A 60,948-nucleotide genomic window follows, 5' to 3' on the forward strand; every position below is an offset into this window, starting at 1 on the left:
TCTAACTTCCGCTAGGCCCCACCTCCCCCTCGTACCCCATCTGTTACTCATTTTTATGCACACATTCTTTCTCTCACTCTCCTTTTTCTCCCTCTGTCCCTCTGAATATACCTCTTGCCCATCCTCTGGGTCACCCCCCCCTGTCTTTCTTCCCGGACCTCCTGTCCCATGATCCTCTCGTATCCCCTTTTGCCTATCACCTGTTCAGCTCTCGGCTCTATCCCTCCCCCTCCTGTCTTCTCCTATCATTTTGCATCTCCCCCTCCCCCTCCAGCTTTCAAATCCCTTACTCACTCTTCCTTCAGTTAGTCCTGACGAAGGGTCTCGGCCTGAAACGTCGACTGCACCTCTTCCTATAGATGCTGCCTGGCCTGCTGCGTTCACCAGCAACTTTGATGTGTGTTGCTTGAATTTCCAGCATCTGCAGAATTCCTGTTGTAGGCAGATGGGATTAGTTTAGTTGGCCATTTGACTACTAAGTTAATTTGCTCAGCACAGCATTGTGGGCTGAATGCCCTAACCATAATGCATTTTCTAAATTAAAAAAATTCGCCTTATTTGTGACATGCACATCAAACTTTGAAACAGACAGTAAAATGAGTTGTTTGCGTGAATGACCAACAAGTCCAAGGGCTAGCCCGCAAATGAGTCACGGACGGGACAGCTGATGCTTTCCAAATGAAGGTGAGAAAGGTTAAGCTCAAAGGAGGTGTACAGGGTAGGTGTTTATAACAGAGTCGTGGCTGCCTGGAACGTGCTTCCAGGGATGGTGGGGGCAGATATGTCAGCGGTATTTGAGAGGCACATTAATATGTAGAGAATGGAGGGATATGGACATTGAGTGGGCAGGGATTAGTTAAATCAGGCATTTAATTACCAGTTTAATTAGTTTGGCACAACATTGTTAGCTGAAGGGCCTGTTTCTGTGCTGTAATGTTCTTTGTCTACATTTTATATTGCAACAGAAATAGCCTAATGAAGACTGAATACTGCGGCTCTCTGTAACAGGATGTTTGCCTCAGTTGTTGCCCATTAATCCAACTGGTCACGCACTCCTCTTGTCCCCTGAGATTACTTTGTCTCTCAGATGAATATTGATCTCCTGTGACAGTGCCCATATTCAGGTTGCAACAAAAGACATATCAAAACCAAGATTTACGTGAATGGTTTTAGATTTAAGCTACATTTCTTTCCAATTTAACTCTCCATATTTTTACTTTGCAAAGCAGTTCACATAATTGAATGTTCTGCAGATCTGCACGCAACAGATTTTGAACTGATCTCCAATGAAATGACTTGATTATAAAATGTTTTAGAATAAATATGCAAGAAATTCCAAAGTTGCAAGATGCTAAGTGGTGTAGATCACGTGGATAGTTTGATTTATTTTCCCAGGATGGAAATACCTGGGGGGGGGGCATAACTTCACAGTGATTGGAGGGGATGTCAGAGATATGTTTTCACTCAGAGAGTAGTGGATGCACGGAAGGAATGGTGGTCAAGAAAGATACATTAGAGACTTTTAAGAAACTTTAGATAGGCACATGAATGAAAGAAAACTAGAGGGCTACATAGGAGAGAAGGGTTGGATTGATTTTTGAGTAAGTTATAAAAGGCCCTAAACCAACACGCAGAAAATGCTGGAGGAACTCAGCAAGTCGGGCAGTATTTATGGAGAGCAATAAGCAACAAACATAAATACTGCTTTGGGCCAAGACCTTTCATCAGCACTGGAAAGGAAGGGGACAGATAACAGAATAAGGAGGTAGAGGGAGGGGCAGGTGATCGGTGAAATCAGGTGAGAGGGAAGGTGGCTGGGTGGGGGAGGGGAGGTGAAGTCAGAAGCTGGGAGGTAATAGGTGGAAGAGGTAAAGAGCTGAAGAAGAAGGAACCTGATAGGAGAGTGGACCATGGGTGAAAGGGAAGAAGGAGGAGAACCATAATTAGGTGATGGGCAGGTGAGAAGAAAAGAGGTGAGTGAGGAATCAGAATGGGGAATGGAGGGGAGAAGGGGGTAATTACAGGAAGTTGGAAAAATTGATGGGCCTTCCTTGCTGTTTAGTCAGCCCCCACTCTAACTGTGTGCTAAGAGCAGCGACTGTAGTATGTGCTGTGTGAGGCCCAGTCATGCAGGTACAGTACGTACTTTCAGGATAATTTGAATTTTCAAAATGCGCAACGAAAATTTTTTGCAGCTGCTGCCAGGTCAGTGATCATCTCTGTGCAATTAAATCTCACTTACAATTGGTTGCTGAATTGGTGAATTGTTCCTATCTTTGCTGATTAATACTTGCAAGAAATGACCAGGAGATCTGCCAACAGAACAGTACAGTCCAGGAACAGGCCCTTCGGCCTGCAGTGTCTGTAGTGGCCATGATGCCAAATTAAATTAAGACATCTGCCTACACATACCTAACTACCTGCACAGTGGTTAATGCAACATTTCTACAGCACCAGTTTTATTCAATAAAAAAATTATTTACAAGAATAAACCATACAATGCTGTTTGCTCAAATGCCATCTAAAAACTTGCTGATGATACAACTATTGTTGGCAGAATTTCAGATGGTGCCGAGAGGATGTCCAGGAGCAAGATATATCAGCTACTTGCTGTCACCGCAACAACCTTGTACTCAACATCAGTAAGAACAAAGAACTGATTGTGGAATTCAGACAGGGTAAGACATGGGAACATGCACCAGTCCTCACAGAGCGATCAGAAGTGGAGAGAGAGAGCAGTCTCAAGTTTCTGGGTGTCAATATCTCTGAGGATCTGTCCTGGACCCAACATCTCGATGCAGCTACAAAGAAGGCATGACAGCAGCTGTATTTCATTAGGAATTTGAGGAGATCTGGTATGTCACCAAAAACACTTGCAAATTTCTACAGAGGTACCGTGGAGAGCATTCTGACTGGCTGTATCATCATCAGGTATGGGTCCGGGGAGCACTTGTTCTCATTGCTACCATCAGGAAGGAGGTACAGGAGCCTGAAGCCACACACTCAACAATTCAGGAACAGCTTCTTCCCCTCTGCCATCCGATTTCTGAACGGGCATTGATCCATGAACACCAGCTCACTACTTCTTTTATTTCTATTTTTGCCTTACTTACCTAACGTAGCTATTTAATATATATACTTACTCTAATTCATGGCAACACACACAAAATGCTGGAGGAATTCAGCCGGCCAGGCAGCAACTAAGGAAAAGAGTAACCAGTCAACATTCCAGGCCAAGACCCTTCATCAGGACTACTATTAGTGTACTTCATGTTTTTCTTCTATTATTATGTATTGCATTGTACTGAAACAGAGACAACAAAATTCACAACATATACCGGTGATATTAAACCTGATTCTGACTCATTGATAATGCATCAAGTAGTATTCCAATACATTCATTAAAACCAACAGCACTGTTATCATCATGCAGCTCCCTGGGCCGGTACACTACTACAATAGTTCCTCACCCGTTCACTCTCTAGTAGAAGAAACCTACACCATGGTCCTCCCCCATCGAGCCGATGTAACGTCTGCACTAAACTTCTCAGTATGTCCCTCAGCATGTACTCTTGAAGCCTGGAATGTGTCAGTCAGCAGCATTCCTCTGTGGACATCTCAATGTGCTGGCAGAGCGACAAGCTTCTGCTAGACCAAAGGGCATCTTTCATCATGTGGGTAACTGCACTCACCTCAACACTGAACTGACTCCACAACTTATGAACTCACTTCCAGGGACTCTACAATTCTTGTTCTTAGTTTTTTTTTAATTTCTTCTTTATTTATTATTAATATTACACAGTTTGTCTTTTTTGCACATTGGTTGTTTGTCAGTCTTTATGTATTGTATTTCTTTGTTCTACTCTGAAAGCCTGCAAGAAAATGAATCTCAGGGTAACATATGGTGACAGACACATTCCTTCATAAGGAATTTACTTTGAACTTCACCAAGTTGATCATCTTCTAGCAGCACTTGAAAACTGTGTGTGTGTGTGTGTGTGTGTGTGTGTGTGTGTGTGCGTGTGCGTGTCCCTGGGAACAGCCAGTAGAGCAGAGAGTCCTCTGTCACACAGCTGCTCTGGATGAACTGGGACACAGGCCCAATAAAGGAGGTTACAGGGACATTTCATAGTCTGCTTAAAATTATGAAAGAGTCATGACAGAGTATTTAGGAAAAACTGATTCCCCATGTCATGATGTTAGTTACTGCAGATCCATTAGAGGAGAGATGTGGAGGAAGGGTGATGAGTCTGAAACTCATTGACCGGGAGAGTGGAGGGGGCAGAAATCCTTACCACATTTTTAATACATACATCTAAATACATTTACATGAGCATTTAATGTTATGCAAATGACAAGTTTAGGCCAGGCAGCTGGGAAGTGCCTCATTAATGAGTGTTCAATATGTTAGGCCACACATAAGTTAGACAGTACCTAGAGTGAGGGCTATCATGATGCTATCATGAATTTCCCTGACGATCCTTACCTTGTCATGGTGCAGAGACTTGGAAGTTCCTGAGATCCTAAGAGCTAGATGGAGTTTGCCATCTAGCTATTAACTCCTGGTGGGGTCACCCATGGCAGTAAGGTCAAAAGGAGGTTCCAGACACAGAGCGATCCAGGCGAGACTTCAACAGAGGGGCTGGCAGAAGCTGATGACACATCACAATGGCAGAGAAGGCGGAAGCAGTCTTTTTGCATTCCAGGCCACTGGACCCTGACCTCTGACCCCGATCCATAAAGAACAGAGTGGTGACTACTTATGCATCGGCCTCCCCACATTAAACAAAGTCATGTACAGGCATTCTCCATTTATATGGATCCTAGATTGGCCTCTACAGCCACCTGAAGACCCACCAGTAGACAACCCCTTAGGAGAACATCATACTCGATTCAAGGGATCACACTACTACTGCTACCATGACGGAGGCACCAGCAACCTGTTTCATTAAGTGTTTGAGGAGATTCGATCCGTCACCAAAGACCCTAACTAATTTCTACGGATGAAAGGTACAGAGGCTCCAATGCACAGGAGGCAAAAGGCTGTGGAGGGTTGTAGACTCAACCAGCTCCATCATGGGGGCAACCCTCCCCACCGTTGAGGACATCTTCAAGAGGTGATACCTCAAGAAGGCAGCATCCATCACCAAGGACCCTCACTATCAAGGGCATGCCCTCTTCTCGTCACTGCCATCGGAGGGAGATACAGGTGCCTATCCAGATGCATCACAGACTGTTATGGCAATTGCTCTGCCCAAGACTGCAAGAAACTGTAGACAGAGCTCAGCACATCATAAAAATCAGCATTCCCTCCATGGGCTCTGTCTAGACTTCTCCTTTCCTCATGAAATTTCTCCAGCAAATTTCTACAGATGTACAATGGAGAGCATTCTGACTGGTTGTATCACAGACTGAGATGGAGGCTTCAGTGCACAGGATCAAAAAAAAAGCTGCAAAGTGTTGTAAACAGCCATCTCCGTTAGGAGTACAACCCTCCCCACCATCATGGACTCTGTCAAAATATGATGCTTCAAGAAGGAGACATCCATCACTAACAATCCTTCATTATCAGGCACATATCCTCTTCTCGTTACTACCATCAGGGAGGAGGCAGGGGAGCCTGAAGGCCCACACTCAGTGAGTCAGGAACAGCTTCTTCCCCTCTGCTGTGAGATTTCATCTATCATGCTGTATTGAAGTACTGTGAGCAGTTTTGGGGAGGACATTTACAAGAATGATCCTGGGATGAAGGGGTTAACATATGAGAACACTTGATGTCTCTGGGCCAATTCTCGCTGGAGTTTAGTAGGATGAGAGGGGATCTCATTGAAACCTATTGGATATTGAAAGGATTAGATAGAGTGGATATGCAGAGAATGTTTCCATTAGCACAGCCTCAGAATAAAGGGAGATGAGGAGGAATTTCTTCAGCCACAGGATGGGGAATCTGTGGAATATATTACCAGAGACACTGTGAAGGTATTTAAGACAGAGATTGATAGATTCTTGATTGGTAAGGGAGTTAAGGGTTACAGGGCGAAGGAGGAGAAGTGGATTAAAAAAGTAATAGCAGGGTTTTGTCATCACATGAAGAGTTATTTGTGGGATCATGCTGTGTACAAACTTACAAACTAGATGCTCATTTTCTTCAGGACAATTATTATCCTTGATTGGCACTGTTAAAGTGGTGGGAAGCTAAATATATATACATAAATGTGTTTTCTAATTGATGCCTCATTGGCTTAATGGGACCAGATTGCCCAATGGTAGCACTGCTGTGGCCAATCATTCCAAGGTTCTGTGATTAATGGTCCACAACAGAAACATGAGTTCAAATCCCACTTAGGCTGTCATTTGAAGAAATTAGGGAAAATTAATACTGGTGGTCAACATTATGGGATGCCTGCGTGTTGATAATGTGACTAGTTGCTTCCTGTGGTGTGTGATTGAGAACGGAGTCCATAGCCACAGGAAAGTTTTGGAAAATCTATTAAGGAAGTTAGTGACTATAGAATATTGCAACACAGTACAGGCCCTTTGGCCCACTATGTTGTGCTGACCTTTTAACATACTCCAATAACAATCTAACCCTTCCCTCCATTTTTCTATCATCCATGTGGCCATCTAAGTTTTTAAATGTCCCTGATATATCTCTCTGTACCACCACTTCTGGCAAGGCGCACCAAACCCCCTGCACTCTTTGTGTAAAAAAAACTTACCTCTGACATCCCCCTTATACTTTTCTTCAATCACCTTAAGGTTATGGCCCTTACTAACCATTTCCACCCTGTGACAAAGTCTCTGGCTGTCCACTTTATCATCTGCACACCTCTATCAAGTCACCTCTCACCCTCTTTCTCAAAGAGAAAAGCACTAACTTGTTCAATCTATCCTCATTAGACAGGCCCTCTAGTCCAGGCAGCACCCTGGCAAATCTCCTCTGTATCCTCTCTAAAGCTACGTATTCCTATGATGAGACAACCAGAACTGCACACATTACTCCATGTAGTCTACCTGGTGTTTTATAGAGCTGCAACATTACCTCATGGCTCTTGAACTCAATCCCCTGACTAATGATGGCCAACACACCATGTGCCTTCTTAATCACCCTATGCTCCAGCATTTTGTATGTGCTGATTTCCAGCATTGACAAAATCTCTTGTGTTTAGAAAATGCACGACAACCCTCAGTCCAGGCTACTCCCTCATCTCCCAACGCTGCCAATGAGAAGGCCAACAGCAGCAGATGTCAGGGGATGTCACCAGTCACACATCAGCCTTGTGTTATTGATTCCAGTCACCTAACAAAGCGTTATCTTAAGAAAGTATTTGATAAATCTTATGAAATATTCCTTAACTTACGAACTTAAGCCCATCACCCCTAATAGGTCATGGCCTGCCAACAGCAGCTCACCAGTCCTCTGTCCTGGTCCAGTCTTTCAAGTTGTCCTTAGGTGTAACCCATCTTATATCTTCCAGGTGGAGATCCTTTCTCTCCAGGGATGAGGTCTTTGGGTTTTTCCGGGATAGGGTTGCTAGTCAAATAGGTTCAAATCAAAAAGATGATCCTGTTTCTCTTTCCACGGAGCCTCTGTGATCCACTGTGTGTTCCCAGCATCTTCAGTTTTAATTTGGCAAACCCTTCTTAGTTGTACTGATCGGGATTTCAATGTGTCTGACCTTGTGTGTAAAGATAAGTAAGCAAAGTGGTTAGTGTAATGCTTTACAGTGCTGGCAATCAGAAAATCAATTCTTACTGCAGTCTGTAAGGAGTTTGTCCATTCTCACTGTGACCGTGTGGGTTTTGTCTGGGTGATTCGATTTCCTCCCACATTCCAAAGACATACGGGTTAGGGTTAGTAAGTTGTGGGCCTGCTACATTGGTGCTGGAAGCAAGGCAACACTTGCAGGCTACCCCCAGCACATCCTTGGACTGTGTTGGTTGTTGATGCAAATGATACATTTCTCTGTATGTTTTGATATACATGTGACAAGTAAAAGATAAAACTTAGGTGATCATTCCAGTGCGGGGAATATCCCTTTAAATGTTAAGGAGCTCCAGGTCCCAACCTTCCATTCATCCCTCCCTTATTGGCGATTTACAGGTGATGGATCTCTGCTGGACTGGTTGGGTCGTTCTTTTTTGATGGGGGGATGGTTAAGGACAGGAACGAGAAGCAGAGGACTCCCGCCTTCATCCGATTCAACAGCACAATGCCTAGACGAGCTGGGAACCTGTTGTGGCTCGCCACCTCAGTCCTGTTACTGAGATCTTCAGAAGGTAATGGGACGGGAGTTTCTGGTCGTCATTCGGCTACTGATGTCTTCAGAGTCGCTTAACTTCCGTTCAAGTGGCCGGGAAAAGCTTCGACCTTCACCTCTCAGTCACTACGGCCGAGCAATTTGCGTGTGCATTTTATCAAACGAAGTTAACCCCTTGGTCTTATCCTGGTACAGGATAAGGGTTGTGATGTTGTGACTTACATTGAGAGCGAAGGGTTTTTTTTTCTTCTTTCCCCCCACCCCCCGGGATTCAGTTGAGTTTCCAGCCTAAGCTCCAGAAGGGGACTATTAAGTAGCTCACACTCGGGGATGTTCTGACCGACTGGCCGGTTGTCTTGTAAGAGTTACCATTGGAATCTCCTTCTCCCAACCCTGGTGAACCGCTTAATTTCACAGAAGGGAGGGGAAATCAGTTGTCAGGAAGAGTTAATTTGAACCGAGACACGGCCACTTATCGGAATCCAGCACGTTTTTGAAATTACTCCATTCATTCGTTGAAAGGTTGCGAACGCTGGAGGTTTGAAGGAGAAGGCGGGGCGCTCCCTATGCTGGGAGATACTCTGCCCGCACACTTTGAGAGATTTGTACTATTTTTTTTAAGAGGTACATCTCCGTACTGCGGGAGGAAACCCAGGCACACACTTTCTTACAGAGGACGCCGGAATGGGACTCTGAACCCCGACGTCCCGATCCGTACTAGCGTTGTGCTAACCGCTATGCTCCCCACCAGCTGCTTCCCGTACGGTCGCACCGGACGGAAACCCACACGGTCACGGGGTGGGGAGAATGTTAAAAACTCTTCACAGACCGGTGGGAATCGAACAGCGCTCTTACAGGGGGCGCTGTAAAGCATTATGCTAACTGCAGTGCTACTGTAGTGTACCAGTCTTCTCTTCCCGCCATTATCACCTCAGTTATCAGATGCCAGCAGCGGCAGCCTTTTGTGTTCCTGCTTATCACCTTCCTAGTTGTCTCCACCACTTTCCCTTTCCCCCTCCTCAACACCTTGTTCCATCTGCCTTTTATTTTGTCTGTCTTCACCTGCTTCTGTCTCCCAAATCCAATACTTGAGTCCACCTAATGTCCCCTCGGTGCCTTCCCCAATGACTTCCCTTCCTCCTGTCCTCTATCAGATTCCTCCTTCTTCAGCTCTTTACTCCTTTCACCTAATCCTCTCCCAGCTGCTCACTTCATTTCCCCTTCTCCTGACCCCTCCCCACCTTCCCTCCTGATTTCCCCTCTCACCTGTCAGCTTTTAGTCCTCTTCTCTTTCTTCTCCACCCCCCCCCCCCCGCCACCTTCATATTCTGGCTTCTTCCTCTTTCCTCTCCAGTCCTGATGAAGGATCTTGGTCTGAAGCATTCACAGTTTACTCCCATCTGTATATTCTGCCTGACTGCTGAGTTCCTCCAGCATTTTGTGTGTGTTGCTCTGGAATTGCAGCATCTGCAGAATCCCTTGTGATTCTTCTGTGGTGACGAAATTGCACCCAGCTGCGGACTGTACACTTAAAGCAATAACGTCATATCTTTGCATTCTACTTTGTACATAAATTCTTTCTGAATGTAATTTTCTTTTTTTTTACTTGAAGGAGCGGAGCCAGTGACCTGCGGTGCCATCTCGCTGTGCTGGGACATTGCATCACCCATCACCTTCACTGGGTAACTGCAACAAGTACAGTTGCAGATGAAGATAGCAAACCTACTGGGACCTCTGTGAATGGAAGAGCTGGTGACGTCTCTGTACACCAGCTGCAATTGGGTTTGAAAGATGACCATATGACACCATAATTAGTCCATTATTTGTTCCATCGTTCACTCAGCTCTTTTTTTTCATCCCTCTCCTCCCCATTTTCCTGCCTTCTTGCTGTAACCTTTGACACTCAAGAACCTATCAACCTCCACTTTAAATATACTCAATGACTTGGCCTCTACGGCTGTCTGTGGCAATGAATTCCACAGACCCTGGCTGAAGAAATTCCTCCTCATCTCTGTTCTAAGGGGTCGTGCTTGTATTCTGAGGCTGTGCCCTCTGGTCCTAGACTTCTGCCACTATAGCAAACATCCTCTCTAGAACGGATAAATTCTGAGGTGAAATGTGTCAATTTTATTATTAAAATTGTGTGTGGTTATTCCTTTTATTTAGCAACATACCATTTCAGCCTAATTACACCTAAGTGATTAATTAACCTACTAACCTTCGTTTGAAACTGGAGCACCCAGAGGAAACCCACAGGGTCACGGAGAGAATGTACAAATTCTGTACGCACGGTGGTGGAATTGAACCCGGGTCACTGGTGTTGTAATGGCATTATGCTAACCGCTACACCAAATTTACCAAATGTACTGCCCAAATTTACTGGAATTATCTTTTTTGCCCCTATATAAAATATTTCACCCAGAGAGTGTTGATACCTTCAATACATTTTCTGAGGTGGTAGGTGGGAGAGTCACTGACAAGTGCTTGGCGAAGAGTTGAATTGTCCAGGCATGGATGGTAATAGGTCAAGTGCTTGAAGATGGGATTAGTACAGATGGGTGCCCACTGATCAGCGTAGACCTGAGTGGCCTTTTTCCGTGATGTGTGACTCCAATTTGAAATGTGTATCTGACCAAACTCGGTTACTATGTGGTCTTGGAAACAAAGTGGCTCAAACATTTAAGATGCTGGAGGGACTCAGGAGTTCAGGCAGTATCTGTGGAGGGAAATGGACAGTCAACCCACTGGATGTAGAAGGGTCTGGGCAGATTTCGTGTGAAAGAAATGCTTCCAATAGTGGGAGAATCAAGGACCAGAGGGCACAGCCTCAGAAAAGGTTATCTCCTCTGAACAGAGATGAGGAAGAATTTCTTTAGCCAGAGGATGGTGAACTTGTGGAATTTATTGCCACGGATGGCTGTGGAGGCCAAGTCTTTGGATATATTTAATGTAGAAGTTGAAAGGTTCTTGATTAGTAAAGGTGTTAAAAGTTATGAGGAGAATGGTGTTGAGAGGGAAAACAAGACAGTAGAATCAGGCCGTTCAGTTTTTATTCCTCAGCCAATATTGAGAAGACTTAATGGACCAAATGGCCTAATTCTGCTCTTGTGTCTTATGGTCCTCGGGAGGCGGTTGAGTGTGAATGCAGGAGGAGAAACATGGGGTTAAATTGGAGTGTTGGAGGAAGAACAGGACAGTATTGGGGATTTGGATGTGCAAATTGATGGACTGCGTATCAATGGTTTGCCAACAACTTCTTGAGGGCAAAGATGTGGGTGGTGAATGTTGGCTACAGACTGAGAACTAAATTTTTAAAGTAAAATCAGAATTGTTTGAGAATGGACCTCTAGTTGCTTTTTTTTAATATTTTGTTGTTTTTATTCTGTAGGAAATTTTATTTAAACTACAACAATGTTCTTGACACTGGAAAAATAAAGTCTGGGTCCTGGTGGCTGGAACCAAGGGTGGAACACGTCCTACACCTCACACACGCGACCCAGTCGTCAACCTGGAAAATCTACACCATGTGTATGTTAAGTTGCAGTTTCCCCTCCCCCTTCTCACTTTTTCCATGCCCCATTCTGACTCCCATCTTACCCCTTCCCATCAAGTGCTCATCATCTTCCTCTGGTGCACCTCCTTCCCTTTCTTCCAAGGTTCACTATTGGATCCCTCCTTCGGCCCTCTCTTCTACACATCACGTCCCAGATCCTTACTTCACGCCCTCCCGCAACCACCTACCACCCCCTCACCTGGCTTCACCTATCACCTGCTGGTTTGTACTCCTTCCGCTTCTCCTCTGCCCCCCTCCATCTTATTCTGGCTTCTTTCCCATCCTGATACAGGGTCTCAGCCTGAAATATTGACTCTTTATTCCTCTCCATAGATACTGTCTAACCTGCTGAGTGCCTCCAGAATTTGGTGTGTGTTGTTCTGGATTTCCAGCATCTGCAGAATATCTTGTTTGTTTTAATGTTTGTTTTTCCTTTTGCCATGCTCAAGTCCATTGATATCTGCAGGTCACGTTGCCTAGACAATACTCAACCACAGGGAGTGGTATTGGTTCTGGCATCTAACTGCGAGACACCACAAAAGAAGTAGGTGTGGACCATCTGACACCTCAGACCTGCCCCACAGGACTTCCCTCTGCTGCTGGTCACCTCAATATATGAATGATGTGGAAGCTTTAGAGAGGATAGCAGAGAAGAATTACCTGGATACTGAGTGAACAAGAAAGCATATCTTATGAAGATAGGTTGAATGAGCTAGGGCTTTTCTCTTTGGAGTGAAGGAGGATGAGAGGTAACTTGATGGAGCTGTACAAGATAAGAGACTTTGATAGAGTGGATAGCCAAGACATGGTGGCGTAGTGGTTAGTGTAGACCATAAGACATAGGAGCAGAATTAGGCCATTCAGCCCATTGAGCTGCTCTGCCATTTCATCATGGCTGATCCCGGATCCCATTCAACCCCAGACACCTGCCCGCTCACCATATCCTTTGATGCCCTGACCATTCAGGAATCTATCAGCTTCCACTTGGAATATACTCATGGACTTGGCCTCTCCCGCAGTCTGTGGCAGAGCATTCCACAGATTCACCACTCTTCGGCTAAAAAAAAAACAACTTTCTCCTTTTCTAAAAGGTTTCCTCTAAATTTTGAGGCTGTACCCTCTAGTTCTGGATACCCCCCACCTGAGGAAACATCCCTCCACATCCACCCTATCTAGTCCTTTCAACATTCAGTAGGTTTCAATGAGATCCCCACGCATTCTTCTGAATTCCAGTGAGTACAGGCACAAAGGTGTAACATCATTACAGCATCAATGACCTGGGTTCATTTCCCACCATTGTCCGTAAGGAGCTTAGTTCGTTTTCCCTGTGACTGAATGGCTTTCCACCGGGTGCTCCGGTTTCCTCCCACATTCTGAACAGGTATGGATCAGCAGGTTAATTAGTCACATGGGTGCAATCGGGTGGTGTGGACTCATCGGGCTGGAAGCGCTTGATAACATGTTGTATCTCTAAATTAAATGTAAACATTCCCCCCCAATACCAGGAAGAATAATTTTAAGATGACAGGAGGAAAGTTTTTAGTGGGGATGTTAGAGGCAAGTTCTTTACACAGTTGTATGGAGCACCAGGCTGGTGGAGGAGGCAGATACATTGGGAGCATTTGAAAATCTCCTAGATATATGATAGAAACGTGGTAGATCATGTGGGAGGGAAGGGTTAGATTAATCTTGGCGTATAGTAAAAGGTACAACATCTTGGGCTGAAAGATCTGCACTGTACTGTAATGTTCTATGTTCTTCTGAGCCAGTTCCATGTGGTCCTAATTCTCCAAAAATGTCTCCTCTCCCCACCCCCCACCCCCAACCCTCCCATGGCCAAATCTCCACAGCCCTCTGGGGCAGAGAATTCCAGAGGTTCAACACCCAGACAACGTTTCCCAGGATGTTGCTGGGACTTGAGGACCTGAGTCACAGGAAAAGCCCAAATAGGTTCGGACTTTATTCCCTGGGGCATCGGAGAATGAGGGGAGATTTGATAGCGGTATGCACATTTTTGTGGGTATAAATAGAGTAAATGCAAGCTGGCTTTTTCCACTGAGATTGGATGAAACTAGAACTCAAGGTCATAGGTTAGGGGTGAAATACTTAAGAGAAATATGAAGGGGAATTTCTTCACTTAGACTGTGGTGAGAGTGTGGAATGAGCTGCCAGTGGAAGTGGTGGATGCAGGTTTGATTACAACATTTGAGAAGTTTGGATAGGTACATAGATGGGAGGGCTATGAGCCAGATACATCAATAGGGCCAGGCAGCATAACAATTCATCATGGAATGCCGAGATCAAAGGGCCTGTTAATGTCCTGTAATCCTCTGAGAAGAAATTCCTACACATCAGTTATAAAGAATTCTCCCTTATTGTATGACTACATCGTCTGATATGAGTCTTTCTGACTAGTGGAAACATCTTAGCATATACCCTGATGCAAGTTTTTGACCTGAAGTGTCGACAATTCCTCTCCCCGCCCCCCCCCCCAAATGATTGATCCCTGAATTCCTCCAGCAAATTGCTTGTTGCTCAACATCTGTCCTATTATGCCCCCTGATGAAGTTACCGCACATTCTTCTGAACTCCAAGGAATATTTTGAGTTCAAGAGCAGCTCTATAAAACCCTGGTTAAACTAGATTTGGAATATTGTATTTATTTCTGGTCACATCATCATAGGAAAGATGTGAAAGCTTTGGAGAGGGTGCAGAGAAGATTTACCAGGATGCTGCCTGTATAAGAGAGAGTATCTTGTGAAGATAGGATAAGTAAGCCATGTCTTTTCTCTTTGGAGCACAGGAGGATCAGAGATGATGCGTACAAGATGACGAGGGGCATGAACAGAGTGGACAGCCAGCATCTTTGTCCCAGGGCAGACATGGCTAATACAAAGGGGCATAAGTTTAAGGTGATTGGAGGAAAGTATGAAATGGGGGAGGAGGATATCAGAGTTATGGTTTTTTTTTGAAAAGAGTGGTGGGTGAGTAGAATTCACTGCCAGGGACAGTCATTGATGCTTTTTATTTACTACAAATGCCTGCAAGAAAAAGACTCTCAGGGTAGTATATGGTGACATTTATGTACTTCGATACAAGTTTTACTTTGAACTTTGAAACTCTTAGGCACATAAGTGATAGAAAAATGGATATGTAGGATGGGAAGGGTTAGATTTATTTTAAAGTGGGTAAGAGGTCAGTGCAAATTGTGGACAAAATGGCCTGTAACTGTGCTTTTTATTTTCTATGTAATACAGATCTAACCTCTTCAGCTGTACATGATTTGCAACTATCTCATCCCATGAGCTAACCCAGTGAATTCCCACACCACCTTCCTCCTTGCTTCCAACGTCACCCAGTTCAGACAGCGGGAGCTCTGACCCATGATACAGGTTGGCTGCAGGAATAGTTTTCCTTTTACAGGGTGCTACTAACTCTAGTCTGGCACCAAGCTACTTCAAGAGGTATTGGGAGGGATGGACAAAGTATCTGGTTGGAGTGCTATAAATTTCTGATCAAAGTGCCCGAATTTCCTCCTGTCATAATGTACAGTAACCAAAACTCAATTGGCAAAATGATTCTACGTGGATGTGTCAAAGTTGCAGTTCATTTAATGTGTGAATTTATTTTTGCTTCCTTTCTCCAATGACATTGAAGGTCCTCCACACCTAGAGGTGTTAAATGGAAGTGTTGCAGAAATACAGGTAATTCGGTCGGTGGTATGTGGTCAAATGGATTGTTTAAGCTCAGCGTTTCATTTACCGTGAGCTTCAACCTGCTAGCAGTGACACCTTTTTGCTTACTAGGGAGCGGAAGGTGCTAAACAAAGTTTCCTGTTCCAAAGGAACGCAAGGCTTGGCTGTGAGGGAGAAGTCCTTTACTTTTTAGGGACACACGATTTGTCATTGGCGATAGGTGAGTCATGTTGCTTAATTCATCTTCTAAAAATATAACACTGAATAATTAGAAGTGAAAGCAATTGACACTGGGGAATGTTTGGGTTGGGGAGCGTTTGTGCAGTGAAACAGTTATGGGTCCACCCAGCTTATGAGTGCCCGACTTGTGTACTTCCCACAGAAACAAATGTTTGGGGCGGCCAGCAGGCGGGCTTTTTCAGCTACTGTGGGATTGCAGGCATCTTCTGCTGGGAGAATTCACTGTTCATGCCTGGATCTTAATTAATTAGAGATCCAGAATAGTAGCAGGCCCTTTCAGCCAGTGAGCCATCATTGCCCAATTACACCCATGTGGCCCAATTAACCTACCAACCTGTATGTCTTTGGAATGTGGGAAGAAATGAGGAAACCCACTCAGTCACAGCGAGAACATAGCAACACACATCAAAGTTGCTGGTGAACGCAGCAGGCCAGGCAGCATCTCTAGGAAGAGGTACAGTCGACGTTTCAGGCCAAGACCCTTCGTCAGGATGCTAAACAAAGTTTCCTGTTCCAAAGGAACGCAAGGCTTGGCTGTGAGGGAGAAGTCCTTTACTTTTTACAGGACAGGGAGAACATACAAGCTTTTACAGACAATGGTGAGAATGGTCCGGCTCGTGGGCGCTATAATAGTGCTACCCCTAACACTGCACTACCATGCCGTCTTGTGAACTGTCTGGGTTATAAACAGTTCACAGGGATGGAACCCTGGGGAGGTCATGTGTGTTGTTATAATCGGTCCTGAATGTGACACGTTATCAGCTGCCATATTACTGTGGGTGCTTAGGGTAAATGTCAGCATCAATCTTTTGGCTAACTTCTAATCAGTAACCATTTCTAATTTCTAAGGTGGCATTCTAGCATAGCTAGTGCAAAACTTTACAGTGCCTGGGGTTTGGGTTTGATTCCCGCCACTGTCAGTAAGAATTTTCTGTGTTCTCCCTGTGACCGGGTGGGTTTCCTTTGGGTGCTCTGGATTCTTCCCGCAGTGTAAAGACGTGCAGGTCAGTAGATTATGGGTATGCTGTAATAAGCTTAGCAACACTTGCAGGCTGCCCCCAGTACAACCCCAGACCGTGTCGGTCATTGACACAAATAACACATCTCACTGTGCATTTGGATGCTCTTGTGACAAATAAAACTAATCTTTTTTTTAAATCTTTTCAGTTTCTGCTGATCACTTCCCTTTGAAGATCAATACCGTTCCCACTGGACTAAGCTTCTTCTGGAGATTGAGAACTTGTTTCCTTAAAGATCCCCTCTGCACTCTTCTGTTGTTTGATATAGATGGCAACAAACTGCATCAAGATGTTGTCAAACACCCAAGCCTTAACATCACGGGTTTAACGCCATGTAGACACTACATCGTATGTGTGAATATTATGGACCATGGTATCTGCGCTGTAACACTAACAGGTAGTGTATGTGTTCTTTCTGACATGTCCTGCTCTCCAGATGTTAAAAATGTTCTATTGCTTATCCAAAAGTCTTCTGACAACGTTCACCACCGAAAATATTCTGTTACCCTCTCAATTTTGCCGTGTCAACTGTCACACTGTAGTAGCAGGCTCTGGCCACTGAGTGGCATCATGAACCACAACATAGAACATTATAGCACAGTTCAGGCCTAACCTCTGTGATGTTACTGTGATTATTTTTAACCTACTGGAAGATCAGTCTAACCCTTTCTTGAAATTTCCATTTCTATCTTAATTTCGTATTTTTTTAATAACACATGTTCTTTTTAGCTGTGGGCAACACCAGATGTATCACATTTAAAACTACATTAATACCCAGTTTATTCTAATCCAGTGCTGTGGAAGACTTGATACTTGAATAAATATAAATCTTTAGAAAGGGATATTTTGTGCAGATTAAGATGTTTTTTCTTAAATGACAGTTCTCTTGTATTAGATTTGGGAATATCCTAAATCTCCAAGTCCAAAAAAAAATCCAAGTAGCCACTTGGCCATTTAGTTTGTAGAATTTGGGGCAAAGATAGTTTCCCTCTTTGGATATCATTATCATCTTGGACAACAAACTGCAGACTGGGTCAGTCTGAGCCCTGGGTTTCCTGCTGACTGGCCACATTGTGGTCACGGCTGGGATGAGTTGTCCTGAAAAAGATTCTTTTCCTTCCTACACCTATGTTGCAGCCCGATTATCTACCACTATGATATGAAAGTGAATATTACTGACCCTGCATTAGATTCAGATTCATTTATGTATCACATCTACATCAAAACATACAGTGAAATCTGTCATTTGGCTTAACAATCAACTAACTAAGGGTGTGCTGGGGACAGCCTACAAATATCACCACACATTCTGGCACCAACATAGCATGCCCTCAATATTGGCAGAACACAATGACACAGCACAAGAAGCAACAAAATAACAACAGCAGAACAAGTCCCTTCCCTCCCTCCCTCCCTCCCTCCCTCCCTCCCTCACACACACACACACACACACACACACACACACACACACACACACACACACACACACACACACACACACACACACACACTCTGTCTCTCTGTCCTTCAATCCCATGACAGTAAAAGCTTCCAGGCCTCCTGGTTTCAGCTGTTGGATTGACCTTCTGGACTTCTGATTGACCTTCAGGTTTCGATCTTTGGTATCAACCCCCGGGCTAGCCGATGAGTCTGGAGCTCTGGGTTCCATCAAACTCCAGGCTCACCAAGTCACTGGCCTTCATGTTTCCTGCTTGCATAGACGTCTGATCCAGGGAGTCGCAGGTCTGGGACAGCCCGATTTCCACAGGATGGCCACACACACATATAACCATATAACCATTACAGCACAGAAACAGGCCATCTCGGCCCTTCTAGTCTGTGCCGAACTCTTACACTCACCTAGTCCCACCGACCTGCACTCAGCCCATAACCCTCCATTCCTTTCCTGTCCATATATCTATCCAATTTAACTTTAAATGACAACATCGAACCTGCCTCAACCACTTCTGCTGGAAGCTCGTTCCACACAGCTACCACTCTCTGAGTAAAGAAGTTCCCCCTCATGCTTGGCCTGGACTCCGGACGTCCAATAATATTAGAAAACATGAATAAATATTTTCTAATTTTGAATTCAACACATTACTGGTTGTTCTCTCAGCAACTCAGCCAGGTACAACGTAGGCAGAAGGAAGGTGCTATTCTGGCCAGAGTTTATATAATGAAATAGTGATGGGAGATGTTTCACATCTAGCTGAGGAGGTAGGCCCTTGGTTTCACAAATAAACATTGATACCGCATTGGAGGGCCTGAATCAATTTTGATTATATTTGAAAATCAAAATAACTGGAAATTCTCAATGGGTCGGGCAGCATTTGTGGGGAGAGTAAAAGAGAACATTTCTGGTTGAACACCCTTCATCAGTTCCAAGTGTGGAAAGGGAAACTCCCTCACCCTCGCCCTCCTGCTGAGTCTTTCCAATATTTTCTTGTGTGTGGGTTGACAAGATGAACTCAGCAGTAATGTGACTTTTTTTATGCCTGTGAGACAATTTTGATTCTTGCTCTAGTTATCCAATACTATAATTTTTTTTAAAAAATAAGTTGTCTTTCCAAATAGATCAAACTGATTTGAAGGTTTAAATTTTAAAATATGCAATTTTTTTTTGCACACCATTAAAGATCCAAATTAGTGATTCTTACCAAAGGTAACTGATGTGAAATATTGCCTCCAGAGAGACTCTGACCATCAGAATGTTCCAGTGTTTTTATCCAAGTTGGAATTGGTTTATTATTATTGTTGTCAGTTTTTACAGATCAAATCATTAAACAATGTATTGAGGTAGAACAAAGTAAAACAACTTTGCAAAATAAACAGCAACATTTGCGGAGAAAGTGCAGTGCAGGTAGACAATAAGGTGCACAATTTTAAAGACCGAAATCAAGAGTCAATATTAATGTACTAGGGAACTATTGAATAGTCTTGTAATATTGTGGTAGAAGCTGTCCTTAAGCCTGATCACGTGTGCTTTCAGACTGCTGTATCTTCCCTGATGGTCATGGGGTTGGGGGGATGGGGAGAAGCATATTTCTGCAACTGTACCATGGAGAATATTCTGACTGATTGCGTTTCCACCTAGTCCGAAGGCTCCAATGCAACAGGAATGAAGTGAGCCAAAGCTGCTGAGTGTTTTTGACTCAGCCAGGTCCGTTACAGGCACTGTCCTCCCCACCGTAAAGGACGTCTTCAAAGGCAGTACATGAAGAAGGGTGTGCTCTTTGTTTTCATTACTAGCATCAGGGAGGAAGGACAGGAGCATGAAGATACATGCTCCACATTTTTAGGAATAGATTCATCCCCTCTGCCATCAGATTTCTGAATGGTTCATGAACAGTACTTCATAATTCCTATTTTGCACTATTTATATTTTAACTTATTATAATTTTTTTGTCTTGCACTGCTGCCACAAATCAACAAACTTCACAACTTATATCAATTATAATAAATCTGATTCTAACTGTATTCATTTTCTAATCTTTGTGTAGAACCCTTGCCAGCCAGCAACCTGAGCCTAATAACATCAAATTCCAACAGTGTTACCATTTATTGGGACAAGCCAGCTCGGGGGGACGTGGACTGGTTTCAACTGGATGTCCTCTTGCTTGAACAAAATGGTGAAGCCACTGAGTCACTACTTCAGTCATACAACTTGACACAAAGTGGGGTTTCCTTCCTCGTCGACGGCTTGCCAGTTTGTCGTCAGGTGCGTGTTTCGCTTAAGAGTGCATGTGAAGGAGCCACGGTGAAAGAAAGCACGAATATGTCTCTGGTGGCTAACACAGGTGAGACTGAGCTTTCTGAGTGGACAATAAATTCATAAATATTATTTCATCATTATACCTCACTATTATTACTCTTTTTGCACTATTTATTCAGTGTGCATGTAGTAGATATACATTATATACTTGGATCACTTACAGCCTGCATATGGGAACGAGCGTTTGGAAGACTGGCTGATTGGATTTGCTGACTGCCTCTCGGCTGCAAGCATCTTCTGCCTGGTGGGAACTCTGTGTCAGTATCTGATTGGTTGAGTTAACCAACCTGGTTTAACCACTCATTGGCCTAGGTTATTATTTAAATACTGTACATTGCTGGATGCATATTTCTGACTTGTGAAGAATTTGGGTTGCAAATACTTCTCAAGAACTGTATGTGGTCATAACCTGTGGAGGAGCTGTATCTGGTCTTCGAAGGGATTACGTGGGTGAGGGTCACACAGTGTCACTGCTGATTAACCATGACTCTGAAAAACTCATTCTTCATTCACACTTGTGCACAAGGTGAACAGCATGGCTCCTGTCACCAAACTGCTCTGAAATTTGAACAAAGAAATGCCATTGCTGTGCAAAAATTGACTAGTTGAATACAAAAATTGATCCAATCTGAATTCCATCATATGCACATTTAAATACCAATCACAGTACATATTTTGGGTGTCAACTAATTAAATCAATGTGTTAAAGGCCAATAATATTTGAGAATCAGTAAAATGACTGCCCAATAGTAAGTGTTGACCTAGAATCCGTCGTCTGCATTTTTAATCTTGGCTTGATACGTTTGCTGACCTTCGTTCCCAGGCTTGAACAGAGAGGCTGTACAAAGGGGAGCGAGGTTTCCAAGGGTCATGTTCAGCCTGGAAGACTGCACTATGTCTGCTTACTGTCTCTGTCAGCTTATCATCTTGCCTTGCTGAACATCCAACTCAGAAAAGGCTGAAAAAAGGGGAGTCCAGCTCGCAGAGGTTTTGTTCAACTTGAAACTGTACAGTGTCTGCACTCTGTACTGTCAGTACGCCATTTTTAACTCTTTACTTGCTGCAACTTCCATAACGGGGGCGGGGTAAAAGCGCTCGGCAGAGGATGGTGCTTGGTGTCGGAGGCTGGAAGTTTTCGGACGGACTCTGAATCCGCTGCGGTCGGGTGCTTCCAATGCATCGGCGAGTTGGTGGCGCTTGGAGGTTCATAGCTGGGAGAGTTCCTCCCTTCTGCCGCCTGCGTGGGATGATGAGTCTGTCAAGACTTTGAGATTTTTTTACCGTGTCCAAGGTCTGCTCTTTATCAAATTACGGTATTGCTTTGCACTGTTGTAACTATATGTTGTTATAATTATGTGGTTTTGTCAGTTTTAGTCTTGGTTCGTCCTGTGTTTTTCTTGTGATATCATTCTGGAGGAACGTTGTATCATTTTTTAATGCATGCATTTCTAAATGACAATAAACGAACACTGAACTGAACTGTGTCCCCAACCCTGCAGTTTCTGGGTTGAGTAGTTGCTATACCAAGCCATGATGTATTCAGACAATGTGTTCTGTGGGGTACTGACTAAATGTTGGTGAGGATCTATAGAAATAAATCTATCTTGTGTTGACAAATGATTGAGTGGATTTGAGGAATTTTACAGATCCAAAAAGTTGATTCTGATATGGTGACTGACTGAGACTGACAACAACCTCTCACTCAATGTCAGGAAAACCAAGTTTAGTGACGACAGGAGGAAGAAACTGTAGGTCAATGACCAGTCCTCATCAGGAGAATCCGAGGTAGAGAGGGTCCCCAACTTTAAATTTCTCATCATTATCATCTCAGAAGATCTGTCCTGTTTCCAGCATGTAACTGTCCTTGCCAAGAAAGCACGGCAGCTACTCTACTTTCCTAAGAGGATTTTGCATATTTGGCATGTCATTGAAAACTTTGACAAACTTCTACAGGTGAGTGTTGGAGAGTAACCTGACTGGTTGCATCACAGCTGGTATGGAAACACCATTGCCCTTGCATGGAAAAGCTACAAATAGTAGTGGACATAGCCCAGTCCATCATGGGTAATGCCCTCCCCACCGTTGAGCACATCAATATGGAGCGCTGTCGCAGGAAAGCAGCATCCATCATCGCAGACCACCATTGTCCAGGCCACGCTCTCTTCTAGCTGCTGCCATCAAGTCCCACACCCCTAGCTTCAGGAACAGATATTGCCCCTCAACCATCAGGCTCTTGAACCAGAGCGGATAACTTCAATCACCTCAGCAGTGAACTGATTCACAGTGCATGTTCTCACTTTTAGTGATTCAATCTCAATATTCATAGCTGAGTTACTTAATCCTTTTTGTATTTGGGCAGTTTGTTGTCCTTTGCACATTGGTTGTTTGTCTCTGTGTGTGGTTTTCTATTTACTGTAAATGCCTGTAAGAAAATGAATCTGCATGGTATATGGTGATGCACACTGTATGTGCTTTGAACTTTGAATTTTAATTCTGGCTTCTTGCTCCACTTATGTTAGTAGTATGAATGCAAAGACTGAGGTGTCCATGTTTGCTGCTTGTACAGAGCTAGATGGGAAAGTGAATATTTTTTTTGTATGTGGTGAGAAGTTAGTGTTGTGTAGTGGAATCTGTGCTGGTTTGTGACGAGCTGCAGGGTGCTGCTGACCACTGGGTAACCAGATGGTCTGTCCACCTTGTTATCAGTAGGGGGATTGAGTATAAACATATGCAAATCTTGCCAAGTTTGTAAAGGGCTTGTGAGATCCATCCTAGAACGCTAGGAGACTGTGTCCAAGTCTGCTGGAGGCCTGTCCTTGGGTTAAAGGACTGTTTATGTGCATGGGTGTGAGGAAGGAACGGGGGCTAATTTTGTTGTTTTATGTAGTTCTGCCGAGCATTGTGGTGATGGTATATTGATGTCAAATTGTGTAGGGAAACCAGTGGCCTGCCCCCACTGCACTCTGGGGGGTGTTGTTTTTAACACAAATGCATTTTGCTGTATGCATTTCACTGAACTTGAACCTTGAATCTAAATCTTGTCTCTATGCCTAAAGAACATAAAACATTACAGCACAGTACAGGCCCTTCAGCCCACAATGTTGTGTTGGCCTTTAACTACTGAGATCAATCTATCCCCTTCCGTCCTGCATAACCCTCCATTTTTCTATCATACATGTGCCTATCTAAGAGTCTGTTAAATGACTCTAAATTATCTCTCCACCACCACCCCTAGCAGCACATTCCATGCACCAGCCATGAAATTAAACTTGACTCTGACATCCCACACCACCCCACCCCACCCCCTATACTTTCCTGCAAACACTTTAAAATTATCGAGGATCAACTTTAATTGCTCCATACATTTATCTGTATTAGGCGTGTTGGCATAACGTGCAACAAAAACAGCATTCAACGATTATAAAGAATAGCTATTTCCACACTGGGAGGGAAAAAAAATCTGGCTGTCCATTCTCTCTATGCCTCATGTGCCCCTCTATCAAATCACCTCTCATCTTCCTTTTCTCCAAAGGGAAAAGCCCTCGCTCACTCAACTTTTCCTTGTATGGCATGCTCTCTAATCCAGACAGCATCCTGGTAAATCTTCTCTGCACCCTCTCCAAACCTTTCACATCCTTCCTATAATGAGGTGAACAGAACTGAACACAATACTTCAAGTCTGTTCTAACCAGAGTTTTGCAGAGCTTAAAGGTGGACATAGAGTTTGTCCCTGGGATTCTGGGCATGAGAGTCCTGGGACAAGGAGCTTCTTCTGCAAGGTGAGACTGAAAGGGACTGGCCTGATAAACTTTAGAACAATTTGGTGACACAGCCATGCTATTCTCCTTGTGCACAAATAAATAGTGTAATTGAGGAATGAGTCTGACTTTTCAGGAGTACATTTAATGGTACCAAATTCTGGGAGTGATTGGTGGAGTAGATATAGAGCATTGCTTCCATATGGAGAAGACCGAATCACGTGATGTAGACAATCCCCTTGTACTTGTCACGTGTATGGGCACAAGAGATTTTACCCGTGCTGGAAATCTTGAGCAACACACATACACAAAATACTGGAGGAACTCAGCAGGTCAGGCAGCATCTATAGAGAGGAATGAGCAGTCAACATTTCCAGCCGAAACCCCTCGCTCACGCAAAATGGAGGAATTCAGCAGATCAGGCAGTATCCGTGGATGGGAATAAACAGTTGACATTTTGGGCTGAGACCCTGGAAGGGGAAGAGGCAGAAGGCAGAGTTAGAAAGTGTGTTGGGGAAGGAGGAGGAGATGCTTGTTTCTGAGGCTTTTCAGTTGCAGCTGTCGGTAACTTGCTTTTAAGATGTTTGAAAACATTCCTCAATTAAACACACAAAAATAGTGTCTCCTTCCATTTCAGCTCCAGTGAAATTGGTGAAACTTGCCCAGACTGCTGCTGCTGATGATGGTTACAAGGTGTCCTGGTCAGTCTCAGGAGATCCGTCTCAAGTCCTCTTCCGAGTCTATAGAAATGGACACCTGCAACTGACCCAGAACCGAATGGAGTACGTCACAGTGGGCATCGGACCTTGCACCGAAGAGATGTTTATGCTGGAGGTGGTGTGTAGGACCGGAGCTGTGGCTGACAAAAAGTCAATTGTTGTGACAACAGGTCTGGGGCTTTACTTTTTTCAGTATCATGTTTTATGTAACATAATGTTTATTGCTTTGTGGCAGCAGTATAGTGCAATGCTTAATATATACTATAAATTACAATGTATATACAAAAATGTGTTTCTCTTCAGGTTCCTGTATTCGCTCCCTGATAGCAGCAATGAGAATGCATGTCCTGGGTAGTGAGGGCCCCTTTTGATAGATGCAGCGCACCGAAGATGTTCTCAATGGTGGGGAGGCTAGTGCCCATGGTGGAGTTGGCTGAGTTTACACCCCTCTGCTGCACAGTGGCCCCTTCATACCAGAGGCTGATGCAGCTAGTTAGAATGCTCTCCACGCTACAATGGGAAATGCTCCCTCTTCCATTGGTTTTAGTGTTTATGGAAGAGCTCAGGATAACAACTTGATTCCTTGGTTTGAAAATATGTTCCTTAAATGGAAAGGACAAACATCAGACGATTGACAACTTATCCAGTGATATTGTCAATGAGGATGGATGATTCTCCTTGAGTTCTGGTGACTTGATAGAGGTGTACAAGATGATAAGGGGCATAGATAGAGTGGACAGCCAGCTCCTTTTCTCCAGGGTGGGAATATCTAATACAAGAGGGCATAACTTTTAAGGTGAGTGGAGGAAAGTATAGGAAGCATGTCAGAGGGATGTATTTTTTTTTACAGTGGTGGTTGGGTGGAAAGCACTGCCAAGGTGGTGGTAGAGGCAGATACATTAGGGACATTTAAGAAACTCTTAGATAGGCACAAGGATAATAGAAAAATGGAGAGCTATGTGGGAAGGAAGGGCTAGATTGGTCTTGGAGTAAGTTAAAGAGTTGGCTTGTACTGTTCTATGTTATTCTCTAATATATATTGTAGATATATAGATTCTCCTTGTATTTGGGTGCACTGTTACATTGCAGTTACTGTAACACTTGCAGCTCCAGTGACTGGGTTCAATTATGCCACTATCTGTAAGGGGTCTGTATATGTTCTCCCGTGACTACATAGGTTTCCTCTGGGTGCTCTCTTTTCCCTCCCACATTCCAAAGCCGTACTGGTTAGTAAGTTACTTGGCCACCTGGGTGTAATTGAGCAGGGTGGGCTTGTTGGGTCAGAAGGACCTGTTACTGCACTGCATCTCTAAATAAAATAAATTTGCTAATTGAAGCACGGTATATGCACATCCTTGGCATGAGACAGGAATGATTTCAAGTGATATGGGTCAAATGTGACTAGATTAGATCAGCACGGACAAGTTAGGCTGGCAGGACTGCTAGTGTGTTGTGTGACAGTTCAATGTGTCATCCCTGTAGTAGTCAGTCTAGCTTAAAGAACCTGTTTCTATCAGTAGCTTGGGAAGTGCATCTGTAATTTAGGAAATGGTCAGGTTCTTCAACGTAAAACAATAATAGAATAAGTGATGAAGTTTTTAATGTCTGTTCAGAGAAATATCAGCAAAATCACGGACACGACCCGCCCAGCCAACACACTTTTCATCCCTCTTCCCTCCGGGAGAAGGTTCAGGAGCTTGAAGACTCATACAGCCAGATTTGGGAACAGCTTCTTTCCAACTGTGATAAGACTGCTGAACGGATCCTGACCCAGATCTGGGCTGTACCCTCCAAATATCTGGACCTGCCTCTCGGTTTGTTTGCACTACCTTACTTTCCCTTTTCTATTTTCTATTTATGATTTATAATTTAAATTTTTATTATATTTACTATCTATTTGTACTCCAGGGAGTGTGAAGCACAGAATCAAGTATTGCTGTGATGATTGTACACTCTAGTATCAATTGTTTGATGACAATAAAGTAATGAATAAATAAATAAATAAAACATCAGGACACATTCCCCTGCAGTAGTGGAATTGGTACTGGGTGTCTTTTCGTGTCTCGCTGATGAGGATTTAGTTCAGCATTTCTTCTGACAAATCTTTGTATCTTTAAGCCTTAGCCCAAAATGTTGACTGTTGCTCTCTATAGATGCTGCCTGTCCTGCTGAGTCCGTATTGGGGGGGGCGCTGTGTGTGTGTGTTTTTCTGCTTGGATTTCCAGCATCTGCAGATTTTCTCTTGTTTGTGAAAGGATGTGTCTGTGATGTTTTGGGCCGAGGCCACTATTCTCTGCAGTTTTGTGCATCCCTGTGTATTTCAACTGTTATACCAGACCGTGCTTGCTGCCATGTTTCCTGAACACAAGTTATTTCATTGGCTACAACATCCAACAGTTCTGGAATAACATCAAACTTTTTTTCTGTTATTTGTCTATTCTGGGGCTGCTATTAAATGTTTCTCTTCCCCCTAGCCCCAGTCAGTGTTACCGACCTGATCTACAAACCAACTGTTGATGGGGGCTTCTTCTCCTGGCGTTCCCCACCAGCCTATCACGGAATTCGTGTGCAGGCTAACAACACGTTGGTGGCTTTCACAAAGAAGAGCTATTACCAGGTGTCCGGTTTGTCAGCCTGTACTCAATACCTGTACATTTTCCAAGCAACCTGTGGACCATGGATGAGCGAGGGAATCTCCTGGGTCGCAGTTACAGGTACTATTTCCTCCCCCACCACCACCCCCAACCCCCGAGTGAGATGAAATCATCTTTAAATAGTGCTATAACTGAGCAGATTTCAAGAGTCTCGAAACTCCAGCCTGCACAGAAAAGTATGAGTAGGGTTTTAATATCAGGTGGCATGGAGTCATTAGAGTAATGCTTTCCAGCACCAGCAACCCAAGTTCAATTCCTACTTCAGTATGTAAGAGTTACAAGGTTCTCCCCACAACTCCACGGACTTCCTCTAGGTCAGTCGTCCCCAACCTCCGGGCCGCGGACCGATACATTGCCGCGCAGAATGCAGTGGTGCAGCGGTAGTTGGAACGCACCCAGTACATCTTTAAGAAAAGAGCCGAAATAAACAAACTAATTGATTAGGTGCCGCACTGTTCCAGGTGATCCAACACCCTCCCATATTCCAAAGACGTAGGAGTTAGTAAGTTGTGGGCATGCTCTGTTGGTGCCCGCAGCGTGGGAACACTTGCGGGCTGCCCCCAGCATGTTCTCAGACAGCACGTTGGACATTAACGGAAACAGCCGATTTCACTGTATATTTGGAAGTTTCAGTATATGTGTGACAAAACTAATCTTTACATTGAGGTTATACAAGGGAAAGCGACAGTGTCTTGATGAAAGGTCTCAGCCCAAAATGTCAACTATTTGTAGTGGATTCTGGTTAACAGGGCCACTGGTTAATCAGGGTGGCTGCTTATTTGGGGCAACTCTTAAAGAACAAAAACTAATCAATTAAAATAGCCAGGTGTCCTTTTTGTTTATTGGTGATTCAGAGGTGCTCTTCTTTGCTTGAGGGCTTCTGGTAAGGCGAGTAACACTTCCATGAATGAGGATTACCTTGGCTACTGCCATGAACAAATAGTTCTGATGTAATGGAAAGAGGTTGGAAATAATGTCTTGGGCGTGTATGTTGGTGTGCTGCTGACTTTAGAGCATTTCTTCAAAAGATTTGGGAGAGTTGGTGGGTGGGAAGTAACCAGTGTCCTGGGATAGGTCTGCTGGTTGGAGGTGCCTTTGAGTTGACTTTGATTAATTGTAGGAATTCCTCAGGGTGCCCTCCAGAAGTCCGACCGTCGGATCGTAAGAGTATTATCGTGCTGCCCAACCAAATTCACTTCCACATACATTTTCCCTGGCAGTTTGCGGATTACATGAATGATCCAACTTCAAAAGCTTACCTAAAGTTGGCAGGCATCTCTCGTTCCAAGGTAAGATGGAGTTAAAAACCAGATGTTGGGTAGAGGGAGGGTGCACAGGGGCTTCCTGGTTGGAGAGATTCCAGCCAGCCCTGCAGAGGCGCTTGGAGCAAGGGTGGATTGATGAGATTTTATGGAAAATGTTGGTCACCTTGGTGGGATTTAATAGAAGAGATTGGGTGTAAATGGTTTCCTATGGTTGAAAAGCAAGGAGGTAGAGAGAGCATATTTGAGAGAATAGATAAAATGAATCAAACTAGCTGAATTATGCTCTCAAAATATTGGAGGAACTTCAGGTCAGGCAGCATCTATGGAACAGAATAACTTATTCAAGTCAATGGAGCAGATGAGGATTTGGTTCAATGCTTCTGACAGATCTTTGGATACTTGAGTCCTGATGAAGAATCTCAGTCCAAAACATTGACTGTTTATTCATCGCCAAAGATTCTGCCTGACCTGCTGAGTTCCTCCAGCATTTTGTGTTGCTCTGGATTTTCAGCATCTGCACAATCTCTTGTATCTATGAAAAGAGCTGAATAGATTTTTTTTTTTACAAATCACAGTTGTAACGTGCTGTATAAAAGGTAGTAGGAGATGAATAAAACAAGAATCGGTTAAATATTTGGGATATAGTACAGGGCAGTAAGGAAAAGACTGGGAGACCAGCACAGATCGGACCCCAAGAGTAATTTGATAGCTCCATAATGAGCTGAATGGCCAGAGTTTATGTGATCTTCCCATCAGTCTTTGAAGGAATTGCTGTTCGTGTCTAGACTGAGGATTTTAACTTGGCCAGTCACATCTGGGTTTCGAGATAAGACCATAAGACAAAGGAGCAGAATTAGGCCATTTGGCCCATCGAGTCTGCTCCTCTAGTAGATCCTGGCTGATTTATTTTCCCTCTCAATGACATTCTCTCCATAATCTTTGCCCTTACTAATCTAGAATCTCTGTCTCTGCGTTAAATATATCCATGGCCATCTGTGACAATGAATTCCACAGAAATGAGTTTGTCACGGACTAGATGGGTCATAGTCTGTTTCTGCGCTGTAGTGTTTAATAACTTCAGTGAGTACAGGCCCAGATCCAACAAATTATCCTCCTATGTTAATCCTTTCATTCCCAGAATCATTCATTCAAGATTGCTTAATGTTGTTTCCACTGTACAAAGGAGAATGAAACAGTTGTTACTCCAGATCCTATGCAGTACAAAATACACAAGCAAGATAAAGAACACAATAATAAAACAGCACAATAAATAAAAATGCGTGAGATGGCTTATATACATCATCCATAATGTGATGCTAGGCACAGGACTGTCTGTACATAAGGTGACTGACAAGAAATGATAAAGAAGTGCCGGTGGGCGGGTCGGTCAGTGGGTGGAGGGGCCGATCTGCCTTGCTGCTTGGGGAAGGTAACTATGTTTGAGTGTGGAGGTCCTGGCGTGGATGTTGAGTTACCTCCTCCCTGATGGGAGCAGGACAAACAGTCCATGAGCCGGGTGGATGGGTTCCATCGTGGTGTTACTGGCACTTTTTTTGTACCTATGCCCTTTATGGTGGGTAGGCTGGTGCCGGTGATCCGTTGGGCAGTTTTGACTAATCATTGTAGAGCCTTCCGGTGTGCTGCAGTGCAGTTTCTGTACTATGCATTGATGCAGCACGAATTGTTCTCTACTAGTGTATATAGATGTATCATTCTCATGAGCCTACCAGAAGGTATGAGATGAGAAATACAAGGAGCAACTTTGAGCCAAGGACTGGGAACTGGAGGGTTGAGTTTCAGGCACTGAGGGTGAAGATTTAGTTGGGGGCTTCCTCGCCCAGAGTGTAAACCAAGACCTGTCCCCACTGAGGAAATGAATCATCTGATTCTCTAACGTGTTTGCTGTGTTAATCCGGCAGGTTAGACAACTGTTCCTGGATTCTGGGAAACTCGCCAATGCAGATGTGGAGATGTTGCATCTGAGGAGAGGAAGTGATGGAGTGGAGATGAATGTGGCAGCCCACATTCAATTGAACAGCATGCCAGCAAGCCTCGAGTATCTTCTGTCCAATCTCGGTCATACCACGGTGTCTGCTGAGGGTGATGTGCTGTTCTGGGATGGTGGGTAATGAAATGTACTTCCTCTTTCACCTTGCCCTTCTCTCCCTTTTGCTTCTGACTTTCTCCTCCTATAGTTGACGTATCAGAATATGGAGGGTATCCATTGATGTGTGTACCTGTCCAGCTGTTAAGAATCAATCTCATTATTATAGGCCTGGAATCGCTTTTTATTTAGAGATGCAACATAGCAACGGGCATTTCTGGTCCAACAAGACCGCCGCCCATTACTCCCATGTGACCAATTAACCTACTAACCCGTGTGTCTTTGGAATGTGGGCGGAAACCGGAGCTTCTGGAGGAAATCCAGGGGAAGAGCGTACAAGCTCCTTACAGACAGTGGTGGCAATTGAACCCTGGTTGCTGGCACTGTAAAGCATTATGCTAACTGCTACACTACTGTGTTGCCCCACTTGGGCTGGGCTGGTTAAAGTGGCAGACACAAGAGGCAGCAGGTTCTGGAATCTTAAAGTCAAAATAAATCTTTTATCAGAGTATGTGTGTGTTACCATACATGACCTTGAAATTAATTTTCTTGCAGGCATTTGCAGGAAAATAGATAAATACAATAGAATCTATGAAAAATTCGTAAGTACTGTTAAACAATCGATGTGCAAGATTTGGAGCAACACACAAAAACTGGAGTAACTCAATGGGTCGAGTAGCATCTGTGGATGGAAATGGGCAGATGACTTTTTGGGTTGCGACCCTTCATCTGGAAAAATAGAGGGGAGGGAGCCTGTGCAAAAAGTTAAAGGTGAAGGGAAGGAACGGAGCTGGCGGGTGCCGGGTGAATCCAGATCGGGGGTTGGAGAGGTGATAGAATGTGGGAACAGCAAGAGCTGAAGAAGATGGAATCTGATAGAGGACAGTGGAGCAATGGGAAGGGGAGGGTCATTGGGGAAGGAGTGTGTATGTTTGTGTGGAGGGTAGAGAAGTGGAAAGAAGCAATGTGGAGTGCTAGGTGGGTGATTTGAGAAGAGAGAGAACAAGGCCAGAGGGGGAGCAAATTGTACAGAAATTAGTGAATTGGCAGATTTTCTTTCTGGAAGTGTATCTGAATGGGATAGTTTTTGACCACAATTCAGTAATTCCATTCAAACCATGTTAACCTTTATTATTTTAGCATTTATAGTTCATACGATATAGAATCAGGCCTTTTGATTACATGCTGAATGCTAAGTGCTGATGTACACAGTGGTACAAAATGCTGGAGGAATTCAGCAGGTCCAGCAGCATCTATGGAGAGAGAGAAATGAATAGTTGACGGTTTTGAAATGTCCGCTGTTTATTCCCTTCCATTGCTGCTTGAACTGCTGAGTTCTTGCCTGTATCTTGTGCATGTTGCTCAAGGGTTCCAGCATCCACAGAACCTCGTGTCTCCGATTTGCACTAATCCCAGTTCATTCACTCTGCAATCCCAGATTCCACCACTCTCCCCACCCTCAGGTTAATTGATGATTTACAGTGACCAATTAAGCTACCAATCTACACATTATAGGGATGTGGGAGAGAAACAGAGTTAAATTGCTGGATTCTGTGGTGATATTTGAATGCGTTTCTGATTTCAGTGTGTGTTTAATCATCTGATTAAACTGTAAAGCAACTTCTGCGATCCATCTGCATATCGCCGCCATTCTCACCCAGCTGAGATTCCACTACTATGGAAGCACTGAGAAACCATAACAATATAAGCATTTTTTAAAAATTATTTGAGATACACAACACAGTAGCAGGTTATTCCGGCCCAGTGAGCCTACACAACCCAATTACACCCATGTGACCAATTAGTCTGTTAACCTGTACAACCTTGGAATTTAAATCTGAATCTGGTTTACTATCACAGAAGTACAGAGCAATATAAAAATTACAGTAAGAAATACAGAGAATAAATAGTGAGCATTGTTCATGGACCATTTAGAAATCTAAAAGTGGAGGGGAAGAAACTGTTCCTAAAATATTGAGTGACAATCTTCAGGCTCCTATACCACCGCCTTCATGGTAGTAACACGAAGGGAGTATGTCCCAGAGGTTGAGGGCCCTTAATGGTTGGAGGCACTGCCTTTTTAAAAATGTCCTCAATGGCGGGAAGGAAACTAAGGCTCCCAGAGGAAACCCATGCAGTCACGGGGAGAACATACAAACTCCTTACAGACAGGAAATTGAACCTGTATCACCGGCACTGTAATGCTACACAAACCGCTATGGTACTGTCACCTAATTTATTACAGTAATTGATCTACACTCTGTGGCCACTTTATTAGGTACACCTCATTAATCCAAATATCTACACAGCTAATCATGTGGCAGCAATTCAATGCATGAAAGCATGCAGATGTGGTTCAGAAGTTCTGTTGTTCAAATCAAACATCAGAAAGGGGGGAAAATGTAATCTGTGACTTTCACCATGGAATGACTGTTGGTGCCGGTCAGGATGGTTTGAGTTCCTCAAACTGTTGCTGTCCTGGGATTTTCACACTAGAGCAGAGGATCCCAACCGTTTTTATACTACGGACCAATACCATTAAAAAAGAGATCTGTAGACTCTAGGTTTGGAACCCCTGCTAAAGAGCTTATAGACAACGGTGTGAGAAACACAAACATTCAGTGAGTGTCAGCAAAAATGCCTTGTTAATGAGAGAGGTCAGAGGAGAATGGTCAGACTGGTTCCAGCTGACAGGAAGGTGACAGTAATCTAAACAACCATACATTACAAGAGTGGTGTACAGAAGAGCATCTCTGAATGTGCAACATGGCAAACGTTGAAGTGGATGAGTTACAGCAGCAGAAGACAGTGAACATACACTCACTGGCCACTTTAATAGGTACAGGAGGTAACTAATAGAGTAGGCACTGAGTGTATTATAACCAATTATGCTAGTAAACCATGCATTCCTGTCAAATATACATTTCTTTAATGTCTTATTGATTGTTTTTTGTCTCTGTTCCAGATGAGGATGAGTGTTCCTCTGCCAAGAATGACTGTCCTGTCGGGGCTGACTGTATCAATACCTTTGATTCCTTCACGTGTGTTTGTCATCAAGGGTACTTTGACCCTGATTTCCAAAGCAGATCTTGTCGAGGTTGGTTTTCTCCCTTTTTTTAATGTGGTATTGTTTTGTAGCTCATCCGTTCCAGCCGCTTGCTCACCGCGTCAGAGATCCTATCCCTGCCTGTGTGTGTGGTTTGCATATTCTCCCTGTCACCGTGTGGTCCTTCTCCGGGTGCTCTGCTTTCCTCCTGCATCCCAGAGATGTGCTGATAGGTTAATTGTCCAAGTTCTCTCCTGGTGTAGGTAGGCAGCAAAACAAAAAATCAAAGAGCGGTCAATGGACAAGTAGGAATGAGTGAGAATCAGCCTGGAACTTGCAACCAAGTTATTCCTATATTTGTGCTCTGTCGAAACCAGCGCGGCGGTGAGCAACATCCCAGTGCTGAATGGTCAAATCCTTCTCCTAAAGGAGCACCTTCATTATGAGGAGGTGTGTGACATTGGGGAGCATAAATAGAGCAGATAGAAGAAATTTCTTTCCCGTGCGGATGTCTAGGCCAAGAGGGAGCAGACTTGAGAGCGGGAGCAACAAACACAAAATGCTGCAGGAACTCATCAGGTCAGGCAGCATCTATGGAGCGGAATAAACTCATCATTTCAAGCTGAGACCCTTCATCGGTCCTGATTTAGATTTGGAGCGTGGTAACAAGCCCTTCCAGCCAATGAGCCCATGCCCCCAATTATGCCATGTGAACAATTAACCTGTCATTGGAATGTGGGGGGAAACGAGAGCATCCAGAGGAAATCCGTGCAGTCACAGGGGGAACACACAAACTCCTTATAGGCAGTGGCAGGAAATGGGTTACCATCGCTGCAATAGCATTTTGCAAACTCCTACGCTACAGTACCAACTTGATGTGTCTCAGCTAAAACACCAACTGTTTATTCCTTTCTGTAGATGCTGACTGCTCTGCTCTGGATTTCCAGTATCTGAAGAACAGTTTGTGTTGAGGAGAGCTGATGTTTAAAGGGGATATTAGGGAAGTCTTTTTCCCCAATGACCAATTGGAGACTCATTGCCTGAAGCGTTGGTAGAGATAAATGCTCTAGCAACATTTAGGAAGCATCTAGATGTGTACTTGAATCACTGAGGCATGAAAGGCAGTGCATTTATTGTGGGGGGGGGGTGGTGGAATGGGATTAGTATGGATAGATACAATGGGGTGCATGAGAATGATGGGCTGAAGGACTTCCATGATGTATGATGTCCAGTCTCTGAGACTCTACCCTTTCCAACAGTCTTGGGGGTTTTGTAATTCAACTGGACTAACTTTTTCCTTTGAAACACCAGAGTATGAAGTTCTGTTTGTTTATTATTATTGTTATTATTTATTTTAGTATTTGCACATTTTGTTGTTTTTTGCATACTGGTTGAACACACAAGTAGGTGTGGTCTTTCATTGATTCTATTATGGTTATTATTCTACACCCACAAGAAAGTGAATCTCAGGGTTGTATCTGGTGATGTATACATACTTTAATTTGAACAAAGTTTCAAGGGCCCCAGGAACTAACCCACTGGAAATTCCCTGAGTGGTGCTGTAGGTTCTTGACTGAGCAAGTGCAGCAACAGCCCCCCTGGGAGGTATGATGGACTCTGTTTACACTTCTCCCTACCTCAGTAAAGCAGTCAGCATTATCTCTTCACCCCTGTCCCATCATGCTGGAGATACAAAAGCCTGAAAGCACTTATCACTAGCCTCGAGGTCAGCTTCTACCCCACTGTTATAAAACTATTAAGTAGTTCCCTTGTAGATAAATTAGACTCCTGACCACGTAATCTAATTGTGATTTTGCACTTTATTGTTTACCTGCACTGCATTTCTCTGTAGTTGGTACACTTTATTCTGCATTGTTATTGTTGAGGAGAGATTGAATTGCCTGGGACTGTACTCACTGGAATTCAGAAGAATGAGAGGAGATCTTATAGAAACATAAAATTATGAAAGAGATAAATAAGATTGAGGCATAACAGCTGTTTTCACTGATAGTTGAGACTGGAACTAGGGGACATAGCCTCAAGATTCGGAGGAGTAGATTTAGGATCGAGGTGAGAAGGAACTGCTTTTCCCAGAGGATGGTGAATCTGTGGAATTCTCTGCCCAATGAAGCAGTGGAGACTACCTCAGCAAATATATTTAAGATGAGATCGAGGCAGAGGAATGAAGGGTGGGTGGTGGCATTGCTGGTCAGGGAAAATGTTACAGCAGTGCTCAGGCAGGGCAGATTAGAGGGCTTGTCTACTGAGTCCTTATGGGTGGAGCTGAGAAACAGGAAAGGTATGACCACATTATTGGGGTTATATTATAGACCACCCAATAGTCGGTGAGAATTGGAGGAGCAAATCTGCAGAGAGATAGCAGACAACTGCAGGAAACATAAAGTTGTGATAGTAGGGGATTTTAATTTTCCACACATTCATTGGGACTCCCATACTGTTAAAGGTCTAGGCGGGTTAGAGTTTCTAAAATGTGTTCAGGAAAGTTTTCTAAATCAATATAGAAGTACCAACTAGAGAGGATGCAATATTAGATCCATTAGGAAACGAGTTAGAACAGGTGACGGAAGAGTGTGCAGGGAAACACTTTGGTTCCAGTGATCATAACACCATTAGTTTCAACTTGATCATGGATAAAGATAGATCTAGTCCTAGGGTTGAGGTTCTAAACTGGAAAAAGGCCAAATTTGAAGAAATGAGAAAGGATCTAAAAAGCGTGGATTGGGACAGGTTGTTCCTGGCAAGGGTGTGATTGGTAAGTGGGAGGCCTTCAAAGCAGAAATTCTGAGAGTGCAGAGTTTGTATGTTCCTGTCAGGATTAAAGGTGAAGGGAATAAGGAACCTTGGTTCTCGAGGGATATTGGAACTCTGATAAAGAAGGAGAGAGAGATGTATGACATGCATAGGAAACAGGGAGCAAATAAGGTGCTTCAGGTGTATTAAAAAGTGCAAAAAAATACTTAACGAAATCAGGAGAGCTAAAAAGAGACATGAGGTTGCTTGGCAGTCAAAGAGCTTCTACAGGTATATTAACAGCAAAAGGATAGTAAGGGATAAAATTGGTCTTGAAGATCAGAGTGGTCGTCTATGTATGGAACCAAAAGAAATGGGGGAGATCTTAAATGGTTTTTTTGCGTCTGTATTTAGTAAGGAAACTGGCATGGAGTCTATGGAAATAAGGCAAGCAAGTAATGAGGTCAAGGAACCTACACAGATTGGAGAGGAGGAGGTGCTTGCAATCTTGAGGCAAATCAGTGTAGATAAATCCCCAGGACCTGACAGGGTATTCCCTCAGACCTTGAAGGAGACTAATGTTGAAATTGCAGGGGCCCTGGCAGATATATTTAAAATGTTGGTATCTACGGGTGAGGTGCCGAAGGATTGGAGGATAGTTCATGTTGTTCCGTTGTTTAAAAAAGGCTCTAAAAGTAATCTGGGAAATTATAGGCCGGCAAGTTTGACGTCAGTAGTAGGTAAATTATTGGAAGGAGTACTAAGAGATAGGACCTACAAGTATTTGGATAGACAGAGACTTACTAGGGAGAGTCAACATGGCTTTGTGCATGGTAGGTCATGTTTGAGCAATCTAATAGAGTTTTTCGAGGAGGTTACCAGGAAAGTGGATGAAGGGAAGGCAGTGGATGTTGTCTACCTGGACTTCAGTAAGGCCTTAGACAAGGTTCCTCATGGGAGGCTAGTTAGGAAGATTGTTGCTAGGTATATATGGAGAGGTGGTAAATTAGATTAGACACAAAATAATCTGCAGATGCTGGGGTCAAAGCAACACTTACAACACGCTGGAGGAACTCAGCAGGTCCGGCAGCATCCATGGAAATGATCAGTCGACGTTTCGGGCTGGAACCCTTCGTCAGGACTGTAGGGGGAAGGGGCAGAGGCCCTATAAAGAAGGTGGTGGGAAGGAGAAGGCTGGTAGGTTCCAGGTGAAAAACCAGTAAGGGGAAAGATAAAGGGGTGGAGGAAGGGAGGCAGGGAGGTGATGGGCAGGAAAGGTGAAGAAAGAAGAGGGGAAAACACAATGGATAGTAGAAGGAGGCAGAACCATGAGGGAGGTGGTAGGCAGCTGGGGGAGGGGGTAGAGTGAAATAGGGATAGGGGAAGGGAGGGGGAGGGAATTACCGGAAGTTGGAGAATTCTATGTTCATACCAAGGGGCTGGAGACTACCTAGACAGTATATGAGGTGTTGTTCCTCCAACCTGAGTTTAGCCTCATGGCAGTAGAGGAGGCCATGTATGGACATATCTGAATGGGAGTGGGAAGCAGAGTTGAAGTGGGTGGCTACTGGGAGATGGTATGTGTGCTGTTTTGGTCACCAAATTACAGGAAGGATATAAATAAGGTTGAAAGAGTGCAGAGAAGGTTTACAAGGATGTTGCCAGGACAGAGAATGGTTGAATAGGTTGGGAATTTATTCCCTGGAGCGTAGAAGAATGAGGGGAGATTTGATAGAGGTATATATACACACCTGTCCTTGTAAATGTCCTGAATCATGGCAAGTTCACAACTACAGATGCACTGAGCTGTCCGTACCACTCTCTGCAGAGTCCTGCGATATAGGGAGATACAGTTCCCATACCAGGCAGTGATGCAGCCAGTCAGGATGCTCTCAATTGTGCCCCTGTAGAAAATTTTTAGAATTTGGGGGCTCATACCAAACTTCCTCAACCGTCTGAGGTAAAAGAGGTGCTGTTGTGCCTTTTCCACCGCACAGCTGGTGTGTACAGACCACGTGAGGTCCTCGGTGATGTGGATGCCGAGGAACTTGAAGCTGTTTACCCTCTCAACCCCAGATCCATTGATGTCAATAGGGGTTAGCGTGTCTCCATTCCTCCTGTAATCTACAACCAACCCCTTTGTTTTTGAGACATTGAGGGAGAGGTTGTTTTCTTGACACTACTGTGTCAGAGAGATGATTTGTGGTCTTGTGTTCCCTTGTTCTACCTCAATGCACTGCGTAATGATATGATCTGTGTGAGCTGTATTCGAGACAAGCTTTTCACCGTACCTCAGTACATGTGACAATAATAAATCATTTCCACCTTGAATAAACACATGATGGAATATTCTGATGGTCAGGCAGCATATGTGGAGGCAATATTTTGGGTCAGTTACCTTTAGTAAGAATCATTAATTTGGGTCATTTTGTTATTATTTTACTTCATCCTACCTCAATACACTGTGTAATGATTTGATCTGTATGAACAGTATACAAGACAAGGTTTGCAGTGCGTCTTTGTACATGTGACAATAATAAACCAATTCTAATGTGTCCTCACCAGTGGCTGCTCTAAGAATTCCTGTTCTCTGCTGTAGGATCATAATGTTGTGTAACAGAACCCCTTTTCTCTCCATTAGATTATGGAGTGTTTGCAGACTGCAGAATGGATTCAATGAAAATTAGTGTGTTGAAAGAATTCCTGGTGGATCTGATGCAATCAGGTCTGCAACTGGTCCTGAACGATGGGGTCTGTGGGGCAGAAGAGGAGCTGGACTTCTACACGTTCACTGTCACTGACACCAAGGCTTATTGTGGAGGGCAGCTTGAGGTAAGGTCAAAGGAATTTATTACCAAAGTACTGCACATAAGAATATATCCCCTTAAGATTTAAAAGGGCGAGGTTAGAGGGACCACTGAAATGCAGACAGCCCACACCAACCCAAATAATCACTAGCTTTTTTTAAAAGAAAGCTTAGTTAACCATTTTACTTTGAATTAATTTTTCTAATACACTTAAGAAAATTTGCATGTGTACATTAACAATGTCAATTGCCAATTATTTTAAAGAATTGTTTTTGTCTCCTTTTCTCCAGATGAATGAGACACACAAAATATTCAAACACGTCATCACTAACGAGTACCACTCCGAATCTCCCATCATCAGAGAACCACCCCTGACACTCACTGTGAACTGTGTCTATTCCAGGAGTTCCTTGGCCAAAATGCCTCTGGATGTGATCACACAGATTAGGTATGGTTAATGTTTAACCTTTTCACTTGGTCCAGTGATAGTTTTTTTAAAAAAAATCACTGCAGTAATAATCCAAAAGCCTGGGTGTGTCTGCCTTTTATTTTTCCTCTCCCTGTCCCTCCTTTTTTTCCCACATTTTGCCTCTTGCCTCTTATCATTCTCCCAGTGTGCTTGTATAGTCATTGGGTGTATTTAAGGCAGAGATTGATAGGTATCTGAGTAGCCAGGGCATCAAAGGTTATGGTGAGAAGGCGGGGGAGTTGGACTAAATGGGAGAATGGATCAGCTCATGATAAAATGGCGGAGCAGACTCGATGGGCCGAATGGCCGACTTCTGCTCCTTTGTCTTCTGGTCTTACAACTTCTGAAATGATTCTCATTTGCTTCAACTCTCCACATGGTGGGTAGTTACGCTTTCTGGAACAAGACGTCCTCTGGACATCTAGGTTGAAATATTACCTCTTGAATTAGTGGACCCCCCCCCACTTTGTTATCCCTGGTATTAGTAGATTAGGAGTTAAATTGTTACCTCTCTTGTGGTTTAACTTTCTCTATGCTTGCATAATCACCCATTTGTAAATGTGCAGTGGACACAGCTTGTTCCCTTCTGCCATCAGATTTCCGAATGGTCCATAAACACTACCTCATTATTTTTATGCGGTTTATTTTCTGTCTCGCACTGTATTGTTTCCACAAAACAAATTTTCCGATACATGTCAGTGACAATAAACCTGATTCTGACTTTCAGTATTTTGTGGTAGAGCTGCTTGTGTACTTAATGCATTCTTTGTTTGTAAGCCTGTGCCCATAAGAGAAGAAAATAGCCATTTGGCCCATTGAATCTGCTCCGCCATTCCAGCGTGGCTGATTTAGGCTCCGTCCACACTAGACCGGATAATTTTGAAAATGCCGGTCTCGCGTAAAAACGATAAGCGTCCACACCAGGCGTTTTTGAAAATATCTCCATCCACATTAAAACAGATATTTGGGCGAATCTCCTCCTACTGGGCATGCACAGGACACATCTACAGAAAACAAGCAAAGAAGAAACGGTATATTTGGTGCGCGTTTTTCCAGTTACAGACTAGAAAAACTTAAAAAGGAAATTGCCAAACGAAAGACTTGGTGTGTGTTTGTTCAGAAACATTTCCTACAGGCATAGTCTCTTCACCGATGAAAGGGACGACAGCTACAACTAAATGCAATAAGGCTTGTTACTGGGCAAAAGTGAAATTTGCTGTTACCTCATTTGTTTACCTTTACTTTAGCCATGTCTTTGTGTATTATTTTGCTGTATTTAACATGTGCAATAAAACGAGTTACTGGGCAAAAGTGACAATTGGATCGATTGAATGTTTGCACAAGCAATACATAATAAAGCACCTTGTTAAATGTATAAAACATGTCTGCATCGGTGTTATCTTGTATTTCCATACAATGTTACATTAGGCTGTTACCTTACACATCTATTGTCGGATATTGTTGTGGTGTTGGAGGTTGTGTTCAAGAAAACAATGAAATGCCGCACTGCCGTCACCATTTGTTCCGGCACGTCATGGCAGCGGTTTTAAAAATAGCTGGTTACCCCGTACACACTACGCCAGATATTAGGCGTTTCCAGAGTTATTCACTCTGGAGAGCGTTTCTGAAAGGTTCTGTTTTCGGGGGAGGAAAATGCCATTCCAATGTGGACGGAGGGTCAAAACGAAGAGAGAAAGCTTCAGTTACGGATTTATCCGGTCTAGTGTGGACGTAGCCCAAGTTTCCCTCTCAACCCTATTCCCCGCTGCCTTTGATGCCCTGACTAATCAAGAACCTATCAAAGCACTGTGTGTTAACAAAGAACTGTGTTCACTTTCATTGAAACAGTTTACAATGCCTGATTCTGATACTTGGAAACTGATAATGTTACAGCTTGGGGCATTCCGAAGTTCAATTCTTGGCTGTGCAGATCAAGACTGTTCCTTGTTGTCTCCTAGGCTGTTCTTATCAAAAGATTTCCCTTTTATCTGTCCCGTTTGAGCTAGATTTCAGTACAAGTATTGACCCAAGGCAAGGTGCTTTGTTCTTTGTTTTTGATTACAGGTGAATTGGTTACAGTTGGAGTTAGTTACCAATGCTGATTTGCTGTCAATTCTTTGTTATGAACATCTAGTTAAACAGCTGTAACCACAACATTATTTTCAAAGAACCTCCTGGTCAATATAGTTTCCAGATCCAATAGCATTTACATAGAACAGGTTAGCCAGCTAGTTGATTACTACCAGTTTAACTAGTTCGGCACAACACCGTGGACTGTCTCCCCTCTTGCTGTGGAAGGAGCGATATCCGTCTCTCCCTTGTTAATGAGGGAGAACCGAAGAGATGTTGAAGTGAACAGTTTTTTTTTGAAGTACTGTAGACCATGGTCTCTGTCTGGGGGCTTTGCTGTTCAATGGAGGGTGGTGGAAATGCTGATGCTTTATGCTTGAATAAGTGAGGGGAAGGGGAGCTGACGCTGCTTGTGTTTGGGAGGGGGCAGGGGGTTTTGGGGTTCTTACATTTTTTGTCATTCATTCTTTGTGGTCTTCCTTCTGTTTTGAGGATGTCTGCGGAGAGTGAGAATTTCAGGTTGTATACATTCTCTGATCTTAAGGGACTGCTCCTGTTCTATACTGTTCTGTGTTCGAACAGTATAGCACAGGAACGGGCACTTCAGCCCATAATGTCTGTGTTGAACAAAATACAGAATTATACTAAATCTCTGTATGTGTACATGATCCGTATCCATCCACTCCCTGCGCATCTGTGTCTATCGTTTACTTCTTCAATCTCACTTCTATATCTACTTCCACCACCACACAGCATGTCCCAGGAACCCATCACCCTCGGCATTTAAATGAAAATCTTGCTTTTCCCTCTCATCTTAATACTATGCCTCAAGCACTTGGCATTTCTGTCCCCTGGGAGGAAAAATTCTGACCATCTACCCTGGCAAGAGTACAATCACTCAAGTCAAGTACGACGTTCTCCTAAGGAGTTGTCTATTATTCCCTTAATGGAGAATGCCAGTGTGTTCTCTGCTTAGACACATTAGACTCTGTTTAATGTGGGAGGCTGATGCATGGGCAACCACCACTTAGTCTTTGATAGATTGGGGTTGGGGTCCAGCAGTATGGAGTGAAAGGCAACTGGGGTCCCTTCACTGCCGTTGTGACATGCCATCATCTTCCACCTGCTCCACTGCTGAGGTTTTGGTTGGATTGCTCTTTGTCTGGAACCTCTTCCTTGACCTTACCAGCATGGGTGACCTTACCAGGAGATCGGCGCCACAGAGCTAAATTCCAGATGGCATCCCTCTCGAGCTCAGGAAATCACAAGCCTCTGCATGATGACAATCTCAAGAATAATCTACCCTCTCTACACTTCTCATCATTTTATGCACCTCTGCTACTTCAGGAAAAAAATAACCCAGGTGTGTCCCACCTCTCCTTGTAGCTCCTGCACTCTAATCCAGGCAACATGCTGGAGGAACGCTGCAAGTCAGGCAGCCCCTCAGGCTGAGACCCTTCTCGGTCAAAAAGTGTCAACTGTTTATTGCCCTCCATAGATGCTACCTTACCTGCTGGGTCCTTCCAACATTTTGTGTTTGCTCCCCTAGAATTCTTGTGCCTCAGCATCCTGGATTAGGGGGTATGAGCTATCAGGAGAGGATGGACAAACCTGGGTTGTTTTTCTTGGAGAGGCTGAAAGGAGACCTGATAAAAGTATATAAACTTCTGAGAAACGTAGACAGGGTAGGTATTCAGAATCTTTCAACCAGAGTAAAAATGTCAAGTACCAGGCTATGGCTTTGAGGTGATGGGGGTGGAAGCAGTTTTTTGTTTAAACAGAGAGAAAACAACCCAAGTTTCTCCTTGTAATTCGTATTCACTTCTGAAACCTGTGTAACTTCTGTATAATGGGACGACCATTTATTGCTCAGAAGTGTCCTAAACTGTTTTGTTTTCTTGTTTGTTCCAAGGATGTTTGAACCCATAACTGAGTATAATAGGGACCCCCTCCATCTCGCCATCTTCCTCTACAAAGACGACACATTCTCACCCAGCACTATGTACGAAGAATCTCCAACCATCCAGCTTAACGAGGATCTCTACTTGGAGGTCAGGGCATCTCCGACTGGGACCTCAGAGGCTGCTTTTGTTTTGGAAGTGGTTTCCTGTTGGGCCACTGCAGCTGCTGACCGGCTGGGAAGACGAGCATTCCAGTTCCTCCGGGATGGGTGAGAACTAAGTGTAATGAGTTCAAAAAAAGCTTACTGAACTGATATCCAGAATATGGGGGGATGGGGTTGGATTGTCCTGTGAAGAAAGATTGGACAAACTTGTGTGTGGTGGTATTTCGAAGAGTGAAGAAAGGCCTGTTTGGGTATTGAAAGGCCTGGATAGAATGGCTGTGGAGTCCAGAATCTGGGGGCACAGCCTCTGAATAAAGGGACATCTCTTTAGAACAGAGTCAAACTTCTAAGAGGAGTGCTGTTGTACCACGTTTGTGGTGGCACTTACAGTACCTGCTTAACCCAGGATTGATTCTCTATATTAACACCAGGGAATTTCAGGTTATTGACCCTCTTCACCTCCATTCCCCTCATGAAGACTGGCTCACGGATCCCTGGCTTTTCCCTCCTGTAGTTGATAATCAGCTGTTTGGTTTTGCTGATGTTGAGCGAGAAGTTATTGAGGTACCACTCAATGAAATTGAAGATCTCTGTGCTATATGCCGGTTCATCACCATGTTTGATTCAGTTGACAAAAGCAAGCCCATGTGTTGCTTAGGAGATAGATTGGGTGTTGATTTTCCTTCTGCTGTTTTTTCTCCTTCATATCTTCCATTCTTCCAATAGGTGTCCTGTAGATGAGACCTTCAGATGGCATTCCGTTAACGGGCTGAGCAGCAACACTCGGTTTGCCATCAAGATGTTCTGCTTCACGGAAATGGTGAACAGTCCCATTTACCTGCACTGCCAGGTGAAGATCTGCAATGTGGAAGCTGCTGGAGACTGTTCAACAGTAGGTCAACTATTTAAATCCATAAGCGAGCTATTAACTGGAGTGTTATAAAAAGTTTTTTTACAAGATTCTATAGATGGAAAATGCTGCATCTGGTTGTTTTCTAAGCACTATTAATTAGCAACATTTAAGAGTCACGCAGGGGAGAGGGACCATATGTGAGCAGATGAGATCAGTTTAAAATGGCAGCATAGGTTGGCAGAGGCATAATGGGCAGAAGGGCCTGTTGCTGTGCTATACTGTCCTTTGTTCCAATAGAAGCCAGGCTGATGCAGAGCAGCACCTGTGGCCACTTTATTAGGTACACCTCTATGCTGCTTGTTAATGCAAATATCTAATCAGCCAATCATGTGACAGCAACTCAATGCATAAAAGCATGCAGGCATGGTCAAGAGGTTCACTTGTTGTTCAGACCAAACATCAGAATGGGGAAGAAATGTGATCTAAGTGACTCTTACTGTGAAATGATTGTTGGTGCTAGAAAGGGTGGCTTGAGTATCTCTGAAACAGCTGATCTCCTGGGATTTTCACACACGACCGTCTCTAGAGTTTGCAGAGAATGGTGTGAAAAACAAACGATAGGCGGTAGTTCTGTGGCTGAAAACACCTTGTTAATGAGAGAGGTCAGAGAATGGCCAGACTGGGCCAAGCTGACAAGAAGGCAACAATAATTCAAATAACCACTCGTTACAACAGTGGTGTGCGGACAAGCATCTCTGAACACACAACATGTCGAACCTTGAAGTGGATGGGCTACAGCAGCAGAAGACCTTGAATGTACACTCAGTGACACTTAATAAAGTGGCCAATGAGTGTATATGCTCAGTGATGCAGTTCGTATTCATTACATTGTAATGGTGCACCAGTGAGCGATGTGGTAATTGGTATATTATTGTCCTTTGAGGCAGTACGAAAGAAAAATAATAACAGTGCAGAATAAAGTGTTAGTTACAGAGAAAGTGCAGGTAGACAATAAGGTGCAAGGCTATGACAGATAGACTGAGATCGAGTTCTTTATCATACAAGAGATCTGTTCAAGAGTTTAACAGCAGGGCAGAAGCTGTCCTTGAGCCTGGTGTCAGAAAAGGTTCTCAGAAACTACTGATCTGGGATTTACATACACTACTGGTTCAAGAGCAGGATTCCCAACCTGGTGTGCATGGCAGTATGTTCCAGATTCCAACATCCCCTCAGTGAAAATCCTCCTAGGATTCCCTCTGCTCCTTACTCCAGCCCCTATGGTTTAGACATCTCTGCTATGGGAAAAGTTTTATGACCACAACAAAAACTACTGCACTTTCCCTGTTACATTTTATTCTGCATTCCGAAATTGCTTTCCCTTGTACTACCTTAATGCACTGTTGTAATGAATAGATCTGTACAGTTGGTATGCAAGACAAGCTTTCCACTGTACCTCGGTATATGGGACAATAATACACTCATTTATCAATTTAATTTCAGAGATGTGAGATTATGCAGATGCTGGAAAACTTGAGCGTCACACACAATGCTGGTGGAACTCAGCATTTCCAGAGGGAAATACAGTTGATATTTAGGCCAGGACTCTTTAGTGTAATTGAAAGGTCCCAGCCCAAAATGTTAACTATCTGAGCATTTCAAATTAAAGGAGGTTTACTGTATGAAATCCCCTCAAACTTTATATGCTGTATTGGACGCCCCCCGCCCCCCCACCATAGTCTCCTCCATTCCAAGGAAAATCCAACTTCTCATACAGATGAACTGCTCTGCAACTTTTCCAGTACTGTCACATCCTTCAGATTGTGGTGACCAGAACTGTACACACAACTCCAGCAGTGACTCAACCGGTAATTCAGAAGGTTATACTGTATCATAACTTCCCCTACCCTTGCCTTCATTGGTCACACAGAAAACAGCTATTTGCAAGCCTTCTAAATCATCTTATCGATTGGTGCTACCACTTTCAGAATGCTTGGACTTGCACACCAAGGTTCCTCAAAACTCCCCAGGGCCCTGCCATTCATCGTGTTAAGTCCTGCCCTTGTCGGTCTTCCAAGAATGTATCGGCTCCTGTGTAGCAGGATTAAATTCCAGCTGTGATTGCCTTGCCTGTCTTACTAACTAATCAACCTTTTAGTCTGCAAAAAAAATTGATAGAACGCGGAACGTAGAACGGGACAGAACAGTACAAGCCCTTCAGACCACTATATTGTGACGACCACCTAACGTACTCCAAAGTCAATTTAACCCTTCTCTCCTACATAGATCTACATTTTTCTATCGTCTGTGTACCTATCTGAGTCTCTCAAGTCCAGTGTATCAGCCTCTACTACCACCCCTGGCAATGTGTTGCATGCACCTGTGACTTTCCCCCTTGTACTTTAGTCCAATCACCTTAAATTGATTTTGGTGAAAATCTTTCAATATGTTTCTGTTTAAGAGTGTGCTGCTTTAGAAGGAGGTGAAGGGAAGTGGATAAATGGTTTGTAGGGGAATGGGGAAAGGGAGACAAGTCTACCAAATAGCAGTCATAAGTTAATGTTCTCCTATTTCTAAGATTAGGAAATATTAACTTTGTTACATGTACATCAAAACATACTGAAATATGTGCTTTTGCATCAACAACCAACACAGTCCAAGGATGTTCAGGAGGCAGCCTGCAAGTGTTGTCATGATTCTAGCACCAACCTAGCATGCCCACAACTTACTAACCCTAACCGATATGTTTTGGAATGTGGGAGGAAATCAGAGCACCCAGAGGAAACCTGTGCAATCACAGGGAGAACAGACAAGCTTGTTACAGCAGCGGGAATTGAGCCCAAGTCAATGGTATTACACTAACCACAACAGTACTATGCCACCCTTGTTCCTCTTGCTCGACACACTGGTAACTTTTTATTTCCTCCCCCCACCCCCCACCCAGGAGTGCTCCAGTACACAGATTCCCAAAAGGCAAGAACAGAGGGAAGGGACAACGCTCCATGAACCTGTGACTGAACTTGTTTCCACAGGATCCATAGCTCTGCGCAGCCATCCCAGTCAGCCAGAGGACCTGGAAAAGGCGGCCACAAAATGTGTGTATCAGTGATCGAAGGACAATTTGCTGCAGGAACTCAGCAGGTCAAGCAGCCTCTGAATCAGATTTATTTAAGAGTCATAGAATACTGTAACATAGAAATTCCTCTGCCCATCTAGTTCATGCTGAACTATTATTCTGCCTAGTCCCATCAACCTGCACCTGGACCATACCCCTCCGTACCCCTCCCATCCATGTACAGATCCAAATTTCTGAAATATTGAATTCAAACCTGCACCCACCACTTCTGGAAGCTTGTTCCACACTCTCACCACATTCTGAGTGAAGAAGTTCCCCTTATACATTTCACCTTTCACCCTTAATCCTTAACCCATGATCTCTAGTTCTCACCCAACCTCAGTGGGGGGGAGGGGAGGCTGCTGCCATTTATCCTATCGATACACCTCATAATTTTGTATACCTTATCACTGATATGAAATGAAATTTGTTTTGTAGCAGCAGTACAGTTCAAGACAATTACAGTAAATTACATAGTGCAATATAGAAAAAAATAATGAGGGAGTGTTTGAAGAATTGTGAACATTTTGAGTCAAAACCCTACATCGTAACAGTTTTTTCCTCCCTGTAGATGCTGCTCAACTCACTGAGTTCCTCCAGCAAGGTTATGCTCCATACTTCGGTATCTGTCTTCTGCTGGTACATGTTTGACGGTCCATGTATAACAGGGAATTGCTTTAGATGTGGTTTCACAGTAAAAGCCTGACCCATTATGGAGAAAGTCCACATATTTTAGTAGCAAGACCTTTCTCTGGTGTAAAGGTTGAGAGGAATATAATTCTATCTCCAATCTTGACTCAAGTTTTGGTGGGTGCTTTGTTTTTCATTTAGAGAAACAGCATGATAACAGGGCCTTCTGGCCCAACAAGCCCATGCCACCCGTGACCAATTAACCTGCTAACTAGGGTTGCCAACTGTCCCGTATTAGCCAGAACATCCCGTATATTGGGCTAAATTGCTTTGTCCCATACGTGACTGCCCTTGTCCTGTATTTCCCCCGCTAAGGTAGAGCGTTCCTATGAAACCGTTTGTAAGCTGTAATGGTGTAAAGTGAAGAAGCAATTACCATTAATTTATATGGGAAAAATTTTTGAGCGTTCCCAGACCCAAAAAATAACCTACCAAATAACACAAAACCTAAAATAACACTAACATATAGTAAAAGCAGAATCGGAAGATTAAGCCAAAACTGATTTGTAGAAAAAATCGGCACGTACACCCATGCGCACACAGGTGCCCGTGCAAGGTTTCGTGGTCATGGTAGTCTTTCTCAGGGTAAACATAAGTGTCCCATATTTGACTGCTACTTTTGTCCCTTATTTGGGAGTGAGAAAGTTGGCAACCCGACTACTAACCCAGATGTGTTTGAAAAGTGGGAGGAAACTGGAGTACCCGGAGGAAACCCACGCAGTCACGGGAATGTACAAACCTGTTACAGGCACTTACAGTCACAGGGGAACACACAAACCCGTTACAGGCACTTACAGTCACGGGAACGTACAAACTCCTTACAGACACTTACAGTCACAGGAACATACAAACCCGTTACAGGCAGCAGCAGGATTTGAACCCAAGTCTCTGGCGCTGTAATAGCATTACGATAACTGCTTGTCTACAGTGCCTCCCACATTGTCTGGAGACTTTTTATGCTGGAGTGGTGAGAAAGAAGACTCCCATCCTGTCCAGTGGGAGTGGGGGATAGTTGAAACCAAAGACTTGATCATTAATCTTTGATCTGATGGGTTTTAAAACAAAATATACAACTTCCTGTTTAACAATTTGGATATAGATTGCCGGTGGGAGGGGAAGAAAATTTAATTGAGATAGAACAGTACAGGCCCTTCGGCCCACTATGACGTGCTTAACTTTTAACCGATTCCACAATCAATCCAATCTTTCCCTCCCACATATCCCATATGTGCCTATCTAAGAATTTCTCAAGTCCCTAATTTATCTCTCTATCACCTCCTCTGGAAACTCATTCCAAGCACTCACCATTCTATGTTGTTTTTATAAAAAAAAAACTATCTTCCCTATTATACTTTCCTCCAATCACCTTACAATTATCTCCCCTTGTATTAGCCATATGCATCTGGGGTGTGGGGGGGGGGGCGGGAATTCTGGCTGTCCACTCTATCTATGCCTCTTATCTTATAGATGTTTACAAAGTTGGTTCTCATCCTCCTTCACTCCAAAGAGAAAAACCCTAGCTTCCTCAACCTCTCCTCATAAGACCTACTCTCCAATCCAAGCAGCATCCTGGTGATATTGGGTAATGGGGAAATGGCAAAGGCTTTGAATGACTATTTTGTGTCTATCATCACAGTGGGGGGATATGTCTAACATGCCAAAGAGAGATGTTATGGATGTGATGAGAGGTGAGGGCCTCGATACCATAGCTATCACTAAAGAGGTAGTGCTGAGCAAACTTACGGGGCTTAAAGATAGATAAATTCCCTGGTCCTGATGGAAATGCACCCCAGGGTACTGAAAGAAATGACAGAAGTTATAACGGAGGCTTTGCTGATAATTTACCAAAATTCTTTGGACTCTGGGCAGGTCCCAGCGGTTTGGAAGATGGTGAATGTCACGCCACTGTTCAAAAAAAAAAGGGATGTAGGCAAAATTGCAGGTAAGGATAGGCCAGTTAGTTTAACATCTGTAGTTGGGAAAATGCTGGGAGCTATTATTAAAGAAAAAATAGCGAGGCATCTGGAAAGAAATGGATCCACTAGGCAGACACAGCATGGATTCAGCAAAGGCAGGTCCTGTTTGACAAACTTACTGGAGTTCTTTGAGGATATAACAAGCGCAGTGGATAGAGGGGAACAGATGGTCCTTATTTACTTGGATTTCCAGAAGGTGTTTGTTAAGGAGCCGCATAAAAGACTCATCCATAAGATAAGGATTCATAGAGTTGGGGGTGATGTACTAGCATGGATTTGAATTGGCTAACTAATAGAAAGCAAAGAGCTGAGATACTTTGATGTTTCTCTGGTTGGCAATCAATGAGCAGTGTGCTACAGGGGTCAGTACTGGGCCTGCAGCTGTTTACGATGTACATTAACAATCTGGAAGAAGGGACTGAGTGTAGTGTATCTAAGTTTGCCAATGAAACTAAACCGAGTAGAAAAGCAAATTGTGCAGAAGATACGGAGAGTTTGCAGGGAGATATCGATAGGTTAAGTGAGTGGGCCAGGGTCTGGCAGATGGAATACAATGTTGGTAAATGCGAGGTCATCCATTTTGGAAGGAAAAATGGAAGAAGAGATTATTTAAATGGTTTAAAAGAAGAAAAACTTGCAATCTGCAGCTGTGCAGAGGGACTTTGGAGTGCTTGTGCATGGATCACAAAAAGTTGGTTTGCAGGTGCAGCAGGCTATCAAGAAGGCAAATGGAATGTTGTCCTTCATTTCTAGAGGGATTGAATTTAAGAGCAGAGAGGTTATGCTGCAACTGTACAGGGTTCTGGTGAGGCCACACCTGGAGTACTGCTTGCATCTCTGGTCTCCTTGAGGAAGGATATACTGGCTTTGGAGATGATGCAGAGGAGGTTTACCAGGTTGATTCCAGAGATAGAAACATAGAAAATAGGTGCAGGAGTAGGCCATTCGGCCCTTCGAGCCTGCACCGCCATTTATTATGATCGTGGCTGATCATCCAACTCAGAACCCAGCCTTCCCTCCATACCCCCTGACCCCTATAGCCACAAGGGCCATATCTAACTTCCTCTTAAACATAGCCAATGAACTGGCCTCAACAGTTTGCTGTGGCAGAGAATTCCACAGATTCACCACTCTCTGTGTGAAGAAGTTTTTCCTAATCTCGGTCCTAAAAGGCTTCCCCTCTATCCTCAAACTGTGACCCCTCGTTCTGGACTTCCCCAACATCGGGAACAATCTTCCCGCATCTAGCCTGTCCAATCCCTTTAGGATCTTATACGTTTCAATCAGATCCCCCCTCAATCTTCTAAATTCCAACGAGTACAAGCCCAGTTCATCCAGTCTTTCTTCATATGAAAGACCTGCCATCCCAGGAATCAATCTGGTGAACCTTCTTTGTACTCCCTCTATGGCAAAGATGTCTTTCCTCAGATTAGGGGACCAAAACTGCACACAATACTCCAGGTGTGGTCTCACCAAGGCCTTGTACAACTGCAGTAGTACCTCCCTGCTCCTGTACTCGAATCCTCTCGCTATAAATGCCAGCATACCATTCGCCTTTTTCACCGCCTGCTGTACCTGCATGCCCACTTTCAATGACTGGTGTATAATGACACCCAGGTCTCGTTGCACCTCCCCTTTTCCTAATCGGCCACCATTCAGATAATAATCTGTTTTCTTCCTATTTTTGCCACCAAAGTGGATAACTTCACATTTATCCACATTAAATTGCATCTGCCATGAGTTTGCCCACTCACCCAACCTATCCAAGTCACCCTGCATCCTCTTAGCATCCTCCTCACTGCTAACACTGCCACCCAGCTTCGTGTCATCTGCAAACTTGGAGATGCTGCATTTAATTCCCTCATCCAAGTCATTAATATATATTGTAAACAACTGGGGTCCCAGCACTGAGACTTGCGGTACCCCACTAGTCACCGCCTGCCATTCTGAAAAGGTCCCGTTTATTCCCACTCTTTGCTTCCTGTCTGCTAACCAATTCTCCACCCACACCAATACCTTACCCCCAATACCGTGTGCTTTAAGTTTGCACACTAATCTCCTGTGTGGGACCTTGTCAAAAGCCTTTTGAAAATCCAAATATACCACATCCACTGGTTCTCCCCTATCCACTCTACTAGTTACATCCTCAAAAAATTCTATGAGATTCGTCAGACATGATTTTCCTTTCACAAATCCATGCTGACTTTGTCCGATCATTTCACCGCTTTCCAAATGTGCTGTTATCACATCCTTGATAACTGACTCCAGCAGTTTCCCCACCACCGACGTTAGGCTAACCGGCCTATAATTCCCCGGTTTCTCTTTCCCTCCTTTTTTAAAAAGTGGGGTTACATTAGCCACCCTCCAATCCTCAGGAACTAGTCCAGAATCTAACGAGTTTTGAAAAATTATCACTAATGCATCCACTATTTCTTGGGCTACTTCCTTAAGCACTCTTGGATGCAGACCATCTGGCCCTGGGGATTTATCTGCCTTCAATCCCTTCAATTTACCTAACACCACTTCCCTACTAACATGTATTTCACTCAGTTCCTCCATCTCACTGGACCCTCTGTCCCTTACTATTTCTGGAAGATTATTTATGTCCTCCTTAGTGAAGACAGAACCAAAGTAATTATTCAATTGGTCTGCCATGTCCTTGCTCCCCATAATCAATTCACCTGTTTCTGTCTGCAGGGGACCTACATTTGTCTTTATCAGTCTTTTCCTTTTTACATATCTATAAAAGCTTTTACAGTCCGTTTTTATGTTCCCTGCCAGTTTTCTCTCATAATCTTTTTTCCCCTTCCTAATTAAGCCCTTTGTCCTCCTCTGCTGAACTCTGAATTTCTCCCAGTCCTCAGGTGAGCCACTTTCTCTGGCTAATTTGTATGCTACTTCTTTGGAATTGATACTATCCCTAATTTCTCTTGTCAGCCATGGGTGCACTACCTTCCTTGATTTATTCTTTTGCCAAACTGGGATGAACAATTGTTGTAGTTCATCCATGCAACCTTTAAATGCCTGCCATTGCATATCCACCGTCAATCCTTTAAGTGTCATTTGCCAGTCTATCTTAGCTAATTCACGACTCATACCTTCAAAGTTACCCCTCTTTAAGTTCAGAACCTTTGTTTCTGAATTAACTATGTCACTCTCCATGTTAATGAAGAATTCCACCATATTATGGTCACTCTTACCCAAGGGGCCTCTCACGACAAGATCACTAATTAACCCTTCCTCATTGCTCAAAACCCAGTCCAGAATAGCCTGCTCTCTAGTTGGTTCCTCGACATGTTGGTTCAAAAAACCATCCCGCATACATTCCAAGAAATCCTCTTCCTCAGCACCTTTACCAATTTGGTTCACCCAGTCTACATGTAGATTGAAGTCACCCATTATAACTGCTGTTCCTTTATTGCACACATTTCTAATTTCCTGTTTAATACCATCTCCGACCTCACTACTACTGTTAGGTGGCCTGTACACAACTCCCACCAGCGTCTTCTGCCCCTTAGTGTTACGCAGCTCTACCCATATCGATTCCACATCTTCCCGGCTTATGTCCTTCCTTTCTATTGCGTTAATCTCTTTTTTAACCAGCAACGCCACCCCACCTCCCCTTCCTTCATGTCTATCCCTCCTGAATATTGAATATCCCTGAACGTTGAGCTCCCATCCCTGGTCACCCTGGAGCCATGTCTCTGTGATCCCAACTATATCATAATCATTAATAACAATCTGCACTTTCAATTCATCCACCTTATTACGAATGCTCCTTGCATTGACACATAAAGCCTTCAGGCGCTCTTTTACAACTCTCTTAGCCCTTTTTAATGCTTGCCCTGGATTTGTCGGCCTGCCACTTTTACTTTTCTCCTTTGTACTTTTTGCTTCTACGCTCACTTTACACCCCTCTGTCTCTCTGCACTGGTTCCCATCCCTCTGTTGTGAACTAACCTCCTCACGCCTAGCCTCTTTAATTTGATTCCCACCCCCCAACCATTCTAGTTTAAAGTCACCTCAGTAGCCCCCGCTAATCTCCCTGCCAGGATATTGGTCCCCCTAGGATTTAAGTGTAACCTGTCCTTTTTGTACAGGTCACGCCTGCACCAATAGAGGTCCCAATGATCCAAAAACTTGAATCCCTGCCCCCTGCTCCAATCCCTCAGCCACGCATTTATCCTCCACCTCATCGCATTCCTACTCTCACTGTCGCGTGGCACAGGCAGTAATCCCGAGATGAGGGAGTTAAACTGTGGGGAGAGATTGAGTCGCATGGGACTGTACTCGCTGGAATCCAGAAGAATGAGAGGAGATGTTATAGAAACATATTAAAATTATGAAAGTAATAGATAAAATAAAGGCAGGATAGTTGTTTCCACTGATAGTTGACTGGAACTAGGGGACATAGGCTCAAGATTCAGAGGAGTAGATTTGGGATGCAGATGAAGAACTGCTTTTTCCAAAGAGTGGTGAATCTCTGGAATTCTCTGCCCAACGAAGCAGTGGAGGCTACCTTAATAAATATATTTAAGGCAAGGTTGGATAGATTTTTGCATATTGGGGGAATTAGGGGTTATGGGGAAAAGGCAGGTAGGTGGAGATGAGTCCATGGCCAGATCAGCCATGATCTTATTGAATGGCGGAGCAGGCTCCATAAGCCAGATGGCCAACTCTTGCTTCTATTTCTTATGTTCTTGTGCTCTTGTTTATGTGTTTCCTGAATCCCTCCATGAATGGAATATTTAAACCAATGCTTTTACATTCTAGGGCATGGCACAAAACCCCTCCTCTGGATAATCGGCGGTGTAACAGGAATATTCCTGCTGATGGTGGTTGTAGTTATTTCACTGAAGGCTACAAATAGCCATGCACGGTTGGAATGGCATAGTTCCTGATGGAAGTTTGGGTGTCTTCTGTCCCAGAGAAGATGTAGTTCACTGTCTGGCACTAAGATAAGTTCTGATTATTTGCTGCAATGGGTGTTTATAATAAAATCAAACTAATTAAACTGTCTTCAGTGTATTTTCTGATCAGATTTTGCTGAATGCTTCTGAAACGGTGAAGGTTGCTGGGGGGGGGTTGGTGGAATCAGAAGTAGTTTGTTCAGATCAAGAATTATATGGATGGGGCATGAAGAGAAACTTCCCACTGGCCTGGGATGGTTAAGAACCAGGGAACAAGGAGACACAATACTGAACTAAAGGTTCAAAGGTCCAATGTAATGACAGAGAAGTGTATACAATATACATCCCGAAATGCTTTTTCTTTGCAAACATCCACAAAATCAGAGGAGTGCCCCAAACAATGACCGACAGCTAAATGTAAGAACCCTAAAGTCCCCCCCCCCACCCCCCTCCCCGGCTCCTCTCCCTCCTGCGCATAAGCGGCAGCATGCAACGATCCCCCTTCCCTTCACTAGCAAAAAAAATGCATCAGCACCCACCACCGAGCACTCAAGTGTGAACAAAGCAATAGCAAAGACACAAACTTGAAGTTACCCCAAAGACTTCGCGTTTCACCTGGGATTCAACGTACCACAGGTTTTCTCTCCCTAATAAGGGAGGAGGAGGTGTCTCTGTATTTTCCCCAGCGAGCGGGGAGACATAACAAACAACTCACTGGTTTACAATGTTAAAAGTCCATTATGTCACTTTTTCTGAGCTCTGTTCTCAAAGATCCCAGGTCTTTGGGCACACTGCAGAAGATTTTCCGACTCCCCCAATGACACACAGGTCCCCTGTCGTGACACTGACACTCGATCCACCCGTCTCCAGAGCCCCGAGATCTTAGGCTTCCAAATCTGTGCCTGACTCTCAGGCCGAACCCTTGGTGTGCCGAACGACTGTAGTTCTGAAACCCCGAGGTTCCATTCCTGCAAAGAACCAAAGTCAGCATGTAACTCCAGGTCAGGGTCTTCAAAAGAACACTGAAAGGGAAAAATTCAAAATCAGAATCAAAGTTTGAAGTAAAATTATTATTAAAATATGTATACCCTATACAACCTTAAGATTAGTCTTCTAGCAGGCAGCCACAAAATAAGGAAACACAATAGAACCCACAAAAACTGACAAACATCCAATGTGTGAAAAAAGAACAAATCAAGCAAAACTATAAAAAATAAATAAATAACAGACTGTGATTCACGGAGGTCCCAAAAGTGCGTCCACAGTATCAGGTTTATTATCACTGATATATGTTGTGAAAGTTGAATAGTGCAATATATTTTAAAAAATCATTAAGTTACTGTGTATTATACTACATATATAATATAGTATCAATATATTTGGCCCAGGATAGATTTTCAGAGATATTAAGACCCAGAAATTTGGAGTTGCTTGCCCTTTTAGTTGGAAGCCAGAGCAAAAAGAAACTCAACTGCTGGAGGAAATCAGTGGGCCAGGGCAATGGACAGTTAACATTTTGTACTGAAATTCTTTCATCTGCACTGAAAAGGTAGCGGGTGCTGGCTGGTATACAGGGGTAGAGCAAGAGGAGGCAAGCAACATGTAGATCTGGTTGAAGAAGAGTGGCAGGCAGTGGGAGGAGGGAACATTTCTATTGTGATGATATTGGGTTCACTGACCGTGAAGTTCTACATTGAAAAACCTTAATCATTATCAATATAAATAGCCACAAGTACTCTCACTAAAGGGATATCGTACTCTAATGATCCAATCCTCAAAGACTAGTTTACTTCTCTGTGTATTTTCTGAGGTGAATTTCGCTGCCAATACCCACTATTCAAGCTGTGGGGTCCCTCTCCCTACCAAGGAAAAGATATTTCCAGCTAATAAAGTAGTTAATTTATTTTCAGTGATACATAAATATGCTTTAAGAATGTTTATATTTAAACCTCAGAAGATTTTTATTTTGAATATTTCCAAAATACAAAGCATAAAAGATAAAATATTTCAAAACAGGTACAATTCCTATACGTGGTAACCAGTGGCAGACGAACAAACTGTCTGTCACAGAAACCAAAGCAAGAGGAATGTATTCTAGTTCACAGTGTTTCCTCCGTGTTTATTGATGTTTCCTTACCCCATTCCTAATAGGCCTCAACTGCACTCTACATTTGTACCCTTTCTCTGTCACTCAGGTGACTTCACCTCAAATACAGTACCCTTTTAACACAAATGCTCTAAAAAGATCTTGGAGACATAGAATCTAACTTCTCTGAGTACATAAAATTCCTAACCATAAATACATCAGTTATTTGATGTGCTAAATGATGTCAGCTATCTGGTCTGCAAGCTTCCTTAGCAATTTAGTCATCTTTTCTGTTTGAAACAAGCCAAATTAAATAATCCATTGTCATATACTGCATCTCTCAAGCAGTTAGCCTTGTGGTATGAGCCAAAAAGTCTGAGGCTCCATACAGAGCTTGTTTCCAAAGCTGTTCTATAGACAATACTTGTTTTAACTTCAAACTGATTACTGCTTTCCATTTACATTTGAAGAACTGAAGATTGACTTACATTTACAACAAAAAGCTAAAGAAAGCAGTATTAAATAAATTTACTTACAACTGTTTGATCTTGCAAGAGTCAGCTACTGTGTTTAGCGAGCAAGATTAGCGAACAGCCAAGACGTGAATATCCATCACGTTATTCCTGAGCATTGGTGTAATATTCAGTATTGTGAAATAAAAGCAGATCCCCAGAATCCTATTTTAGAAATCACAAGTTCAAAGTGTGTGTGTGTGTGTATATAATTTATTGATTTATATATACTGATATATAATCCCGAGATATATTTTCTTGTGGGCATACACAATTAATCTATAGAATAATGGCCATAACAGAATCAATGAAAGAACCCAACAACTTAGCTGTTCAATGAGTGTGCAAAAGATAACAAACTGCGCAAATACAAAAAGAAAGAAATAATAGAAACATAGAAAATAGGTGCAGGAGTAGGCCATTCGGCCCTTCGAGCCTGCACCGCCATTTATTATGATCATGCTGATCATCCAACTCAGAACCCAGCCTTCCCTCCATACCCCCTGACCCCTGTAGCCACAAGGGCCATATCTAACTTCCTTTTAAACATAGCTAATGAACTGGCCTCAACAGTTTGCTGTGGCAGAGAATTCCACAGATTCACCACTCTCTGTGTGAAGAAGTTTTTCCTAACCTCGGTCCTAAAAGGCTTCCCCTCTATCCTCAAACTGTGACCCCTCGTTCTAGACCTCCCCAACATCGGGAACAATCTTCCCGCATCTAGCCTGTCCAATCCCTTTAGGATCTTATACGTTTCAATCAGATCCCCCCTCAATCTTCTAAATTCCAACGAGTACAAGCCCAGTTCATCCAGTCTTTCTTCATATGAAAGACCTGCCATCCCAGGAATCAATCTGGTGAACCTTCTTTGTACTCCCTCTATGGCAAAGATGTCTTTCCTCAGATTAGGGGACCAAAACTGCACACAATACTCCAGGTGTGGTCTCACCAAGGCCTTGTACAACTGCAGTAGTACCTCCCTGCTCCTGTACTCGAATCCTCTCGCTATAAATGCCAGCATACCGTTCGCCTTTTTCACCGCCTGCTGTACCTGCATGCCCACTTTCAATGACTGGTGTATAATGACACCCAGGTCTCATTGCACCTCCCCTTTTCCTAATCGGCCACCATTCAGATAATAATCTGTTTTCCTATTTTTGCCACCAAAGTGGATAACTTCACATTTATCCACATTAAATTGCATCTGCCATGAGTTTGCCCACTCACCCAACCTATCCAAGTCACCCTGCATCCTCTTAGCATCCTCCTCACTGCTAACACTGCCACCCAGCTTCGTGTCATCCGCAAACTTGGAGATGCTGCATTTAATTCCCTCATCCAAGTCATTAATATATATTGTAAACAACTGGGGTCCCAGCACTGAGCCTTGCGGTACCCCACTAGTCACCGCCTGCCATTCTGAAAAGGTCCCGTTTATTCCCACTCTTTGTTTCCTGTCTGCTAACCAATTCTCCACCCACACCAATACCTTACCCCCAATACCGTGTGCTTTAAGTTTGCACACTAACCTCCTGTGTGGGACCTTGTCAAAAGCCTTTTGAAAATCCAAATATACCACATCCACTGGTTCTCCCCTATCCACTCTACTAGTTACATCCTCAAAAAATTCTATGAGATTCGTCAGACATGATTTTCCTTTCACAAATCCATGCTGACTTTGTCCGATCATTTCACCGCTTTCCAAATGTGCTGTTATCACATCCTTGATAACTGACTCCAGCAGTTTCCCCACCACCGACGTTAGGCTAACCGGCCTATAATTCCCCGGTTTCTCTCTCCCTCCTTTTTTAAAAAGTGGGGTTACATTAGCCACCCTCCAATCCTCAGGAACTAGTCCAGAATCTAACGAGTTTTGAAAAATTATCACTAATGCATCCACTATTTCTTGGGCCACTTCCTTAAGCACTCTGGGATGCAGACCATCTGGCCCTGGGGATTTATCTGCCTTCAATCCCTTCAATTTACCTAACACCACTTCCCTACTAACATGTATTTCACTCAGTTCCTCCATCTCACTGGACCCTCTGTCCCTTACTATTTCTGGAAGATTATTTATGTCCTCCTTAGTGAAGACAGAACCAAAGTAATTATTCAATTGGTCTGCCATGTCCTTGCTCCCCATAATCAATTCACCTGTTTCTGTCTGCAGGGGACCTACATTTGTCTTTATCAGTCTTTTCCTTTTTACATATCTATAAAAGCTTTTACAGTCCGTTTTTATGTTCCCTGCCAGTTTTCTCTCATAATCTTTTTTCCCCTTCCTAATTAAGCCCTTTGTCCTCCTCTGCTGAACTCTGAATTTCTCCCAATCCTCAGGTGAGCCACTTTCTCTGGCTAATTTGTATGCTACTTCTTTGGAATTGATACTATCCCTAATTTCTCTTGTCAGCCATGGGTGCACTACCTTCCTTGATTTATTCTTTTGCCAAACTGGGATGAACAATTGTTGTAGTTCATCCATGCAACCTTTAAATGCCTGCCATTGCATATCCACCGTCAATCCTTTAAGTGTCATTTGCCAGTCTATCTTAGCTAAT

The 60,948-nt window shown here is 43.6% G+C and overlaps 1 protein-coding gene across 4 annotated transcripts; it reads left to right on the forward strand.

Annotated features, from left to right (window-relative positions):
• The first annotated feature begins 1,915 nt into the window (after nt 1-1,915).
• Nucleotides 1,916-55,882, forward strand: LOC134352383 (uncharacterized). Of its 4 annotated transcripts, none has more exons than XM_063059706.1 (20): nt 1,916-1,973; nt 8,105-8,280; nt 9,874-9,943; nt 11,650-11,789; nt 15,472-15,518; nt 15,621-15,729; nt 16,917-17,165; nt 20,272-20,568; nt 24,939-25,190; nt 26,634-26,834; nt 27,495-27,734; nt 28,806-28,963; nt 30,859-31,060; nt 34,009-34,140; nt 39,482-39,672; nt 39,938-40,095; nt 44,099-44,356; nt 44,978-45,143; nt 48,046-48,196; nt 55,656-55,882. In XM_063059706.1, exons 2-20 carry the CDS (start codon nt 8,154-8,156, stop codon nt 55,781-55,783), a joined length of 3,276 nt encoding a protein of 1,091 aa, XP_062915776.1. In that variant the 5' UTR covers nt 1,916-1,973; nt 8,105-8,153; the 3' UTR covers nt 55,784-55,882. The 4 variants fall into 4 exon arrangements, with proteins under 4 accessions (XP_062915776.1, XP_062915777.1, XP_062915778.1 ...); XM_063059707.1 differs by having other exon boundaries at nt 48,046-48,242; nt 55,656-55,790; XM_063059708.1 differs by lacking the exon at nt 26,634-26,834.
• The last annotated feature ends 5,066 nt before the right edge of the window (nt 55,883-60,948 follow it).

Source organism: Mobula hypostoma, chromosome 9 (genome assembly GCF_963921235.1).
Source record: "Mobula hypostoma chromosome 9, sMobHyp1.1, whole genome shotgun sequence".
NCBI classification, from domain to species: Eukaryota; Metazoa; Chordata; class Chondrichthyes; order Myliobatiformes; family Myliobatidae; genus Mobula; species Mobula hypostoma.

What these genes read in the sequence shown, in the direction of transcription:
- LOC134352383 (XM_063059706.1), top strand. Translation starts at nt 8,154, where the DNA reads ATGGTTAAGGACAGGAACGAGAAGCAGAGGACTCCCGCCTTCATCCGA. An exon ending in CTGGAAAATCTACACCATGT is followed by an intron (nt 11,790 to 15,471) that starts GTATGTTAAGTT and finishes ATGACATTGAAG; the next exon opens with GTCCTCCACACCTAGAGGTG. An exon ending in CGATTTGTCATTGGCGATAG is followed by an intron (nt 15,730 to 16,916) that starts GTGAGTCATGTT and finishes AAATCTTTTCAG; the next exon opens with TTTCTGCTGATCACTTCCCT.